This window comes from Pithys albifrons, chromosome 3 (assembly GCF_047495875.1).
Source record: "Pithys albifrons albifrons isolate INPA30051 chromosome 3, PitAlb_v1, whole genome shotgun sequence".
Classification (NCBI taxonomy): Eukaryota; Metazoa; Chordata; class Aves; order Passeriformes; family Thamnophilidae; genus Pithys; species Pithys albifrons.
Window position 1 is genome coordinate 93,489,688 of NC_092460.1, and position 72,089 is coordinate 93,561,776.

Consider the following 72,089-nt stretch of genomic DNA (forward strand, 5'->3'; position numbering starts at 1 on the left):
ATAGTGTCAACCTGATTTACAGAGTGAGTTGCACACATTCTTTGAGAATCTGTGAGGAAGGAGACACTCAGACTAGTTTGAACTCCTTTATTAATTTTAAAACTTCAACATATACTACATATAGTACATGGGTAGTATACCATAGTACATGAGCAGATCTTAGACTAATTCTGGTTTTTTTCTACCTCTGAGAAATCTACAAGACCAGAATTGCAAGGTAAACACCACAGACAACATGCTGGTACTATAGATCATCATACCTCCATATACCTCAGTGGAACTATGTCAGCTTACACAAACCCTGATTGCTGCTCTGCAGAATGTATTGGGGAGCACATGTATTTAATTTTACATCCTGACTCTGGATCTGTCTCCAGTATATCTGAGAACACTCTTGATAAGTTAAAGTTTTGGTGAATCAATTGGTTACAGATCAAGTATCTCAAAGCCTTCCTACCTAGAAGGAGGATTGAGAAAGGCCATGGACACAATGACTGTAGAGAGTAATAAAATCATAGTTGATTATGTGGGAGATGCATGTTCCCACTCCAATATTGCTGATGGCTCCATTCTGCAAGATATCAGCAAATTACTTGAGCAGTTGAGACTTTCACGGACAAAGGATAACAGGATTTCTCAACTGCTAAAATGCTTTGTGTTAAAAAGGTAAAGTCAATTTGGCTTGAAGTCTTTGCTGCATAATTCTTTCACTCTGTGCGTGGACAAGTTTGGCACGTTGAAAAGCTGAACTTCAGTTAGGAATTTTGAAAATTTTGTTTTCAAACTTAGAAAAAATTTGGATTTGCTGTTATTACTATGTGATTAATGGAGCTATTGTAGAAGTGAATTTTACTTGGCATATTTAGCCAACACTTCATAAAAAACTAGTTTTCCTACATCTAATAACCTAACCATTATTTTTCACTTTGTAGGGTCAAAAAAAAGGGAGCTGCTGTCACTGACATCACAGATTTTCTTCTACAGAAAAGGCAGGAAATTTCACATCACTTCTAATTTGCTATGCAATATTGAGAAAGCATCACTTTGTTTGTTAAAGAGATGCTGAGGTACAATTGCAGTATGAAAGTGACCCCACAGTCCAAACATAGTGACCACTGGCAGGTTAGATTTGGTTTGAGTAACTCCCCTTCCTGTGCTGAAAACAGATGTAGACCCACTCAGTTGCCAAACTCAGAACCCTGCTGCCAAAGACTAGCAGAAAGTTGCATGAGTGTGACAGTAGGTGAGCAAAAGACCTTCTAAGTGATACTATCAATTATTAAGAGAAAGTCATCTTACTGAGAGCTACAGGGTTTTGGTGATTTCATAGGAGCCTTTGTGAAGCCAGGTCTGGAAATAACAAATAATACTTACTTCCAAAATCAAAACAAGGATTTGGTTCCCAAATCTTAAAGTACTTTTTTACAATTCTCATACTTGAAAAATTTATGAAGAAATAGTGACATGGGAACAACAGTATTTTGTTGCTGTCAAGATGTAGAAAGATACTGCTGGGTGCAAAGCATCAGAGGAATCTTGATTTTCAATATTGATATTGTTGCTGTTGCAGTTATTGACTTCATACAATTGTCTTAGAAACTAGGCAGAATTTACTTTAAAATTAGTTGGATTTTTGTCCACTAATATTTGATTTCCACTTTTTCTCCATCATTGTGTTTCATATATTGTTCCTGTCATTTTGATGGCAAATTCCAAGCAAAGCAAAGCAAAGCAAAGTCAAGTTATTATCATTAGTTTTTCTGAGTTTTCAGAGTATGTCATCGAATAGCTGTTTCTGTAATGTGATATTATCATTAATTTGATAGGTAAAACACATTAAAAAAAATGGAACTACATATTTCCATACTTCTCTGAAACATTTGCTCAGAAATTCCATGAAAATATTGAATTTGCTGCATTAAAGGATAGCATAATTGACAATTTCTAAACATATATCTCACATGGAGTTCCCTGACACTCTAATTCCTCAGCTGGCTACTAAACAAGACATAGCAGAACACACCATGACTCTGCACTGTTCCACACAGATGTGCTTCCTTTCCAAGGAAAGCATGGCAGGAAAGGAAGTGCACGAGTGTCAACTTTACATGGCTTTGGCAGCTTACACAGAGACCATACTAACTCTGTTTTCCCAGATTTTCTTTATTTTTTTTATTTTATACCAAATAATATTCCAGGAGATGTCTAAGCAACTTTTCAGATTAAATTTCACTTTTAAAAATGGCTTACTCATGTGGGACCAGAGACTAGCCCTATTACACAGCTCTCTGTTTACCCTTAAAAAAGACAATAATCAGATAGCTTCCTGAGAACTTAATGTCTGACAATAGAAATACTGCATGTTCTTAAAGACTCCATTTGCAGAATTCTACAAATTTTATCTTACAATTTTATTGCATCTTTCTAAATAATACTTTGTCAAAAGAAGTGTTAGCAACTGCATCTAAGGGTCTGAAGTCTTAATGTGACTCATTGCTGTATGCAAGGTTGTAGCATTCATATAACCACAAATATCTGGGTAAACAGCCTCATTTTTAGAGGTCTTAGTTCTTTGTATTTGAATTGTGTCTGATTATGCCACTGTAAAAGGTAACCATAAATTGCTCATGCCTTAGGAGTAGGAGGTAAAGTTTAATATCATATCTACTTCAATTATTCTTCTATTTTTTGCTTTCAAATTTATATTGGCATTACAGCTCAATAACTAGGTAATCATCATGATTTATCTTTATGGTTTAGAAATATCAACTTCTTAATAGTCTTTGTCAGAAAAGAACTAAGTTATTTTTATAGACTTTCATTTTAAATTTTGGAATTGTTGGCTTTTCCACATTTTCAAGTGAAAGATTCCCTCCTTTTCTTCAAGATAAGATCAATTTCCATTTCAAAATCTAGTTTTCTAGAGCTAGGCACACATCCTGCTAGCATTTTAAGAAGTCAAAATTAATTTCAAAGAAACATTGTAGAAGCACCACAGCAAAGATAATTTATTTATCCATCCAGACTTCCAATATGAAATTCTAAATATATTAGCCCAAAGCTTTTGACCACGCTTAGAGCCAAAAATTCTCACTGCAAGAGAACTATATTTCTCCAGACTTATTAATTCAGCCTGATGTTGAACTGCAGAATTCTTACTACTGGTAGCATGCAAAACTCTCAAAAGTTTCACCCCAGGAGAATCTTAACTCTACCTTTCAATCTGGTCCCAACAATCTTACTTGAACCACACCCCTGAGTGTCTCAGGACCATCACTGGTCACTATTGCTGAACTGATGGCAATTAAAACATTCAGTCTCTCACTTGAGCAGATACACCATCTCTTTATTCATCTGAGGTAATTGGTGGTAAATGCCCAAGCAACTTCATTCAGGTCTTTGCTACCAGCAACTCCTTGGCTGACCGTGTGATTTCACAAGCTCCAGTCCTTGTAAGCTGCTTGAATCACAGTGCAGGGACCTGCAGCCAGGGAATTCAGCTGGACCTGAGCTTGTATGTGTTGGGGAAGAAGATGTGGGTCCAAAAAGGATAGATGGAGCAATAGGGTTGCCCTAATTCTCAAGAGGCAAAGCAGTTCAGAGAAGATCATTGGTTGGTATTGGGAGTCGGGAAAAGGGGGGACAGAGCAGGAGATAGGTTCTTGCTTCTCCTGTGTGCACACACAAGCCCCCAAAATCTGACCAGACTCAGGTCCTGCCATGACTGTAAATCCCAGGAGCTCCTGTATTTGTCTCTATTGTGCTGTTGTGGATTCCTGCAACACATGTCAGTTTTAGCCCTTTTCTAAGAAAAGGGTGTGCTAACTAATCATTCTCACTTGCTACTACTGATCTCAGACTGAAAAGCTCGTTCTCAAGAGAAGGGGAAACAGTTGCACCCGTTCTAATTGTCCTAAACTGTTTATTCCCTTAGGCAAAATAATCAGCCAACACACCTGTGAAACAGGAGCATGGGGCAGAGGAAAACCAGCAGGGAAACTCCTTGCAGCCACTGTCACTGAAGTGTGCCCAGTGTGGAAAGGCACATTAGGTAGGCATTGATCTCAGCCAGTTTATGAGGTCTGTTACAGAATTAAATCACTTGCTGTTGAATCCCATGGAGCAGAAATTGCTATTTCCTAAGCTAATCCTTTTTCAAATTAGCTTCCAGTTGTGACTGATGACCTCACTGCAAATCAGTTTACTTAATTGCTAACACTCACTAAGGGAGGAGAAATCAATCTTTATATCTCTTTCTTTGGCCTACCTTTTTTTTTTCTTTTTTTTTTTTAATATTTCTCAGACCTTCCTTTCACACTGCTCCAACTGGGAAGACAGTCTTTATGAGAAAGCTAAGATTGCTTAATTGTCTACTCCAATTCAGAAGTCAAGAGGAGTAAAGGGAATCGATGACTGCCACTGTTTCACCGACAGGGGAGTTGAGAAGGTGTATTCACTTGTTTGAGCAGCTCTCCTCAACCGTTACTTAGCAGCTATATCAGAGCAAGATACAGAGACTTCTGCATAAATAGCCTCTGTTTCTTGATCGTTATGCCTAATTATATGCCGTTCATTTCCCAGTTGTAATTGTAAAGACAAGTCTTAACAAGAGAACAGGCACAAAAGCTTCTGGAAAGGGAAAACTTGATGCCTATGTGTCTTCTAAAAGTGGATAGTAGAAGCAATCACAGGTTGCCTCATAAATCTATTCTACATTATTTTCATTATGAGAGTTTGAGGTTGTTTTGTGTAACTTTTTTTTTTTCAAGGAATGCTACATGTAATGATAAAAGTAAGTCAAGAATACCCTACTGAAGAATATTTGTAACTGAAAAAAAGGCAAAATCAAAACAACAAATACTTATAAAAAATAAGACCCAGAGCTTAAAAAAGTTTGGTTTTATTTTTTTTTAGGTTTGGTTGTTGGTTTTTGGTTGGTTGTTTGTTTGTTTTGTTTGGGTTTGGTTTTGGTTGGTTTTTTTTCTGTTTTGGGTTTTTTGGTGGTTTTTTTTTGGTTTTTTTTTTTTTTTTTAAGAAAAGCTTCCTATATTTAATTACAGGGATATTTTTGTGGTACAAACAAGTATCTCTGTTTGAACCCTGCCTAATTTGGATACCATTGAATTCCAAGCAGATACGGCTTCAAAGCAAAGTGACACAATTATATGTGATATATATTCTATATGATAGGATAAATTATCTAACAATGTGCAATACAAATAAGCTCTATCTCAGTATCATGAAAACTTGTCAATATTTTTATGGTCCTATGAATCACATAAAACTAGGAAAATATACTAAAAGAATGAAAAAAGAAAAATTAGGCACTTAACAAGAATTCAGTAAAAAATTCATACAGACCTATCCAAGCTGTTCCTCAAAGCAGGCAACAAAAATTAAGTAACTATTAAATTCATCTTGCACCAACTCAAAATAGCAGTCAGTGAGAAAAGTATGTCTGTGCAGCTGAGTAAGGAATCATCCAGATTTTCATTTTGCTATGTCAGCTGGCTCAGTAAGAAATCTGCATTTCCTCCTGGGGAGATACAGATGTACTTTTTAAATAACAAAATAGCCAATATGTCTCTAAATATGATTATCATTACCACATCTAACTTATTGTACAACTATGCTCAGCTTCATAGGTAGGGCAGAAAGCCAGAAAATGTGGTGAACATATCCTCTTCCTCAACCCTTTGACCTATGGGTGTGATGTTTATCTTCATGCTGACATTCCTAAAAATCTATATTTCCCCCTTGAATCAAGCTACCATATATTGAGAACAGAATAGCAACTAGTGTTCTTTTGGCATTTTAGAAACATTTTTTGTTGCACACATTGCCTTGCTTTTGCTTTCTTTTTGAATGCCTCTGTCCTCATCTAGTCCACACTTTATTTCTGAGTGCGACTCTTTGCAGCCACTGCTGGTTACATGTTAAAAAGCAATCCTAAGGAAACATTATGGCTTGTGGTTTCAAATGTCAGTTTTACTATGTCCCTGAAGTTTAGACGTGAATGACATGTTGACCTTTGAAGTAGCATTGTCCTGGGACATAGCTGAGATTTTCTATTAGAGTGAGGTTTGCCTTTAACAGCAGAGGGAATGTTCAGATAGACTGATTGGTACTTGGCCCCTGACTAGGCTAAAAGTATAGCTTTCCCTCTTAGGCCATTCCTAGCACAGGAATGCAGAGACAAAAGGAAACACAATAGGGAGATAAATCTAGCAGAAGCTATTCCAAGCAACTTTATAGAAGTTAGAGCTAAAAATTGGAACCCATAGTTCTTCCTTTGCTTATTTCATCCGTTTCTGACTGTGCCTAATATATCATTAAAATACACGATGCTATTCTGAAATTTAAATGGATTGATGAGTGTGTTTTTCTTGGGGAAAATGTTTTGGGAGAGCTCCAAAGTAATAGGATAAGGTATAGCTTATTTTTTTAGGAGGCCTCCAGTCAGAATTCATATGCAACTCAGATTCCTAAATGTTTGGAACCCCACTGAAACAAATAAAAGTGTTGTAGGAACAGAAATGCACTGGTGACCTCAGGGCAATTTTTAATATTCTTAAGTGTTGCTTTCAAGTACTAAAATCTTTTGAAGTGGTGTCTAGCTATTTTTTCTATGATATCTGGGCATAAACTCCATTCTTTATTTATCTAAGCAGGGCTTCTCCTTTACTGAATATCATAATATTAAGGAAGCTAATTGAATTAAGTAATTATAAAAGGTACTAGAGACCAAACCCATGAAACCAAACTAATCTGCTATTCAGAATGTTCAATGTCATTGTAATTTTCCCATCCCATTTCAAAACATCTTCAGAAATGAAATGTAGTCAATATTCCTGTAGGTTTAAATTACAGATAGGAACTCCAACAAAATAACCAGATACAGCAGATGAACTCCCATCAGGGATTAGAAGAATACTATCAAAATACACTGAATACTTGTAATTGCTTTCCAACAAGTACAAATAACTGTGGTGGTACAAAAGATAATGATGTGAAATATTAGTCATCTCCTATTAGCATTTCCCTCCTTTCATTTCCCAAACCCTGGGAACAACAAACATAATACTTAAGCCCAACATTGCAGACCAGATATGTGACCTAAACAAACAGAAGAGCAGAAAGCAGTGAAGCTCAGATGGAAGAAGAAGCAACAATATAAGGGCAGGCAGCAGAAAGAAAGGACCCCTAAAGTACTCCCCTCAGCATCATACTAGTTCAGAAACTCATAGTGCACAATCACATCTTTGATCAAAAAAAAAAGGAAGAAAAAAGAGGATATGGCTAATTTTCAAATACCCATTTGAAAATGAGGAGAATGATGCAAAGATGTGATATGTAAGGGAGAGGGAAATCAGTGATTTAATTTTCCATCTACATATAATCACAGCCTTTAACTTCTTTCTGAGCACAGCTAGTTGAGCCTTAGACTGCTAAATCTAGGAAATGATTTCTCAGGAGTTTGCTGCACACTAGCCAGATTCAATCATCCTCTGCTTTACACAAATATAGTCTTTTTGTCCCCGCGGGTTTTTGTTTGTGTTTTTTGTTGTTGTTTGTTTGTTTTTGTTTGTTTGGGTTTTGTTTGTTTGTTTCATTTAGGCCTGTGTATTTTGGTTTATCAAAACCCATATGGAAAAGAAAATTCTTCATATGCACAGTGTGTGAAGATTGGTAGATACTTAAAAGTGGTTTGAAACCACAGTATAAAGCATCAAAATTTGCTGAAATGGAAGAAGTTGTTGTGCAAGAAAAATGTCCATTTCCTGCATTTTCAATAAGCTCCAGAATGGACTACTGAGATTATGGGTTTGTTGTAATACTTCCCTTTTAAAGACAGAGAAAATACAAACTTGCTTATAAAGATAAACTTTGCTGCAAGATAATAGTCCATCACTAAACAGCAGCTTTGCTCATCAATGCATGCTAGTATGAAGGACAGTGATTTTTTTACTCTTTCTTACAACCTTGGTGCCTTCTAAATTATTATTCTTTCCCCACCTTGCTTTCTTGTGGGAAAGATAATGAGGAAACTGAATATTTGAAAAAAAGAACTGAAAATAGTTCTTTCTCTGATGAATGCAAGTCCTAGAGGACTCATTTTTTAACATTAGGATTTTTAAAATAAAAAAACCCAACCAGTGAACACCTTTACTCTCTTCCATCACTGTAAATGGTACAACAGTGGACATAATTAATGTTAAATTTGAAGCTTTTTTATTCTTTCATACTGATGAGAAATAAAACTGAAAATCAGTCATGTGGTAATCTCTGTATAAACTGTCTATTAGAATAAAAACATTTTTTTGCTATGAGTTCAAAAGTAGGCTCATATCTGAGCAAATCTACTGAAATGGTGTCAAGATTTTTCTCATTAGACATTATCTGACTATGGACAGATTTCACAATCACATCATGATTCTGATGGGAATCCTGGAGTACATCCTGCCAATAAAAAGATGCATCTGCATAAAACATGGATTTTATACTATAGCATTTGTAAAATAATAAATTATCTGCTGCAGCTTTATAGAAAAATACTAGTATGTAAAACTGAAAAAGTGCAACTGCTGCTTAGAACAGTTTGAAAGGAATTGTTATTACTGGAGTTCAGGGGGTGTCTCTTAAAGTTCTTGGAATTAAGTGTAGTATTGTACTAAGCATAGCAGAAACCATATAATGTTAAATATCCATATTATCTTTTTTTCCCATAAATTATCATGAACATACCAAAAAGACATGCATACAAGAGAACAGAAGGAGAAACACAGTATCTACTATACTGCTGTCATGACTGACATTTTAATTGGCTCACAAGTGTATGGGGACTGCAGTATGTTTAGACTTAATTTCCACGTGTACAGTACAGTCATTACAACTAGTCTCTTCTACATCTGGGAGTTAGTTTATAGCATTGCAACTGCTGCTCATCTGGTCTTCTGCTGTCTTTGCCATGAACATGAGCCTTGACAGGGAAGAAGCTGTAGCTGGATAAAATAGCCAGCAGATATTAATGTAGTCCCCTTAGGTATATTAGCAGAGAACATACCTCTGTAAGCGGAGGGAAGTCAGAGTGTTTAGAAATAGAGCTAAATAAAATAAGGATTGCTGGCTTTGAGTGCTACTTCTTGTGTTGGAAGGGCAAAGGCAGAGTGGGTGAAAGGTAGAGTAGGTACTGCAGCAAATACAAACAGCAGCTGGTGCTGGAATCCCATGAGGACTGCTGCTGTTCAACTGCAGCTTTTAGGGCACAAACCCAGAGCAAAGGCCATCTGCATTACAGCTGGATGGGACTTCTCCAGCAATGTCCCTTTCCTATTCAAAAATTATGATTTGTTAGGACAATTTATTTATTTATTTATTTTAAATGATAATACTTTCCAAGAAGATTTATATTTGAAATTTTTCTCATATAGATCCATCACAGACTATCCCAAAGGAGTGCATTTGCCTTGACTGTACTTTTGCTTAGACAAAACATGAGGACAGAGAACTAATGTATGTGTGTCATGGTCCAGTGAAGATAATTTTACATAAATATGTAATAATAATCAGCAAGACTGTATCTCTCCAAGGGCATAAAGCACACAGAGAGCAACATCCTTGAAGACACTTCACAAACAGGCCTTTGCCCCATTCTCCTCTTGAACCAAAACAAAGACGAGATTTGAGCTGCAGTCTCTCATATCCCTTGAGATATAGAACAGTTCTCCTTAGAAATTTCATTTTTATATCCCCATCAAGCCATCTGGACTTTCGTCCAATGTTAAGTATTTGCACAAACCAAAACAATTGCAAAAAAAAAAAAAAACCACAACCATGAAAAGAGGCTGATTTTATCCTGGGTTTTATTTGAGACATGAGAGAAAAAGAGTTTTGCTTTGCTTTTTAACCATAGATGATCTTCATAATGATTGAGCTATTTCAGAGCATTCATATATCAGTATTGTTACAAAAATAAGGCCATAGGGTTGGGGATAGTTTTTATTATTATTTTATTATTTCTTTTCCCCTACTTTGTTTTTTCTTTTTACAATTTGATTTAGCATGATGAAGAAAATAAAACAAACTTCTAAACCCTGAAATCTTTCAGAAGCCAGAGTTCTAGTTTTCCAGCCAGCCCTCATTCACATGGAGGCCAAATGCTTTTGTCATGTTATTAACTCAGTCTGCACAAGAGTTTGTGGTTCTCTTGCTGGAGGAACTGTGCTATGAAAAGTGGTGCCAGAAAATCTGACAAGTGCCCTCCTTCCTAGTGCAATATTTTGGAGAGAGGGAGCCCAGAGCAGAAGGAAGGCTCTCTGCGGATTGCTGGGGGATGGTCTGCATAGTGCTTACAATTCTTTGTGGTGTGTTTGGAGGGGGAGAAAGTTGGAACATTTCAACAGCCCTTCTCTCTCCTTCTCCTGCAGTTTGTACAGCAAAGACAGAGAAAAGCAAGCAAAAAAAGAAGACACCAATGTTGTGGCTTTCCTGCCTTTTCTACCACTTTAAAATAAGATCTACCAGCAAATCGTAGTAGATCATGCATTATAGCCAGTGTCTGGGAATGTGTATAGGAAAGATTTTGGCAAGTACAATAAACCCAAAAATTTAATGTGTGAAGTTTCCGATATTTTCTTAAACCACATTCAGCAATATGAAATGTGTGATTTTCTGTTATTATTGTTTTTATCCACACTTTCTTCCTCTTCCACTTCCATTTTAAAATACCTAAGAACTATTTTTGATGCTTCTTTCACCTTTCAGGTAAGTATATTAACAATCAGATTGAATACTGTGAGCACAAGCATGAGATCTTGGGAAGATGATTGAAACTCTAATAAATTTGAAACCGTTTTCAATTAGTACACAGGAAATTTACTTTGTGAGCCATGACTTGTTTTATTAGTGCCCTGGAGGGCAATTTAGATTGGAAAAATCAAGACATCATTGTTTGCCAAAAAAAGAAAACAGATACTTAGCTTTCATCTATAGTCTGGGATACAGCCATGAAAATGTGACTGAAATATTATTGAGTATTAAAAAATATTTATGCATTGGGGTCAATCGTAGTTCCAGAGTGTTGGAAATGACATTCATCCCATCCTGAAGTGTGTGGTTAACTTGGAAGTATGCCACTTGCTAACATACTGCTTGTACTATGAAATTAAACTGAAGTAAAACCTTTATATTACATTTTTAATAGGTTCAATTAAGATATGGAAACAGTTGCTCAAGAAAGCAGCAACCTTCAAAATTTATCATACCTTTAGAACTTTAGTCACCTGTGTTTTCTGAGGGGTTACATCATATACCTCACTATTTTTCTTCTCTGTTATTGCTCAGGTACTCAGGTAGCCAGAAATTAAAAACTTTCATCAAAGACAATGAATAGAGAGAAGAAGGCACAGAGAAAGACTCCTGCCAATGGATAATACCTTCTAAAAATATGAACAGCAAGATCAACTTTTATTACTGCAAAATTTGTTCTGCCAATTGCAGTCTGGCCAGTAAGGTGAAGAAGAGGATAAACCCAATGAAACAACTCAATATGTCTATCCCTGACGTACACGGGCATCAGCTACAAAAGTGTTCCTTGTGTATTAACCTGCCTTGACCTCATCCACCTGAATAAGGGCCTCTTGCAGTGTGGTCTATAATTTTTCAATGCTTTTTAATCATATCCACATCAGTGCCTTTCACACTTCAGCAGGCTCCTTCAAATGATGCCAAACTCAAATTCAGCAGCACTGGAGCATGGCTTAAACACTTAGGGCTAAATTATCATAACTCTTGGTCCTGTAAGGGAGGGAGAAGCCTTCCTTCCCTTTTCCCCCACTGTGAATGTAACTCCAGGGGGAAAGGACAGGAATATGGAAGACCCTTGCTCCATATGCAACAGCTGATACATAGGAAGAGTAAATAATTCTCCAAGAAAGCAGGTGAAGTGGTTTAGCCTTTTCACAGAAACATATTCTAGAAGGATGCAACTCCAAGTATTCAGACCATTTACATTATTTCATCTGTACAATAAATATACTATAAATAGGTAAAAGAGACTGATATGAAAAGGACTCAAAATATCTGAATAAAACTAGTACTCAAAGCCAGCCTCAGTGAGAAGAATCCATATGAATAGTGATTGCAATTACTCCAGGGTCCACACAAGTGAAATTACCCCATAGTCAGGCACAATACCTATCAAAAAGGGAACATTAAAAAAACACAAGGGCGTTCAGTAAAGAATCTCCACATATATCTACACACAGGCTTTATGAGTCTATTAAAAGGCCTCATGGTTTTCCTTTCCCATCTGAAGTTTTCCTCTTCAAAATTTGTGCTTCTTAAACCAGTCATAGATGCTGTAACTGAGCTCTTATACCTGAAACTATTTCAGATATCCAAGTGTCCAGTCAAGAGCTTAAGCTGCAAGAGTAAACTCTTGTAAAGGATCATTCTTCCAGAAAAAAAGGATACCAAGTGTGAAAACAGTATTTACAGTTCAGAGCTATAGTATATTTACAGTCATATCACACATTCACACAGTGGATGTATCTGATCCTGAGGCAGAAATACCACAGTCTTAATTCCCAGCTCCCTAGGAGGGAGGATCCTGGTATGGCCATCCACCAAAATTTCCCAAATACATCAAAATGAACAAACCATGTCCTAATGTGCCAGGTCCCACTTCAGCAAGCAGGCATGACACTCTCAGGACTCATATCAAGGACCAGAACTAAGGGCATATCAATGCCTTATTATAAGCATGGCATCTATGTGTTTCCATCAGATGAGCTGTGTCTGGATGAACATATAGCTGAGATTTTAACAGAAAATGAAACAAAACCAGTATTCTCATCCTTTACATTTCTTTAAGAGTACTAGTTAGGATCTTTAAGGAATATAGTAATTTTGCACAGAATTCTGAATTACTGGGAAAAAAAAAGAAAACAAGAGAGAATGATGAGCTTTAACATATTTAAATGCATGTCAAAACAAAAAAAAAAAAGAGAGAAGAAAGACAAAAAGAAAAAGAAGACAACAGCTTACCTCACACAGCCACAAGTGTTTAAAGGTCAAAGTAAAATTATCCAGTTTGATTGATGTCTCTTTTGATTCTCCTAAAGGAAAATAATTTTATATTTAAAAATACAACTCATTTACAGAAAACACATGAAAGCATACCTACTTCTGAAAAGCAAATGAGAACATAATCAATTACCATAGCATTGCTTTAAAGCATCCAAAGCCTTGACTATGTAACAGGGACCACTCTAAATTCAATAAGATTTGGGAAAGTGCATGGCAGGGGGCTTGTGATGAAACACAGTCATATTGCACTTATATAAAGTATCAGCCTTTTTGGTGTAATGAACCAAAGTCATCTTGGTTTGCAACTGCAATTTATTAGGATTCTATTATTAACATAAGAAAACCCAATCCAACCAACCTCCTCCATCCCCCCCGCCCTAAGCCTCCAAATGCATTGATTTTTATTGGAATGAAGTTACATCTTATAAAGGCAAGCCTAGACAGATGATATTAAACTAAATTAGTTTCCCTTTTGGAAACATTATAGTGCAGTTTTAATATGGCCCATTCAGTTAATCTTGCCCAGCAACAGGCAAGGGAATCAGGGGATGTATTTTGAAGAGGGGACACACAGGTTTGCAGGGCTGTGTGAACAGCACACAGCACCAGTGGGCAGCACCTCAAACAAAACCCCATGGCAGAGAGGCAGCCAGAGAAACCCAGTGCTAGGGAATCTCATCTGCCATCAGCCAGAACACTGCAGCACACACATTGGGCTGCTGTTGTCTGGGAGCTGAGCCGAAATTCTCCGCACTTTTTGGACTTGAAGGTCTACTCAGACATGTATGTGGGCACCCACAAAGACTAACTACACCTAAGGAAGTTGATTAGAAAGCCAAGTTCAGACTGGAGTAGCTCAGAGCACCTAACTTTAAACTTACACTGTAAAAGAGATTCACTCTTCAGTAGAAAAACTCAAATAATTGACCTTCCTACAATGAACCCAGACTTATGAACCCCTTCTCTTCATCCAGTCTGTTCCTTTTTTTCTTTTTCACCGTGAAAATGGGCAAGAGAAGAAGGTAAATGATAAATATTTATGAATTTGTGCAACTCATTAACAAGAAATTTGCTCATATAAGTGGGTTTTTCAGGCATTGGCACAGACTTGCCACGGTCTGATGCCCATCACAGGAATGCAGAAACCCTGGGCTGGGCTTTCCTGCTCTGGGACATAGAGTGTGTTCCGAATCTCAGGATGCTAAAAAGTGACAGGATTATAGATGAACAGAGAAAAATACTTTTCAATACTCTCTGTATGGAATGTATCCATGAAAGATCAAGTCCAAATGAAATTAAACCCAGTTTGTTCTACAGTTGATTCATTTCACTGAACATTTCAAATAAAAGATTTCTATTTGGAACACACGGACTGTGTTGGTTAATTTTGTTATATTTCTGATGGCAGATGCTGTAGGACACTACAGATTTGTAGGATACATCTTGTATTTTAATATGTGCTTGCACAATGCCTAACATTCCTTGGCAAACAAACTAGCAACATTCTCACGTAAAATTATGCAAGATCTTGTTTGTTATGTAAGAGTATAGTTTTTAAAAATGTTTCTATATTTGGATCATGATTTACAGTTTCCCTGAAGTGCCCTGTCTTTCTTAATGTGATTGACACAGCAGGAACTATGCTACAGAATTTTTGAAATAAAGAAAGAAACAAAATGACATTACTGAATGTTTTTCTTATGCGAATATACTATAAAAAGGTTGCTGAGACACATTCTAGCCTCTAGTTTTTAAAGACCTGGCATAAAAAAACTCAGCCAGTGGAAGAAACCAGTGTTATGAACTTGCCCACATCAGCTGTCAAGCAGAAACCAACATGCACAATTAAAGCAATTAGAAAAAAAAGTTTCAATATCTCAAAAGTAAAAGAGTTGATCTTCTGTAACCCAGACTGTCAGTGATTTAAAATGAAATAAATTAGCTTATCTGCTGAAGGGAATAATAGGGAATAATAACTACTGATTTGCTCCTCAGAAATATTTTTCCCCCCCTTCTTCTTTACAAGATAAAGACAAATTTCAGACCTTACTCTGCCTTGTCTTAAAACCTGAACAAAGACCAGTGAAGTAAAACATTTCAATTTGATGCAAAACCATCAAATCTAACAAACCTAGATCTGAGGAGACTAACAGAGGCCATTTAAGAAGTGAACCGATACAGAATTTATAAAAGTTATCTTTATGGATTCTTATATTTTATCTTTTCTTATTTTGATCCTAATCAATTATTTGGGAAGACAACTCAGAGTGTCCTCAGAGTATTAAGCAGGTTTACTGTTCCAGTTCTTCCAGAGTACTATTGATCTCCATACAAGTTCTGTGAACATTGTGCTAATCCAGTCCTTTCTGGACAATGCTTCGGTTTCTTCATTAAAATAAACCAGATCAAAATAAAACCAACCAACCAAACAAACAAACAAACAAAAAAACGAAACCATCTTACCCCAAACCAAACTGGTCTAAAACACTTTAAAATATTTTTTTTTTATTTCCTGCAATACGTATCCACATAACTAATCTATTTACTTTTAGATGCAACAACTGAAGAAAACATATTCTGAATTATAGTAAATTTGAGTGATATTAAATATTATTATTGCAATGCTTCTGTTAAAGATCTATCAACACTTTCCAGATCTATAGCAACAGCTGTATTTTTAGATATGTATCATCTGGACAGAAAAACATTCTTCATACAAAAGTTTCTAATTAAAATTGTCAGTTAAAGAGACTATGTTTTTAAAATCAGATGTGGAAAAGGTCTCGAGTTTATCTCTATCCACAAAACAAAGAAAAAGAAAAAAAATAGTGTTACTTTTCCCACGTTTTTCTAAACTGGCTTCCTTTCATCACAGAAAATACATTAAAAAAAAAAAAGAAAATATCACGTTTTTAAAAGATTCTCAGGATGGACATCAAAAGTTTAAGCATCCAACATTATTAATCCCTTCTGAAGCTCCTATTGCAGGTGCATGCACTTCTTTCTTATGCATATGCATATGAAGCTCTAATTAAACATCCCAGTAATAAATAGAACAAGTACAACTGACTTTCATCTTTACTAGTCCACCTCACCCGCCAAGAAGGGAGTGAAAACATTTTTCAACCTCTTTCAGACATTTTACTAAAACAATTATTTAATATCTCAGACACAGAGACCAAAAAACTCACCCACCTACATGTACAGTCACTTAGGTATGCAGAAAGGAAAACTAATCTTTATTAAACAATTTGTAGAATCCTCACTGCTTTTTTCTTGTGTGCTCCCACTACTTCAGGGCCAATCACAGGAGCCAAACTACCTCCTGCTGGTTTTTTACAACTGAGGTTTCTCGATCCTTTATAGGCACTGTGTGACCCCTTTCCAGCTGGCTCTGATAATCAAATACGAGCAGCCAAGTCCAGATCTTGCTCCCTGCTCTCCAAACAACTGCTCTAGGATTGAAAGGAGTAGACCACCCTGTTAAATGTCCTACAATCAAACCAGCAAAAAAATTAGTAGGAAATTCTGCTCACTTTATTTTTCTTACAAGACAAAAGGAAGAGAAAGAGTAGAGAGAGACCTTTTGCAGTTATGCTTAGGCTTTATTCTGTTGGAAGTCCAGTTTGAAAATATTGTTTAATGGTGAGCTTTTGCAGATATACAGCAATTTTAAGTTAAGCAGATATTTTACATACACTTAACTATGTTGGCATGTTAGTAGTGTGTAATACTCCACATATTAACTGTCATTGGTAGCTATTAAATTAATGGGCTTACACAGATGAAATAAATTCAGATGAAACAAATCTTCATATTTCCATGTTTAAGCTTGATTTTTTTCACTCTATGAATATCATATTTTAGTTATAATTTATGACCAAAATGTCTTAGGAATAGGTGGAAGTGAATCTCACAGTATCTGAAATACCAAGCTTGAGATGAGACAGGGCCCCCCTTGAAGGAGAGACTGTGTTTCCTTAAGCAACTGAGATGTCCATACTTATGACACAGGCAGAGAGAAACTCTGGGTTGATGGAGGAAGTGGGAGAAGGAAGACTGAGTTTGTGGCATGGACGCTCCTTGGAAAAGTAAAGAGCAAACATGGAAAAGCAATGGAAAAGGAGATTTTCTCCAGTTAACAGAAATCCCAGTGCTGACTGGAAACAAGGTCTTGATCTGAAAGCTATACTGGGCAAGAGTGAAACTTTTAACCACCTTATTTTAATGTGCTTTACCTAAGTTTTCTGAGCTTTCTCTGAGTCTCTGATTGTTTGTTTGGTTTTGTTTTATTTTTTTTAATCAAACACAACTTTGAAGATCTGGGCTTTTTTTCTCACTCTAAGAAAAAGTTTGGACAGGCTCATATCACAATTATGCCTGACTTAAGTGTCCCGTCACAGTATCTCATGAAGTACACAAAGCTAGAGAAGTGAGTGAATACATTTTCATAAAAATATTCCTCATTGACACTAAAAATCAATATTTGCATAAGGAAGAAGTCCTAAGAGGTAATGTTTGGCTTTAAACCAATGCTAGAAGTGTTTGTCACAGAATCTTGAGATAAGCTGCTAGCAGATAGAAATTTATGTAAAACATCTTTATGTCTTCTGCAGAAATAAACTTTATCAGAGACATAATAATTGTATGATGAGTGATAGCATTTGAGGGCAAGTATTCTTTTAATGAAGAAATGACATGTTATTGCATGTATCATTTTCATTCCTCAGGTCATCTCCAAAGCTATGGTTCTGAAAACCTGCCTTTTCAAAATCAGACTCACGGAAAGCAAAGTCTCAACTTGTGTTTGGACAAAGTACATTGAATTCCTGTTAGTCAGGTTTCGTGGTATTCCATTGACATAAACATTCTCAGAAGCTACATTATGCATACTACTATTGTGTGTGTGCATAAAATTTTGGAAACCCACCAGCAGGGAAAGAGATGTAGAAACATTTTCTTGTCTTAGAAATTATTGGTGACAATGAACACAGGCATTTTCAAAACTGGCCTTATTAATGAAAGCCTTTCTTGGCTGGTACATATAAGGGCAAACACATTATTCCCAATGAAAAACAGCTTTGTAAAAGTGAAGGAGGAAACCTCATGGGTGGTCTTCTAAGAATATAAAACCAGAGTTTTATGCTCTAGCTGCATAAAAAACCCCCAAAAAACAACAAACCCAACTCAACAAAAACAAGGGGGAAGCCAATGACTGCCTTTGGGGGCCAGAGGCACAGAAAGAAGATGCCATATTTGAGTCCAAGAGGACCTATATTCTGCCCTCCTCAGACTGGTGTGTGGAAATGCTCTGCATTTCCCAAATCTGATTCAAAGTGAACGAGATGTGTTGGAATTTCATATGGTGTTACACCTAAAAAGCAAACCATATGCTGAACTGCCTATGTAAATTGGTGCTGTAGCCTTAAGAACTAATTAATGAAATCAGAAATGGCTGCTGCCGACTTTCTCAGCAGATGTGCATGGTCAGCCAATTATGAGAGGCTTCGTAATGTAAACCGCACGGTTAGCCAATAATCAGTGCCAAAGTGTCATCACCTGCGGAAGGTTACAGTCTTAAAGATGTATTTAAGTGTGTGTGCGTATGAATAAAGTGGCCTGTTGCTGCTAACTCCTGTGGAGTCGTCTCTCAGGTCCAAAAACCCGTCTCCCACAGTTACAGAGATGATTCTATGCATTTCACTCCCTCAATAGGCCAATGAGAGAGTGCTATGGAGGTGAGGCCCAATTAAAACTTTCTGTTATCAACAGTGTCTAAGTTGATTGCAACAGTCTTTGAAAGATCCTTGAGCAGAAGACTCCAATACATTTGCTGTTTTGGCATTAGCAGGAGCCCAGTCTTAGACTTGAACAATTCAGCACTTTATAGTATCTGGTTTTCTGTGTCCAGTTCATAATTTTAAAATATTTCCTTCTGTTACCTGTAAACCACATACTGCTGTCTTTGAATACATCTTACTGTGCAGATATACACACATTTTTGCTCTTCTTATGATGGGACAATTAAATTTTCTGGTATTTGGGAGAGTAATAGAGTAATGAATAACAGAATTGTCTTGTCATTCTGATGTAAATTTCATTCCATTTTAATACACTGGCAAATATTAGAATATGGAGGCAGAAGAAAAAAAAGAAACCTTCTCTTAGGGGATGTTATAGATTTTAGCAGAACAGAGAGTAGTTTTTAAATTGTTTTCCTTGATCTGCTTTGCTTAGGTCTTTTAATATATATTTTGTAGTGTCATGCAAACAAACCACTTATTGTGATATATATTCTCTTTTCATCTCTTTTGGTTTATGCCTTCCAAATAAAATTCCATTAAGTGGAGCAACTGTATTTCTTCCATATGAAGAATTCTTTAAGACGTTTCTGATTGTTGTGAGATTAAGGTACCACTATGAATGAAAAAGCTGCAAAAGCTGATATAATGGGTAGATTAACATAACCCAGTGCTATAAGATATTTGACTTACAGCAGAAGCAATGATTAAATACATCTCCCACGCCTCTTACTATTTTTAAGCTTCCTCTGGGCACATTTAAATACAGTATTGCATAAACATCATCACATAACTCAGTCATGATTGTAGAATTACTAATTCACTGCTCTGTTCTCACTGATGCAGGACCTTCTCTTTCTTTATTAAGTCATCTTTCCTGCTGGTAGATGTCACAGGACATGCAGTTTCCTTCTGAAATGGTCATTAAATGTGACAAATACATAAGCACAACTTGCTTCCTCCCTGCGGCATCCAGAAGGGGAGGTCCAAAAATTTTGCACCTCTTGCGTCATGTTTCCCACCAGCCAGTTTGTCCGGTCCAGCCAGCATAAACTGATTTGGTGAGATATACCTTTGAAAGTGCTCCATTACAACTGTAAACAAAGCACAACAGTGGCGAAAACATTTTAAGTTCTTCAGTGAGTGGGTTTGTTTTTTAATTTAGTGAAATATTCTTCTGTTGTACTGTGTTATTCCCTGCACTGCAGAGGTGTTAACTGGTGTTCGGTAAAAGAAGTTTCAACTCACATTAATGACCTGGATCTCAAATTAAGTCAGTTAGGACTCCAGCTACTGGAACATTGAGTCTTAAATTGTTTATTAATATACACTTGAATATAGTGGAAATCTTGTAATTGAATTCAGTGCAAGTGTTTCAAGCCACTCTGTTCTAGCTCAAGCAATATTGTATTTATAATCAAGCCCATTGGAGAAAAAATGAAGTCTTACTTAAGAATCTTACCACTTCAAACACAGTCTACAACAGTATTAAAGAAAATTAATCTGTTTGAGATAATTCAGCAGCTTATATTAGTTTAGTTAAATTGTGTCCATCAAATTCCAGTACTGATACACTCTACATGAAGTCTTTACTCTGGCTGGTATTTTTATGGGAAATTTTATCAAATATGAAGCTGTGACTATTTCCAGTGCTTAAAAATGTCCTGTTAAAAGTTAAAGAGCATTACAAAAATAATAATGAAAATAATTTGCTCTATTTCCATACACTATTTTTTTAAATATAAATAAAAAACTACTTAATTTCATTGACATTTAATTCAGAATTATGTTTTGAGGAAGAAACCTGTACCTTCTTTAGAAATAAAACAGGTTAAATATTTTCTCTGTTCAAGAACAACACAGCATCTATACAGAAGAGACTGGTAAGGATTTCTGTAATGACTGCTAACAAACTAGGTATTGTAAGCATATCATAACTCTTAGATAGTTCAGTGGAAAAGAAAATATGGAAGCAAACAAGTCTATGCTTCATTTTTTTTTAAGAACAGTTTATTCTCTGATTGTGTTCTGTCATAAATCGTACAGGCAGATGTGAGCCTTAGTCATGCATCAAGGTTGATTACCAGTTCTTTATATAACACAGACTAGAGATTACACTGTTTTATTATACTTTTTTTTTTCATTTTATAGTAGAGAAAATGCAATATTGCATGCATTTGTCTTTGTTACAGCACATCTGTACAATAAAAACAATATTTACATCATGCAATTTTCTGCTCTTATGAAGAAAAATCTAGTCATAGCTAGATCTGCTTGTTCTCTTTCTAAGAATATATTTTGGGAAAAGTCTTCATACAGGTCAGTATATTGACAAAAATTTTTCATTGCATATTCTGCTACACATGTCTACTTTTTATATTTTAAAAATTAGATACTTGATAAAATCTTAGAAGATATGTATTGATGAAAATGTCTGGAGAATAAATATTTAACAATTTAATAATTCAGCCCAGTTGTATTCCTGCAGCCATGAGTCAAGAACTTTTAAATATCGGGGTGTGTATGATTTTTTAACTTCATTGCACTATGCCAGCCAGAAATAGAAGTGGGAATTTTCCTCAATATAATTCATTACCAAGAAAAACTCTGTGGGAGGAGAGTATATACATCAGTGATAGTGATCTGACCTCAGCTATTATAGCCAGTCATAGCTGGCATCAAGAAGAGATTAACATGATGTTACTCAATATTTCTATTAGATAGAGTTCAGATTTTACATTAGTCACGAGTATAAAGTAAATTTTGACTCTGGTTTGGAATTCAAGCTTCCTCAGCTATCTGCCAGTTCCAATGAACTTACAAAAACAAGACCTTTATATTGCACAAAGGAAGGAACACATGGCTAAGACAAAAGAAATCTAAGATTTGGCTGAGGAACTCACAGGGAAATAATCAATGTTCATCCATGTTTGAAACTTACCTAATTACATTTATTTATTTAAAAATGAAAAGAAAATTGAATATTTAGTACATCATTGAAATAGCAGTCACTTTGTATCATTTCTGCAGGTAAAACAGTTGATGAATGATTCTCTTAGACAATCTCAAGCCAAATGCTATGTTTTACTATCACCATCACAAAGTTGTCTTCTCTTTCCGCGCAAAAGGACTAAAAGATAAGACGTATGAATTTGCATGTGAAAATGTTAGTGTGCATCAAGTTCAGTAGAGTGTTTCCTGTGTCAGTCCAAGAATGTTTGAAAAGTTAATAAAAAGTGACTCAGAGTCCTTTTGTCCTGTCATATTACATTTCACAACATAGTGGATCCTGGTTTAGTGGTATCTTAATAGAAACAAACACCTTAATGTCTTTGGAGTATTTAACTTAGAAATTTATTCTTGTGTCACTGTGCTTAGTCCTCATTTATTTCTTCTCCTAGTCAGAAGAGAAGTGGTGCAGCTATTTCAACACTTTCTTTCCTTAGTAAATATAAAAAATAATAATAGTAAAAAAAATACTTGCAAAAAAAATTCAAGAGTTTTAAATTTAGTTTTTCCACAAGGTACATTTTTCCACATAGCTGTGATGTTTATGTTCGTTCTGACTCACACTGGAAGGAAAGAAGGTGCTAATATTCATGATCAAATCAGTTCATAAATTTACTTCATTGCCTAGTCACACCATCAACACTTATTTTTCCACCAAATTTGTTTCTCATTATTTCCTCTCTTCCACCTCATCCGTGAGTGGTTTTAAGCCTACACCAACAGAAAAATACTTGCAAAAACATCTCCAAGCAAAGAAGCATTTTAAAAGCAAGGTGACTTACCTTGTGTTAATTCTCCCTCAAAATGGGAGAGTTTTGTGCGCTTTTTTGAGCAAGAAAATCTCCTCTGAGACTCTCGTTCTCTGCCTGTCCTACACTGTGGCTTTAACCTCTGCCATCATTATAATTTCCCTAACCAAGGACTATGATGTCACAACATTTTCATGTTATGATCGACCTCGTTGGATTCTGAACATAATTGCTACTTCTCTGGGTGCAGTTGGCATTTGTCAAAGAGAAAGAGATAATATAAAAATAAGGAAGCAAACTACATTGTCTGGTTCTTGGCCTATTTGTTCTTTATGTTAATATTATTTGACTATCAAAGTCTCTGGCATCTTAACCACTAGCACACAGAAGCATTTTGTTATCTTCTGAAGGAGTCAGAAGGTAAAGAGGTGATTGACTTATTTCACCTTTCTCTGTTGAAACCTGTTATTGGTTGAAACACAAGAAGAACCGGTTTATCTACTGCATCTCATTCTACTGCTTAATCAACTTCTTTCTCTGTTCAACAGAAATTGAATATTAAAATTAACTATAATGTAAGTCTGAGTGATGGTGTGGAGAATATAATGTCTATTTTCTGGCCTTTTCTGTGCCAGTGAATACTCTTTCCTGGAGTATTCTCTTTTGGCTCTTCAAAGTCACTGAACATGGGCTGGCAATAGGAGCTCCACTCAGAAATATTTTTATTGCAAGTTTCACCATTGGAAGGAAGTTGGGCAAACTCTTCTACTTTGGATTTTTAAAGCTAGATTTCAAAAGCTAATTTCATCTCAGCTGGTGATGTCACCCAAAAGAGGAGTCCCCAAAAAATTATCTTCTTGGTCTGAAAACACAACATCTGAGCCAACTTGATCAAGGTTGAAATCAAAACTCTGCTCAGGTCAGGAGAGTTTAACCAAGAGTCACACTTCCTCATCGAATGCTGTAGGTGTTTATTTTCCCTGCTGGAGTTCTCTACATCTCCCCCAAAAACCATAGATGAGATGACACTTAGTCCAAGCAGCTGTGCAAACTGCCATGCTAAGAGTGCATAATCCCTACTGACATGCCCTGGCAATGAACACATGTGATGGGAACCCTGTTTTAGATAATCTTATGTGCTGTCCTTCCCTCTTTACTCATGCTGAGATCCACACAGTTAAACACAGGGTAACTCTTTCTCTCACTCCGAGTGGAAAAGCATCTCCACGCACTTTACCTCAAAATAAACAGAGCTCAGCCTATCGAATCACCTGTGGATTGGATCTGAATGTACTCAGAGAGGTGATGAAATCATCAGCAGCAACCTGGAAATGAAGGCCAGACATTCAGTCTTCACAGAGCCCCATGAAACAATCTCACTTTACTTGAGGTGATTTGAGTCACAGGGCATCAGAATGAGAACACCAAACCCTGCAGCAAGTGGTCATGTCCAAAGCCACAACGGCAGCTCGGTGTGTGCTCCAGTTACCTTTGCAGTATTGATGCTGGGCTGTCATTTTCTAATGCAGGCAACTGCAATAGAGGGAACTTGTTTGTGCCTGGACCTGTTGCATTTGAATTGTAATGGAAGAACAAAGCTTCACTACCCAAACCTCTGTCTGTTGCCTGAGTAGTGGGGTTTTTTTGTTTGGTTAGTTTGTGTTTGGTTTTGGTTGTTTTTTTGTTTGTTTGTTTTTTTGTTTGGGTTTTTTGTTTGGGGTTTTGTTTTTTCTTTTTTGCTTTAACTCATATGCCAGTAGGAATTTCTTGGTCTGTCAGCTTGAAATGAAACTCAGGGAATCTAAATCTTTACTTAACTCTTTAATGTCATGACCCATTATTTGGGTTTTTTGGGTGTTTTAACCTGATGACTTAAACTATGGAGGATGGGTGTGGTTAAACACCCTACTCCTACTCAGTCATTCCTAAAGTCTGTTCATGTTCAGTTTCTCAAAGGTCCCCCTGGATTTGTGTCACTGCAGCAATGCTATGCCAACTTCACAAGCTGACGACAGGCATCCTGCTCTCACTCAGCTGCACATCCCCTAAGACATATAGCAACCACTTGGTGGAGAGGAACACGCTCTCTGAGCAACACTAACTTCCTTCAGAAATGATTGCAGAGCTTTGCTTCAAGCCCTTGAACTTTCAGACTATCTGACATACTAAGCCAAATCCTTCCCCATATTCCATCCTACCAGTTCTAAACAAGAACATTTCAGGATGCATCATACCATACAAAATATCTTGCTTTTTTGTTAAAAATTCCTGGAATAAGATAATGAACATCGGATGTCTATTTCTTGCTAATGTGCTGACACTGCATAAAAAGAATATGTCAACTCTCAGCTCAGAACAGCATTTCCTACTCTTCATGCCACAGACCCCATCATTCAAACTCATGTCATGAAACATTCAGCTTTCAGCTAAGATAGGTCCATGTCTTCTAACACAATTTCTGTAACCAATGAAGAGATGTAGACACCCAGTCCACCTCAATCCCCTTCTGAAGGAAACTTTACTAGCAAAATTCTCCCGCAGTGTGCGCTTTTCTGACTTCACTGGCCTCAAGAAAGGCCTGAAGGGAGGGCATGATTTAATCTCTGGCTTTCCTAGACTGTTCTTTCCCATGTTTGTCATCATCTTGACATTATACCTGATGAGAATTAAATCAGTTAATGATCATAGAGTCATGGAGTCATTTAGTTAGAAAAAGACCTTTCAGATCATTGAGTATAAACATAAACCTAAGACTGTCCAGCCCATCACTCAACCATGTCCCTATTTACCACGCAGAATTGTAGAATCATAGAAAGGCTTGGGTTGGAAGGGACCTTAAATATCATCAAGTTTCAACCCCTGCCAAGGACAGAATTCACTAGACAGCTAAATGTCTTTTAAATACCCCCAGAGATGGTGACTCCACCACTGCCCTGGGCAGCCTGTTGCAATGCTTGTCAACTCTTTCTGTGATTTTATCCTAATAATCTGATTTAAGCCTCCCCTGGTGCAACTTGAGGGCACTTCTTCTCATTGTATCACATTATTTGGGAGAAGAGGCTCACCTCAACCTTACCACAACCTCCGTTTAGGTAGTTGTCGAGAATTATAAGGTACCCCCTGAGCCTCCTTTTCTCCAGGCTAACTGCCCCAGGTCCCTCAGTTGCTCCTCACCAAGCTTGTGCTCCAGACCCTTCACCAGCTCCATTGTCCTTCTTGGGACACGATCCATCACCCTAATGCCTTCCTTGAAGTGAGGGGCTCAAAAGAGAATAAAGGATTCAAGGTGCAGCCCCACCAGTGCTGAGTACAGGGTGACAATCTCTACTCTGATCCTGCTGGTCACACTATTGGTCTTTTTGGCCACCTGAGCACACACTGGTTCATATTCAGCCAGTCCATATTCAGCTGCTGATCAGCATCCCCAAGGCCTTTTCCCCAGGGCCACTTTCCAGGCACTATTTTCAACCTATCGCTTTGTGTGGGATTGTTGTGACCCAAGTGCAGGACCAGCCACTTGACCTTGCTGAACCTCATACACTGGGCCTCAGCCTATTGATCCAGTCTGACAAGGTCCCTCTGCAGAGCATTCCAACCCTCCAGGAGATCAACACTTGCCCCTAAATGAGGCAACATCCTTTCTGCACGCTCTGATTTCTCATGATTTTTATCCACAGGGTGCAGTTTTTAAGGGGAAAAGAAAGTGTTAAGCCATTTGTTTTGTATACAGTTTCCCCATATTTTTCATAGCTGTATTTCCTATTTGTTCACTTCATAAAAGCTTGCTGGAGTAAATGGCATGCAAATTTAGACAATCACATTACTCTGTGATACAACTAATACACAAAGACAAACCTATTGAACTGAATCACTTCCAAGTTATGCAAGAAGAAATTCATCTACCATGCACAAGTCCATTTAGGCATGAGACAAATTAAAATTGGTACCAAGTGAGATATGAGAGAAAATCTAACATCAGCTAGGAAATTCAATGTGTGGTAAGTGAGTAAAGTGAGAACTCATAGAATTTAGATGCTATAGTTACTTCCTTTCTTCATTCACTCAAGGACTTATGATCTCCTCAAAATAAGAAGATAATTTTTGAAAGTTAAATTGTTGCAATTCTCCCTGACCAGATCTTTCAGCAATACATTCATGTTTTATTTTGGTCAATAGAGTTCCATTTATTTTCATTCTGTGATATTACTAATTTTATTATTAATAAAAAAAAGAAATATCCAGGGTTTACTTACAGGTTTGACTCTGTCTCTCATATTTTTTTAATGAAGCATGTTATTTTTTTCTGATTTTGTAAACTCAATTGCATCACCTTCAAAAATATCCAGGACAATATTTGAGGTTTTACCCAATCTCAGTTTTGGTAAAATTTGAAGACAAAACCGGTACAGAAGAACAGCAACTTTTTTCTTATATATCTATATTTGAGAAATTAGTTTCTTACTTTTTGCTGAAATACATACTGATTACCTCTTGTATCTCTTTATATTTATCTCAATGTAATATCACAATGATCAATGTACAATTCACATTACAAAATAAATTGTGCTACTATTGCCATGAGAGACATCCACAGGACTGAAGAAGGAGTGGACGTGCAAAATGGATACCTACGGATATTTACACTGCATAAATACTTCTATGGTGGTGGTAAGAGTCAGCTTAGCCTTGGTTTTCCATAGGATCTGATGAGTCACTCTAAGCTGTTTTGCTAGGCATGACTGCTACAGCAAACCACAAGTTGGCATTTGGACTCAGAGCAACTACACAATTACTGGGTTCTGCCATGTTATATCACATGATTATCATATTCTTGGGGCTACCCCTTGAAAAGTCTAAGCTGTTTTTAAGGTATGGTTCACTGGATTTATAATATTTTCCTTTAAAATGCTAAGTTTTTCCAGGAATTAACTACTACCTTTTATTATAGCAGCAAATTACATAGTAAATGTGGGGTTTACTGTCTTTTTACTGACAGTATCGAAGAACAAGCAAGGTTAAAAAACAATGCTAAAAATATCATCCCATTGCATATAGGATGTGGTAATACTTCATCTCAAGGTTAGTGACAATTTTTCTAATGTAATTAGAACCAATTGTTTTTCTTGAGGTTAGATACTCTCTCTGTAAAATGAGGATAAAAATATTATCTTTCTGATGATGAAGAAAATAAGCTCTGCTGTTGAAAATCTAGGCATTATCATCCTCCTCCTCTGTTGTGGAATGAATCTTTATATATGATAAAATTAGTCTCCCTATATATTATTACCTGTTTCAGCATTTAATAAAATAACCCCTGGACTCCAGGCAATTTTTTTTTTTTGATAACACACAATAATGTCTGATTTTGTGCAGAATAACAAAAAAAAAAGGTGATTATTATACTCATGAGTAACCAGAAAGTTAGATTGATTATTTTTTGCATTCATCCACAGAAAAAATTGGAGGAAAGTATTAGGCTTATTCCTATAAATAAAATGTGCGTTTTACTACCCAAGATTTCCAAACTCTTTCACCACACCTAGAAAACATGAACTGCATCACATTTATAAGTGGCTTTTGTTCTAAGTTTTTTTCTGTTTTTTATAAAACTTTGCTGTAGTGGCTTGAACAATTTTAATAATTTTATAATTTTGCTGCAGCCTGCCTTTTTTCACTATTCTAGTGGAGTGATTTCTCCATTCCAGTGGTACTTACTTGTTTTAGAGAGTTTCTTGAATTCAAATATAAAATGTAAATGAGGTACTTAACTAAATCAGAGATGCAAATAACATCCAGATGGATCAGTACATGTATTTCATAAACAGTCCCTATCTTTGTAATGGGTTAAATTAAAATCGTGGCTCTAACATGCAATAAGTGGAAGTTTCAATCTTCTCAAATCATCATTTGGATCTGATCTGCATGGCTGATGTCCATCTCTAGTCAAAAATCTGTTTGCACAGAGGAAAATGATTCCCACTGTAGTCACAAATAGTTACACATTTCCATGGGTGCCTGTAAAGCCAAAAGTTTACTCAGGCCATGGAAGCAACCTTATCAGAGGGAAAAAAAATATACAGAACTCATGCTGAAACTCTTTCCTGAATAAAATATTTCAAACCCTGGCATGTCTGGACTGCATATGGAATGAGCATATATATGTTTATATGCACATGTTTATGTTTGCATATAGTTTCCAATTCTAATATACATTAAAAAAAAAGAAAAAGGATATGAATGGAAGCTTATGCATTTGACATCAGCAGCAGCAAGGATAAATGACCACTTCAGCTAAAATTTCAATTGCTTTCAATATTGTAAGAGACATCTTATGCAAACCTATGTACATACATATGTGTTCATATAGAAATATATTAAAGCATATTTGTAACTGTATAACTTGATGGGACAGGGATTTTTTAATTCAAATGTACTGTTATAATACCAAGCTCATTAGTGGAATACTCAGCAGTGTAGGAGCCAAAGCTCCAGACTCAACAACTGAAATGATGGGAGATGAATGGGAGTGGCACTGACAACAGAGCCAAATTCTTCTTGGTAGCAGCAGAGAGCAAATAAAGAGACAAACAACAAAAATTGCAGCTTGAGAGGCTCAGCCTAAACATTAAGAAAAAAAATATTAACAAGAAGGTTAGTATTGGCAATAGTCCCACTCTGAGAAGGAAACTGGACTAGATACATCCAGAGTTGCATTCCAATCAGCATGTCTATGGTTCCATGACATTTATTAAAATATGTGTGTCAGGTATCTCATCTTGAAGAAACCAGGCTTAGCTATGAATATTAATTAGTAGAACAAGAGGTAACTATGTTTTTCCAGGTCAACCAATATAAGTGAATTTGAAAAAAATATTTACAGGATTTCTCCCATCAAAATTTAATAGAATTGACCTGTAACCTTTGAAACTTACTTTTTCTTTGATGCGTATTGCAATGTTAAGAGTTAGGCAGCTGGTTCCACTAGTCAGATCTCCCATTGCTTAGTCTCTTTGGTCAGGAAAGATTTTACATCCTAAATGTGGCAAAAATGAACCTGCATATAATAATGTTAATTTAACCCAGCGAGTTATAAAAATGTAATTAGAACAAGTAAAAGTAAATAGAAATTTTTTTGGTATTCAAGTATAATATCAAAAATTACTTTATTTTTTATTCATTGTGTTTTGTACCAAAACAGATTATGAAATATATGCTTGGTTATAGATTTTAGATTATTCATTTGAAAACACTTCCAAACCTTCCTTATGCTCCATTCATTGTCTTGTATAATGTTATGCATTATTGCATCCTTTCTGTCCAAAGGGAGAATGACCTTGTACTTGTGGGTTGCAGGCTCAGACATTTTAAGACACTCCCAAAAGTTTCCTCTTTTACTTGGCCACTGTTAGAATTCTAAATGTAAATCTAGGTACTTTAAAGCGTGTCCTGATTGCTTAATGAACAACCACAGATGACTTGAGTTGTACTTACTCAGGCACTAATTATAGATGACCAGCTGAACTACACTCAACAATCTGAGTTAGCATGGGAGGGGCTTGGCTACCATTCTGAAAGGAGCTAGAATAAAACTTGAAGACTGACACACAGGAGTAATTTAGTGAACTAATGGCTTAAAATATTGACTGTAACTATTATTTGCTTCAGTTTTTCAGCTGTAAAATAGAAAAAATAATATCTCTTAGGAAAAAAACTCTTTGAAGTGTTATGAAGGTACGCTGTGTTTGCAGATCACTGTGATTTTCCTGTCTGGAAGGTCTTATATATGATGAGAAGAGGTTATTGCTAGCTGTGTGGTATTGAAGGCAGATGCATAGTTAGTCATGAATCCCATACTTTCATCTTTCAACCCAGATGCAGCAAATATATTTTTTACTTGCCTTCAGCTTAACAACCAAAATTGCTGAGTTCTTAAGGCAGTATATGAGCCCGTGACTAAACACAGAATCCACTACCAGACTGAAACTCGTTCACAGGACTCTAACAGATATATCTGGTTCTTTCCCACTCACTCTGCAAGTGTATTCTTAAAAAGTCAGCGCACATTTTTAAAATGTCACTGCACATTTACACATCAATGAACCTCGTACGTTTGCTTCTGCCGTACTGATCCTGAAGAAAGCCTGTTTGCCTCAACTTACTTTTGTCATATATTGGTTTTTGTAATGATGAGAAATTACAAGTCTATTTTAAATTACTTCACTGTTTCGTAACTGTTAACACCTGGTGCTCGTACCCTGGCAAGGAAAAAGCAAAGAAAAGGTACTGTCCCTAGTTAACTACAATGAAAAATTGTTACTCTTCCAACTGCAAACTCAAAGTTCCCAAATTTAGCAAGAAATATCTCAGCATACACATCAATAGCTCAAATGTGGCCTCCTTCCATTTCTGTTATGAAAACTTAAAAAAGCCAAACAAACAAACAAAAAAACCCAAACCCAAAAGACTCAGAACCAAACACTGTTGTCTTCTTATTTCCTAGGGCCAAGTTCTTAGAAATTTACACTGTGGTATTATTTACACTCTCAAGAACTAGCACTAGATTTTTTTTCACTTCCATCTTCAGGTTGGGAAGCAATTGGTCCATACATAACCTGATAGAGAATAACTTGAAAGGCTTTTTAGGAATAAGCATTTTAGCAATGCAAAGCAAATTAGCCATATATAGTATGACGTTTTATATTATGTGAATTTTAAGAGGAAAGTGGAATTAGACAAGAAATTACATGCTCTTGCCAAAAGTAAAAGAAAGTGTAAAATAAACAGGAGAAAATACATTGAAATATCTTGCTTGCTTCGCATAAATAGGAACACAAAACTAAACAAAATTGCTCCATCCCTTGCTTAATTTGTGAAATCAAGATACTTTTTATGTGCTAATATGGGATCTGCCCGTTCTTAGAGCCAAGCATTTCTCTGGACTGGGGCTGCCATGCTCAGCATCACATCTCCCTGAAAGTCTTATGACCCCAGTCCATGAAAAAATTTGTAAGAAACACTTGATCAGATAAGAGGATTTTCAAGCAACAATCATGCTAAAGTTTCCCAGATGGATGATTTTGTGCCATGAACAGAACACTGTGGGACACTGTTTTTTACAAATAGTTTTTCCCTTTCTTTCCCCCCCTCCCACAGTTTTCTTTTATTTCCTTGCAATGCTGGTGGTAGGAATTGCTGTAGGGCCTCACCGGAAAGAACCAGCCAAATTGGAGTTTCATAAAACACCATGCCCAGATACTCTGTTAGGCCCAGAGCTGAGCTCAGGGCAACTATGTTACCTACAGTCAAGCAGATTTTTCCAGTAATTCAAATCAGGACATAATCTGATTTGGGATATACCAACACTGCAATGCATTGTCCTTTTAGAGACACCTCATGAGCTGGAAGGCATAGAAGTGCTGTTCATAAATTAGTCTTTTCAACTAATATAACCAATATTTCACCTGCCTACAAATTAGCTTAGTCAGGAAGCAACGTTAATGGGTCTCTTCTACTCTTAGTACCTGACCTTCTTCAAATATCATTAAAAAGCACAGAACTGTTATAACTGTGGCCACTGACTGGTCTCTTGGATACACTCTGAGACCCCTTAAAATAAATAAATTTTTAGGAATACTAGCAATGAAGAATTTAACAAAGAAGGAAGAGAAGGGAGCCTTACAGTCTTGCTTGTTGCCTTCACTTTTTCCTTGCTCAGAAATAACTCCAGAGTGAAAACAGTGAAAAAAGGATCGGGTTTGTGATTTGTGCATGACTTCCAGGAGCTTCAGCAATACAAATTGGAAGCCACCCATCTAGCTGATGCACGAAGACCACTAACCACATACTCCATAACATATTGCCATTTTTTGCTGCCTTTTTGGATTATTTCAATGGTACAGCTCAAGGCAGCTGCGTTTAGTGCCTAAGGAGTTACAGCTGTTCATCAAGGATGTGTCAAGAACAAGAGGGTTTGGAGTTTGTTTCCAGAGATCCTACTGTGTAGAAGGCTGGCAAGGACTGTGGAAAAGGGAAGGTACTGAAAAGAATTTCTGTAAAGCTGTTTCCCATAGTTGTGGCTTTGGTCACATGCAGTGAATAATTGAGATGGTTTCTGGTTGGGCAGCCTGGACACTATCACAGCAACTACCAGGTATTCAGTATTTCAGAGCTGGTGACTAAATTATTGAGGGTTTTGGGTTTTCAGCCATTTTCCTTGATATACCTTACAAGATCAGGCATGGATGGATGTTTGCAATGAAATAGCTCATTCTTTACATTTGGTTTTGTGGTTGCCAGCATGTGAGGCCAGGTTAGTGGGGGAAGCACTATTCAAAGACACTATGGGTAAGTACAATAACCTACTGAAAGGAGACCTCCCAATGTATTTATTGTAAGAGAGACAGAGAACGTTCTTTTCTGATCCAAATAAGCAGATGATTTTGCTTTAATTATATCACTTTAAAGAAGGCCTGGTGTTTTTTTGCTGCTGACCTTTTAAGATCTCAAAAGCGACATTCTTTGCAATGCTAGGCAGTTACCATGGTGCAGTGGACTTATTTTTAGCCAATAGCTAGACAGAGAATGATGGAGGTATATTGTGACAGAAAACTTGTCACATGGGATTTTTACAGAAATCAACTGGGCACCCTATTTGGGTAAACACACATTACCATTGTTTGATTAAAGTTTCACTCTGGTCCTCTGTGGTTGCCTGAAACATGAGTGTCAGACTTAAAAACAAACAAATAAATAATGCTACATTACAAGGAATTTTCATCTCTAGTGGTAAGCGTAAAAGATATATGTTGACAATTTTAATACGGATCAAATGCATCTCAGATTATGGAATCTTTTTCCATATGGCACCCACATAGTGCTGTTTTATGGATCTAGTTCTCCAGCTGCATCAGTTTATAAGTGGCGTATATGCCTACAATGCCTGTCTCTCGGTGCTGAACATATTTCATGTCCCACCTCCCACTACTGAGGCAAAGGTAAACAAAGCAGGATTTAGGAGATAGAAGAGTATGAATGAATCCAGTAACCTTTGTGTCAACTCAAGACAGAAGACAGAAAAAAAGTGACATGTGGCAACAGAAACGTCATGAAAATTCCTGACAGTTATGCCATTCTCCCAGAGTCTTTACAAATGTTTTGGATAATCCTCTGTGCCATAGTGACAAGGACTGTACACATGAATGTAAATGATGGCTGTCAAATGTCTTTCCTCACTCTTCCAATACATATAAAATTACAGTCATCTCTTAAATAAAACTTTTATTGCAAGGCATATCCTAAGGAGCTTCATGAACCATAAAATGTGACAACAAAGAGAATAGGTACCATGTGTTCCACATAGTCATGGGAGACATTTTTACAGGTACCCAGAGATCACAGTGATATACCTGCATGGATTCAGATTATACCATGCATGAAGAAACTCTAGATTCACTAGAATAGTATATGCCTATGTGTACGTTCCACAGATGTCAAGAACCTGATGTGATTTGTCTAATGCCTAAGTAACTGGAAGGTAGAAGACTAGCAGTTTCTAGGCATTTGGGCATGGAAATCAGGGAACATATTAATGAAGAAGATTCATGAAGAAAACAGATGTTAGATAGAAAGACAATTCTTGAGGTTGGCCTTAAGCTACCAAATCTGGCTGGCACCATATTGGTCTCCTGTAAAAGGCTGCTACCTGTTCAGGTAAGTCTATAATATGGTCATTGAACTACCTATGTATGTCCTCCAAGACTCCTACAATGAGAAATAATGTAAGTACCAAATATTCATGTAAGCATTCTAAAATAAGATTAACAAAATAAAGGAAGGTGAAAACAGAGGAGAAAATATCTCTTCTTCCATGAAGGAAAAATTGATTATGGAAAAGAAAGAAAAATACAGTGAAATTTTAGGTTATCTTTAAAAATATCCTATCTTAAGAGTTCCCTGTGACAATCAGTTTATGTTCAGGTTGTTTGTAACCAGATTAACCATGTGGAGTATTATAGAAGATATAACTTCTCTAACAGTGTTTTACTAAGGTACAGTAAATGCTGGCATTGGTAAACTACTTCTGAATGAAAACAAACAACAGACTCAGAATTAACACCCAACCTTTCTGCAACTTAAGGAAGATCAATTCAAGATTTTCTCGCTTCTGTCCTAACCAATAAAATTTAGCTTAAGAGATGGAATAATTTCCTGATAATTTACTAATTTTATCCTTTTTATCACCAATCCTCTTCATTTAAGCTTATAGCTTTTCTGAGCCTTCTACCTGAAATTATATTTTCAGCTCTGAGTGAAATTTTCACACAGTCATTTTTCTTCATCCTCTAAAAGTCATATTGCAAAAAGTCCAATTTATTTGGTAAAGAAAACATAGGATAAATCATGGAATTCATGAAAACTGGGGCTACCATAAAGAAAATCCATTTTTTCTTAAGATTCTTAATGCTCAACTTCTGGTAGTGTGATCATAGTTTAGTTTCTATCCACACATTTCATAAATTTATATTTTTAATAAAATACCTGATACATAATCTTGTCCAATGCATCACATAGTATCTTTCAGTGATAATATCTATTTTATTTTGAAAGTAATTTTTTTCCCTTTTTTAAAAATTTGAAATCGATTTTAAATATGCTCTTTTTACAAGTTACAACAGAGTTATGGTGTTAAATGAACTTAATCAGAACTGACACAATTTGATTCCAAGATTTTTGACTATGTACCATCTGTTCTATCAACAGTGATGCACACCTTATATGTTGGAATGTGAAATAAAAGCAACTACTATAATTTCTTAGTTGGCTGGAAATTAGTCTTTATAAATATACCAACACAAATCTAGTAGGAAAAAACAAAGCAAACCCCCCAAAACAACCCCCCAAATAAAAAAATGAACAAACACACAAAACATCAAATGCTGCCTGAAAGATTTTAATAGCTGTCAATGAGTGCCCACATCATATTTTCTGGTCTAATTACAGTTGTAAGCTGTTACTAATGGTTAGGGCTATGCTAGTCAGGTAATTCTTGTAGAATTTTCCCAAATCATCTTGTGTGCATGATTTTTTGAACAAAATAATGTGGTCTGAAAGGTATTGGAAGCATCATAAACTGGAGATGAAGCTAAATTATATATTGGCATCTATGGAATTATGCGAATGTAAATCAAAGAAAGTAGAATGTGAAACCTGGAAATGTTTTTTGTACTTTATAGATGAAAAATGGCAGCCAAAGGAGAAAAGGTAAAAATAATTCAGAAATGCATGACTAGCAGTAGGGAAGCTACACTTTAAGCATCCAGTTGATGTTGCCTGTGAAAGGTTGTGCATCAATACAAAATTGAATTGAATATCAAAACCCAGACTAAGCTTAAAACAATCCACAGGTCTCGTGTTCCAAGCTGGACAGTGCCATGAAAAACATTTTTTGAGGAATTTTTATCCTTCATTATGTTGATTGCATGTAAAGTTTTATAAATATTTTATGTAATTAAATTTGTTTTCCTGGAATCTAAGTTAATTCAAAAGCAAAAGAGAAAGTGAAATGATTTTTTCTTTGAGCCTACTTAATAAATTGGTAGAAGCCTTACACTGTACACATTGCAAAGAAAATAATTTTGACTTTTATGTTCATAACTTCATAAAGGATACATATTTCTTCATCAAAATGCCAGTTTCTCCCCAAAATATTTATTCTTTAAAATAATAATTATATGAGATTCTACTTTTATTAAATATATATATATATTTAGAAAAATGAATGAAAACTGTTAGACTTTTATTGTAATTTTTCAGTAAAACTAGACATTTTTGCTAAATCAGATACATTTTTGTCTTTGTGAAAACCTGAATTTTCTTTGGGAAAATACTCATTCTTAACTTGAAAAAAGTGAGGGCTTTATTTTTTTTTTTTAAATTTCTGCTTCTGAATATTTATTTATTTTTCCTGTAAAAAAAGCTCTCAAATTATATACTAATGTGGAAATCAGAAAATGATTTTCTCGGACATTATTTGGCCAAAACTGATGAAAAAATTCTTGGATAGTATAAGGGAAATATAGAAAAGAAAAAAATGAAGATCAGGAAAATCAATGAACAAGAGAGACAGAAGAGGTTACAAACTAAGAAAATGAAAATTTCAACCTCCTGGGGAAAAAGAAAAATCAATTATAGTAGTGCATTGTAGATTTCCTCTCTCACAATTTCTTCACACAAGTGAAATGGAAATGGATGAAATACAAAATTTGAACATGATTTCTGGAAGAGGTTCACAAAACCATTAACCATGCACTACTAAGTCACCAATAACAAATGAGCCCAAGACCATAAATACAATTTTTGTGTTGAATTATTTGACTAGTTAGATTCAATAAATCTTTAAATCAGACCTTCCTTCTGAGGCATCTTTTATTGTGTGCTTTCACATTCATGTAGCTTTATTGATTGTATCTTCTTCACCACCATATGTTAAATTGCAAGCAATAAAATTGAAACATTAAATCACATTCCTTTCCTTTCATGTGTCACTTACCTATTGGGAACATATGTTACACTGGCACAATAAAACTTGCCCTGAAGGCCTAGTCTGTACTCGAGGCTGTGAAAATGGAGGATATAAAAATGTCCTCATGTCCTAGCCAAAGATTAAGCTTCAATAAAATAAAATTATAAATATTTCATACATAAAATACGACTTCTAATGATGCAATAAGAAATTCTCTGATGTCTCTGGCCATAAAAGGAATTCAGAGGATATCTACAGCATGTGTCTTCCAGCAGAGTTTACCACTTCACCTATGATGCAGGTCACAATATTTTCCTGAAAGGGTTTAACTCAGACACTCTTCCCACTGAGTTGAACTTTTTGCCAGATTAACCTGGTTCAAATTTCTTCCTTACATAACACAATTTTTTTTTTCTATTCACCAGAGACAACTGGGATCGACACAACGAAAATTAATACTAATTTCATTACTTTTAAAAATAATTTTATCAGGAAGAAAAATTAATTACTCTGTACGATAGTGAATGAGAAACCCTGGGTTTAGTTTGTGTGATACCTCTGTACTTTTGATTAGACAAGAAACAAATCTCAGCTTAGTTTTCTCTTTTGGAAAGGCATATCCTTTTATGAGTGCTGCTTTCATTTTTCCAAGGACCCAGCTCTGACCCATTAGAACTGCAGAACCAGGACATTTAATCATATTTGATACCTAATTAATTGAGATTAGCGTATGAAATATTCACCTCTGCCTTTGTTAGTAGTAGACTGATTGGACCCCTCTTAGGCTGTTGAGCTACTTAACACTTCTGATACAGTCATTCCTTATAGCTCCTACCTCTATAAACAACTAGGGCAGATAATAAGATAAAAATCAGTTTTCAGTCAAAGTTTTGTTCTTACTCATAAGCACCAGAGGATCCTTATACTAAAGTCCTTATGCTTTGATTATTAACTTATTTTAGAGGAACAAATTTGCTAAAAGGAAGTGAAAAGTTCAGAATTTAGGTTTTTAGCAGCATGTATGTTTCAGAAATTTTTGCATGTCTTATTTCTTGCCTCTTGTCTGACCTAGGCAGAGATAGTTCAGTAGTGAGCAGAAACATAGCAGTTTGCAGAAAGTGAAGAAAAATATTTTTTATAACTGAATTTTGAGTTAGCTCAAACCAGAGAGTATATAATTGCAAAACCACACTGGAACTAACTCACCTATTCTTCCTAAAAGTGCCATGGGGTCTTCATTTCACAACTAGTCTGTGGGACATTACAGTGTATTGTTCATTTCATTGTAAAAGACTGTGAAATCCTGAGAGTGAAACCAACTTTAGTTCCATTTCCAAAGGAAGAACAAAGTTTAACTGATATTTGCTAGAGTGTGAGTCCAACAAAACAGCTGGAGTTTAAATGAAAAAGACTTGCATTTCCATCATAAAAATGAATTTCTGTGTTGCCTGGAAGAGATGCTTCATTCCTTCATCTGCTCTGGGATAATAGCACTACAGTTTGACTATACTTATATCGCATTCAATTATTTTTCTTCTGACTGTAGTCCGTGCAAATGAGTTTTTCAGCAAAAAATCAAAACAATGTCTAACTTAATGAGCATTATAAAGAAAAGCTGTCTGTTCATCCAATCCTTATTATTTCATCATGAAAAGTCTGATTCTGAGGCATTATCCATTGCTGCTTATTCTTCAGCCCAGGAGGGAGCAAATCAATTGCAAATGAAAAATTTGTTAAAGCCTTTGGGCCCAACCCTTAAGAAAGAAGTACAGCCATGCTAAGTGGCTGTGCTCCACCAAAACTACAATGGGATAGTGGGAAGGTGTCTTCAATCCTGGCCAGAAAAACTGCATATGCAGCTGGGTCACAGACCTAATTTAGAGGCAGGGGCACAGAAGTGACTGCAGGCATTTTCCTTCAAAAGATTTGATCTGATATATCTGTACAGCATTTCAATGTTACATAAGTTCGTAAGCTAAAAATATGCAGACCAAACAGGGAAGATGTAACAATCTTGTATAAGAAGTCTCCTTATAGATGCTGCTACCCTCTTTGTGCCACTCACTTTCAACTCTTTTCTGGATGTATCAGTCCCATGGATATGTATCTTAGGGTAGGATGTAATTCTTCAAATTTTAACCGTTTGAGGTTTGATATTTAAGTCTGAGCTAGGTTCCCTTTCTCTCCAACACAGCAAGCTCTTTCAGGAACACAGATGTCCATATTAGAAAAAGGTAAATTGGTGTTTGGGTGTGCTGATTTGTTGTTGTTGTTGTTGTTGTTGTTGTTGTTAGTGTAAAAGGAATTTAGGTGATTTGATCAGAAATTAATCTTTTTATGGTCTTAAAATCTCATTCCTAGTTCTCATTTATTGTTCTTATAAAGCTGGATTCTATAGACCTCCATCAATCCTAAGGCTGCTCCTTCCCAGGTGACTTGTACCACCATTTGCAGAATTAACTGGGCTGACAGGTACTTCTCAGAGAATAAAAATGGTGGTGTCTGGCTCTCTGCCCAAGCATGTTGAATGAGGTTGGCTAAGAATGCTTGATTTATTGTGAACAAATAGTTAATGCAAAATTCAAACCAGATAAATAAATCATTGATTTAATAGTCACCCATTTAATACCCCTTCCTTCTACTATGACATTATAAACACAAAACATCATTATGGAATTAGAATTGTGAAGAATAACTGTATTGAAAATTCTGTGCATGTTCCCCTGGTTCAATTCTATGAGTACAGTTCTCATAGAACCATCAAAAAAAAAAAAAGTTACGTCTATGTAACTGTCTTTGTATTGCTTAGAGTGAAAACATAGCATGGCAAATTACAGTATTTCTAATACAATTATAGTGTATCTGTGTGCATAGAAGAAAACTCCAACAGTATGGTTGCGTTTAAATCACATCTAGGTAGATAAACCTGATCTGTCAAAAAGCTCAGTAAACTGGTTGGCACTGAAATTTCTGCTGTTACAGCAAAGTTATATTGAACGAAGGGAGTTCACCAAAGTTAGGCTGGATGTCTTACAAACACACATATATACATAAATAAACACATATATACAAGCCTATACAGCCTGCAGTTAATTCTTCCACAAAAGCCATGTCAGTGCTATGACAATAAGAGCCTCTGACATTTTGAAAGTACTCTTGAGTTGGTTAGTGCTTTGAAGTAGATATGCATTGGCAGTCTGAAAGACTTTTAACCTGAAGAAAGCCAGATTTAATTAGAATACACATTACGAAAACTCCATAAATAATCATAACTCAGTCAAACACAATACCAAAAAAAAAAAAAAAGAGTTTATATACAACTCTCCACTGTGTCTCTGCAGGGATGCTCTCAGCTTCTGGCCAGCTCAGTAGCTTTGAGTTGCAGAAAAATTGGCACAGCTCTGTGTGGCCCTGGGGAAGTTTCTTTCCTCATTTCTGATGCCTGGTTGTCTGTCTGCTGCTCCTCTCAGCAAGCTCCCCCACTCAGTTGTGTGGGGACCTTTCTATGATTTTCAACTTTTTGCCTGCCAATTTTCAGTCTCTGAAAGTTTGTCTCCTCTGAGAGAACTAAATAATTTCTAAGAAAGGAACAATTTTTCTACCCTAGGAACTTCAGCTGACTCAGTGGTTTTTCTTAAGATATTGTAACACATGAACAGATACAAACAGAGTAGTACTATGTGTGTTTGTGTGTGCATTTATATATATACACATAAATATTCTTTCATTAGCAGTAATATTATTTACTGATCCTAAGTATGAAAGACAGAGTACATGGAAGGTTTACAGTATCCAATACAAGACTGGACGTGCTCAAAAAAAAAAAAGATTGAATTAATGAAATCTATGAGAAAGATTAGTTCACGTATGCAGAATATTTTTATAAAAAGTTTTGCTACAAAGCCTAAATAGGAAGTAATATCTTTCTGATAATTTTCCAACTAACAAAATGCATCACAGGAAGAAAGATTCCTCAAGGAAGGCCAAGAGAATAAATCTAACAACCAAGATTTTTCATACTGAGAAATCACTTCAGATAAGAAATTAAGAAGAGAATAACTCTCAATTACTTTCATTATTTAGGGAACTGGCACCAACCTAAGATGAGGTTTAACCCACCCAGGTTTCAGAGTCCAGACAAAAAGTGTAGGTCTCAACTTCTCTTCTCTGCAAGAAGAGATTGTGAGTTTTAATTGTTCTATTTAATTTTGTTTTGATTTAAGCTGGAGAAATAATAGTGTCATACATACTCCATTGCTTCCAGGTGATTTAATGATATTTTATTATTAATTTTAAGACATGTCAATACTCCTGAAAGTAGGCTGCACAACAAAATTGCATCCTGAGCCAGCAGCTTCTTGAGCTGTGCACCTTGGGGCAGAGAGTATGCATATAAGAAACTTTTCTATCCAAAAAAGCAAAGTTGCAATAATTCTTTACAGCTAAAGAAATAATAGCAAATCCAGACCTTTCTATCCAACTTGAAGTCATATGTAATGAACAAGTTTCTAAAACAAGTTTTCTAATTATTCCTAGCAAGTCACTGAAACCAATTAGGTGAATGTAAATTTGGTTCCTTGAAATAAAGCCATATCATTGCATAATAAAGATTTATTAAACATATATTTTAATTACAGAAAGGTGCAACACCTAAAATAAATTATTTTTTTAATACTTTGTTTCTAATCTTTGCCACCCACCACCTCCTGAACAGAGGAAATTTCTGGAAAATTTCTGTCACCCAGCAATGTTTATTGTTATTGAGTTTAGCACTCCTCTTTGGTTAGTTTGGTAAAAATATAGAGTATCTTGACAAAAGTCATATTCAAAAAACCCCCCCAAAAAACCAACCAACCAACCAACCAACCAACCAACCAACCAACCAACCAACCAGACAAGCAAACAACAACAAAAAACCCCCTACCGAACCCCAACCCCCTTCCAGTACAAAACTCCATGAGAATTATTAGACGATACTTCAACAGATGTCATATGAATAAATATTTTTAACTTGATGAAATTTAAAAAAAATCTGTCCTTAAACTAATTGTTATTTATATTGATTCTTGACTAGAAAATTAACTATATGACCTTTTTTTGACACTCTCAACTTTTCTGAAAAATCAGCAAACCTTTCTGGTTTAGTTATGGTATTGGTGAGAACAACCAATTTTTTCTTCCACATTTTAAAGTTCGAAGAATATTTGTTTGCACCTTGCATTTGCCTATTCAGTTCACTGTTCCAGATAACAAAGGGAGCCAATCATTGAGATAACTAAAGTGTTAAAGTAAGAGGACTGAAAAATATATTTTAAAAATTGGTAACCCTGTTCCCAGAATGGACGTAGATTGAAAAATGCTAAAATGAAAACCATATCTCTTGTGTGGAATTTTGTTTTCCAAAAACCCTCCAGCTTTCTGTGTAAAACTACTCTCTAACTCTCTTCTCAAAGGTGCTTAGAATTCCTTGAGAGAAAAAAAACACACACACACACACACACACACACAATCCTGAAAGAAATCATCCCACTTCTTTCATATCTTTTGTTCACACTTACCATGTAGCTCAGGGTTTTTTGTAGTTGGGCCAAGGTGTGAAATTTGTCTTTTGTCCTGTTTCACTCCGTCAGCAAAACAAACCATCCTAAGCAATGCTTCACCAGACAAAACTCTACTTCTCAAAAAGTAAATCTGTTTAATATTAATAGTCTGCATTGCCACTGCCCACCCTCATAGGAGGGTGATGAAACCACTTTTCCTGCCTGACATTCCAGCATGCCATCTAAGAAATTTAATACCGAAATCTCCTTTAGAGAGATATTTCCAAGTACCCCACATTCAAAGTATTTTCCTGTGGGTTGAATTTATTTTAAGGTCTCTGCATATTTGCTTGTCCAAGAAAAGGACTCTAAATGCCATTCCTATTCATTGCTAAATACATTTATATGATCCATTTGGAAACTATTGAAAAGATTTGAAACTGTAAATATCTTTGCGTGCTGCAGGAAAACCAGATCGATATTCTTAAAGGTACTATGGATACATGAGGGCCAGATGTACTGGGTTACAGAAAGCACCACTCCCTTTTGTTATTTACTGCTTAGACCCCCCATGGCAGACCAATGGTAAAAACAAATCTGTTCACTAAGGTGGCTCACAAACTGATGAGTAGTTTCTCTGTTTGCTGAGATAAAAGTAGAGAAAACAAAGACATGGCAGGGTTTAATATGATCAAACTAATGGAAACACAACTTTAAATTTATAAAAGCTCTAAACCACCTGGTTTCCACAAGATAGAGCTCAGGGTAGAATTATTGTTCTGATTCTTCTGTAACACTGCTGTGATGGAGGGTTGGTTCTCCAAAGTAAATATAAACAAAAAAATCCTGGCCAGTTGTGTATATCCAAAACACTGCAGGGCAAAGCACAGATGTGAACAAATGGCTCAGATGTACACTTTATAAGCCTTCATGTTATTTACTGCTGAATGCAAAAGGGAGAAGTAATAAACAGTATATTTTTACATAGATGAAAAATATTGATACTAGCCATCAGTAGCTCAAGTTTGCAAACCTTTGCATTTCCAATCAGGTGGATGTTATCTATTCTAGTATGATTGCTGCATTTTACATGATTGTATGTGCTCCAAGTTTTGATTATGGACGTTAGGCATTCTTGCAATGTGAATTCATTGATGGCATAGTTCTTTAGTTATAGTAACAATAAACTGGGTAAGGCAAACTAAGGTGGAGACTTGCTTGCCCACAACTTAGTGATGGGTTCATTGTGAGGAGACTATTCTTTCTTATTCAAAGTCATGGATTCATCTCATCAAAATGTAGCTGTCTGCAAATTATGTTTAGCTGGAAATCTACTATCTCTGTGCCTGCCTGATGCAAAAAGGTGGGGTCACTTTCCCATTTCTTTTAGGACTAATGAATTCTACCTATGTGTGTTGGTCTCTTCTCCCAGGTAACAAGTGACAGGATGAGAAGAAATGATCTCTAGTTGTGCCAGGGGAGGTTTAAAATGGATATTAGGAAAAAAGGTGACAAAGTTTTGTGGAGAAGACAATGGTGCTGGGTTAATTGTTGGGCTTAATGATCTTAGAAGTCTTTTACAACTTTGATGAGTCTATGATTCTAGTTGGTAAGGAAAAAAAACAACTAGCATTAATTTAGTGTTTCACTATTGCTAGTTTATATATTTAATGCACTTTTTTAGATCTTGTAGCTACTCCAGCTCCTTAGATTATCAAAGAAATTTGGGATGCAAAGGATATATGTTTGAGATATACCAGCATGAATTTTTAAAGGCTTTCATTTAACTGTCTTATTTTAGACTTCTACTAGAAATCAGTAGTTACAGAATACTGTTCTGGAGTTTATAATGTTATTGATTAGTAACATGTTCTGGCATAAACTATCACAACTCCTTTGAAAATAATAAGAGTGTACCATTTGATTATAGCTGGGAGCTGAATGCATTAGACCAGCTTCTGATTCTTGATATTGTATGAAATAAAAGCGCTTTGGTTTTTAGTTGAACCTGCAGGATTTCACCAAATAGTCTGTTAATTTTGCATGTTGAAACTGTGGGCTGTTGGTGTGTGGTAAATGGTAGATGATATAGAGAGGACCAGGAAATAGGACAAAATGTCTGCCTGAGCTATTTTATCCTCCACATGTGGTGCCTCTTTACTCAATAAAAACAGTTTATTTCATCATGTACTTTAGTTTTATTTTTGTTCAGCCATCTAGAGATTTTTTGCTTTATTTGGGATATAACAGTTTTGAAAATGTTGTTTTGGTTAATTCTTTGATATAGTGCCCAGAAGCTTTGCTCAGAAGTAAGAAAGCTTCATAGTGTAAAAATTTTAGCATTTAAAATTAAGTTTCTGTCTTACAAACATTTACAAACATGCTCAATTCAGAGGTAGTCAACCTAAAATTTCTGAACCACAAATGTTTTGCAAGCATATGGTATGAGCAGATGATGTAGAACATGAAAATAGGAGTTTATAAGAATAGACTAGCATTATCATGGCTGAGTTGTAAAGTTATCCATCTACTGAATCCAATAAACTACCGTAACCCGCTTTGCCATACACAGTTACTCTATATAATTACTATAATTTTGGTTATTTACATTTTAAATACAATGACTATACATTTACTGTTAATGATGTTTCTTGGAATATATTCAAGGAATAAAGACTATGAATTTTTAATTTTTTTTTACCACCAATTTAATTATGTGAGACTATGTTTTGGATTTGTGCAAGAAACAGTGTTAATAACTCAGGGATGTATTTTTTTTAATTGCTGAGCAGTGCTTACTCACAGTCAAGGCCATTTCTGCCTCTCACCTCACCCTGCCAGCAAATAGGTTGGGAGTGCAGAAGGAGCTGGGAGAGGACCCAGCCAGGACAGCTGACCCCAACTGACCCAAGAAATATTCCATATATTCCATATGGAGTCATGCTTAGCATGTAAAGATGAGGGAAAAAGAGGAAATTAATGTGGTACCACAAGTATGGAAGAAAAAACAAATGAGGGAATGAGTGGGTTGCTATTGTAGTATGTAATTAAAAAAGTGATTCCTATATTCCAGATAGGAAAAAGACTCTAGCAAAAAGTAATCAAAGATGATCCAATTTTTCAGAAAGCTTTTTGGACATTTTGCATTTTATTATATTCCAAGAACAGTAGAGACCATTTTAAACTCTCACATCATAAACTGAAGAATTTAGTAAATTGTTTTGCAGTGTGCACATAATTTTGATTGAACTAGTACATATCTTTCAGCAAGATATCCTAAAAGGCTCAACATGCTGAAGAGCAATACCTAAGTTATTAATAAACCCCCTATTATACTGTTTTTCCTACAATTTCAGCCCTTGGATCGAGTTACATATTCCACTGGATTAAAGACTCTCCTGCAATTTTGGTAATGTCATGGACCAGTAAGGTTTGCTGGTGACCTAAGAGAAAATAGACAAGGACACTTAATTGTGGAAAAGCAGATTTAGACAAATAGGAGAACTCAGAAAGAAATGAGAGGAAATATGTGATGTCAGTTTTGTTAAATAAATTCTCATCACAGGAGAAACATGGCGAAAGAAATTACATTTTTGCCAGATGCATGAAAAGCAAAACATATGGCTTGTTTGTCTTACATTTTTTGCATATTTCTTCTGTGTTGACAGACAGGTTTGGGAAGATGGAAAGTGCCTTTCATTTCAATGAAATGTCTATATACTTTTTTTATCTTACTGCTATTTTTGCCAGCTTGGAAAAGACTGTTTCAAATGGTAAAAATTATTAAAAAAATAAAAAAAACAAACAACAACAACAACAACAAAAAAAAAAAAAAAAAAAAAAAAAAAACAAACCAAAAAACCCCCACCCCAAGAATACATTGGAAATATTCAAGAAAAATCCAGAAATTTTAATGAAATCCTATAATTTTATAAAATATATCTTTTGTGGTGAGCTGCTTTTTTCCAAAAGTCCTGGGAGAGAGTTTTAGCAATGAAAGAAAACAGTAGTTATATATTCCTTTATTTATTAAGTTAGAGGAAAATCCATTCAGCCTTTGGTTTTATTCCCTAATTTTTTAAATTAATTTTTACCTGTGACTGAAAGAAAAAAAATCCTAGATTTTTGAAAGGCAGTGATCAAAACAGTTTCCAGGAAGTAGCCACTTATTTTTTAAGGTATTTTGAATTTTAAGTTATAAAAGGAAAAAAAACACAACAAACCCAGATTGCTGCCCTATCACCCCACAATATATTCAGACATTAATAAAATGAAGGCTGGTAAAAAGTTAATGTGAGTTCCTGATCCACCTGACCCACAGTAAAAGAAAAATAACCAAATTTTTCTTCAGTCATGAGTGTGACAGTGTCTAAATGTAGACGCCTGGTCCTGGGAATAGACTTCACAGATGGACTCCCAAGTTTGTCTCAGTCAAAGGAGATATTTTGGCAGCTGACAGTGCACGATGTACTGGGCAGTAGGAAAGCAAAACTGTGAAGGCTGTCCTCTCCAAAGCCTGAAGTATATCTGTTTCTTGAGCAGGTAGTCTTGTTCCACAGATCCTAACTTTGCATCCTGGGAACATGGTATCTGGACATCTAAAGTGTTTTCAAGGGCTAAACACCTCCATTTGGGCATAAAGCATGGATATATAAGTCCACACCTATGTTCTTTCAAGACCTTTAGTTTCATGGAAATCATGTTAGTAGCAGAAAGCACTTGGCTTTGCTGCTTATTCTAAAAGACCCTGTATACTGGAAGTAGAGAATGTAGAAGAAACACTTTTCACAAGGTAGTAGTTAAGGGGGACTTTATTTATAAATGTGAAATCCATGGCCTGTTCTTTTCTTTTTATCTTTTTTTTTTTCTAGTTTGTTTCTCATCTTGTGATTTTCAAAACCAATTGTTTTTTTAGAGTTCTGTGAAACCACAACTCCCAAAGGAGACACTTATGGATAACAGCCACTGTGCTGGTAGTGAAGCAGACCAGTTTAGTGCAACATGTCTTTGAAAATAAACCCAGAATGGTGGCACTAATAATTTTTATTGTGAAGTTGAGATAAAAATTGATCATTAGTAAATAACAATTAATCAACATACATGTTGGAAGTTAAAGAATTGCTATGGATTAAAGCCAAAAATGTATTACGCAAGTCATGTAATGAGGACAGAACTAGGCTATACATCAGGAATGTATTTAAACAGGCATCTGACTTAAGAAATGTTCACGAAAATGCATTGCTTAAAAACATGAGCACAGTGGAGTCAGGGAAATAAAATAGGAACCAATAGAACTATTCATGTTTATAAGTATTTAAATACCTTTAGGGTAACTAGAGATATGTTTTGCATGAAGGAGTAACTTAAAATTCAATTAATGGGTATGCTTTCAGCCAAATGTTTTAACAGTATGCAGCCACTATAATGATCTGTCTGAGACAAATCATGTAAAAATTGAATAAGGGTCCTGAGATATGTGCCTTTGTACAATACCTTTATAAATCACTCCAGCAGAACCAAGTCAGCATCCTGCTATGCACAGCTGCTTGCCCAGAGAAGTTCAAATAAAAAAAAGTATAGAAAAAAATTTAATGTGGAAAAACACTATACAGCTGAAATATTAGACAAGCACAGTTGTACTGGATCATTAGTCGTGTATTGGCAAGTGCTGATTATCTGGGGTGTCACCAACTCAGAAGTCACTTGACATTCTGATTTAGCCTGTAAATACCTAGTCACATGCTAAATAAAACAATTATTTTTACTTATTTTAGCATAAGATTCTTTAGCTATTTATAAACTCCTGTGAATGTTTGGGAATTTCAGAGCACTGAACAACTGAATTAGTAAGCCCTTAACTAAGACACTTATAAACTATTCTGCTACTACAAAACAGGTTATCTATGTGCAGTAGTCTATCCTGTGACTGTTGATCACACTTTGTTGAGCTGAGCCAAGAAAAATGCAGGTAAGAGCCAGAAAGCTAATGAGAACTAAAACAAAGTTGACTGGATTGCAATTAAAGGTTAACATAAATTAAAAAATAAAAATATGTCATGAAACTTTGGTTAAAATCAAGGTCCATTTCAGAGAATGCCCAAGAAAAATCCTGCTCCGCGGGAGTGAACAAAATAGTACTTTTGGAATGGGCAAAGGAACTTTAGAAACTGGGGAGATAATAGCATTATCCAAACAGTTAAATACATTTCAGAACTTAGGAATTACCAGAATGCTGGATTGAAATGAATAAAGACTACTCCAATGCACATACATGGAAGATGAGCAAGGTATGCTTTATTCGTTTACAAAGCAAATGAATTAAGTTTCTGCCGTTTCTCCAGATGCATTAGATTAAAAGGACATCCAAACTGTTCCAGACTGCTAAAAGCAAATACCCCATTAAAAGCAGATTAACACTGAAAGGACAATTGTTCTACACATTTTTCTTAAAGATTTTAATGTCACCTACTAGGGTGCAAAATGCAGATGATGACTGGAAATGCCAAGTCAGGGACTAAAGGTGAATTCAAGGTGAAAAGTGTCTTAAGGGTAGAAAAAAAAGAAAGAAACTTTGAGTATACCATGCCAGAAAATCTATAAGATGAATTGGTATGATGGCATAGTTTCTGCTTCTCCTTTAGGGATACTGTACTTACTAATAACTGGAAGATATCAATGCAAGATCTGAAATGAGAAGAGTGGAAGAATGTGGTGGGGGGTGGTGGTTGTTGTTGTTTTTGTTGTTGTTGTTATTATTGTACCCTCACCCCCCACCCCCCACCCCCACGCCCCACACACAACCCCCCGTGGTCAGAATTGAACAGGCAATGAACTGTATTCAAAATTGAAAAAGGGGAGAATATATTAGCATAGCATGGGTTGATGACAGTTGGATAGCTAGAGAGAGATGACAGGTTTTCTAGCATTTGCATTCTTTAAAAACTGTTCTAGATTAACAGGCTTCTATTGCCAAGGGTTTGATATTCCCAGTTATTTATTAGTTTTCCCTCAAATATTTAGGGGATAGTTAAGAATTATTGAGATTTCATTTTATTGGCAATCCAAGACCCATTTCTAAAATATTGGCATGTACTCCACATTTCAGGGAAAAATCACAAGAACAGGAAATCTCACTGGCAAAGCATTTTTATGACAATAAATAAAAAACTCTCTTTGTCTGAGTGGAATTTGTAAAGGAGTTTACCTGCCTCTAGATAAAAGGCATGTTGTGTCTTTAGAAATACAGGAATGCCAAAAAAGAGGAATAATACTTAGAAACAAAAGCAGTAGCTACTTGCATTATTCATGAATGGTCATTTGACTCAGAGGTCAGAGTTTTGATCTCCATCCACCAACTGTAATAGCTCAAATAACATCAGCACATTGCAATCACAGAGTAATATGGCAGTAAAAGTAAAACATACTGGCACTTGACAATAGTTTGGAATAGTAAAGTTATACAGTGATATGGCAAGTGAGATCAGTGTCTAGTTAGGAGCTGCAATTGTTTATGAGCCTGTCTGGAAAAGCTGGTTTTGATGTTTATGCTATAGGTTCTTGGTGAGCAGAGGTTTGGCCAGACTGGTGGAAAAAGTAATGATTTCTTTTTTTTTCTTTTTCTTTTCTTTTTTCTTTTTTTTCTTTTCTTTTCTTTTCTTTTCTTTTCTTTTCTTTCTTTTCTTTTCTTTTCTTTTCTTTTTTTCTTTTCTTTTCTTTTCTTTTCTTTTTTCTTTTCTTTTTTTCTTTTCTTTTTTCTTTTCTTTTCTTTTCTTTTCTTTTCTTTTCTTTTCTTTTCTTTTCTTTTCTTTTCTTTTCTTTTCTTTTCTTTTCTTTTCTTTTTTCTTTTCTTTTATTTTATTTTATTTTTTTTTCTTTTCTTTTTTCTTTTCTTTTCTTTTTTCTTTTCTTTTCTTTTTTCTTTTCTTTTCTTTTCTTTTCTTTTCTTTTCTTTTCTTTTCTTTTCTTTTCTTTTCTTTTCTTTTCTTTTCTTTTCTTTTTCTTTTTTCTTTTCTTTTTCTTTTCTTTTTTCTTTTTCTTTTCTTTTAAGTTCAGCTTTTAGAAAAGTTTCCATCCCTTATATTCTTGTTCATAGAGGATGAATGGCTCCTAGAACTGCAGAACAATCCTTGGAGATCATGATTTAGGCATTACAGTTTGCAAGTAGCCGCAGATCCAGTGCTAATGATTTTAGGCTGTGTTCTTATTTTGAAAATTCCTCAAATAGAATTTTTTTCTGACCAGTCATTTAGTCAAGTTCCTTAGAAACTCATACCTATTTCTCCCCTTTTCCACTTGGTTAGAATGTTATTTGCTTTAATAAGTCCAAAAAAAGACTTTAACAATATTGCTGATTATTCCTGTCACCTGTGGCTCAGTAGATGCACTTAAGCAGTACAGTGAATAGATATTTGGAGCCCAGACAAAACCTCAGTGGAACCAAAACTAGACATTCAAAAGTCCATGCCATGTTTATGTAGTATTTTCTAATATTTCACATGCAATTACATTTAGCATCTGGCTGCCCTCTAACTTACCTGCCTCTGCTTTGTGGCTTCCCTAGTCAATAATTTAAACATAGAAAAAGAAGAAATGTTTTTATCTGTGTCTGTTTTTTGGATTTTAAAAGCTGAGTCAAAGTGAATTTACCAGTGTGCCAGACAAGGTTGTACAAAGATGAAAATAGATTTCAGACATGTTATTTAATTCAGGAAGCATCTGTGGGTGGTGAAAATTAAACATTGTCATCTATCCTGAGTTTTACTGGACTTGAGATTCCTTTTCCTTCTGTAGTGAAAATAAAGCTTCAGGAATCATGGCTAGTCTAAACTGTGGTCTTGTTTTTAGAAAGAGATGACCCTAAAAATTAAACTTTATTATCAGATCCATTATTTTTTTTGGCCAAAGTTGAGAACTTTTAGACATATAGTTATATTACTTGTAACAGAATTTAAGTTTGCCGTAATGTTCTTGTGTGGATCCATATAATTTTTTTTCTGAAGCATGAGGACATCCAGGTTCATGCCTTATTTTAGTAAATGGCAAACAATGATATTGTCTTGCACATGATGTGGCTGCAGGTCCCTTTGCAAGAACAAATTGTTTAAATGAAATTTTGGAATGTATACCAATAGCAGTGGTAGAGCTACTTCAAAGTATGTGCAGAAAAATATCTGGCCTACTGCCTTTTCCCTGGAGAAGATGGAGAACAGCTGTTTGGCCAGTGAACTCCAGTCGCTCCACTAAGAGAGGCACGCACGGCCCACTGCAGAGGTGGCAGATGCTGATGCTGTTGCTGAAACTTGTGCAACTCAGTTCTTACTTTGTGCTGGTATTTGTTCATGTGAAATCACATATTTTTTGCTATCAAAATATGCCTCCAGTTTTTAGTAAGCTGTAGCTTAGGTGCAGACATTTCTGCAGTCAACATGGTCTTGTGAGATCTTAACCTAGACTACAGACATGATTGGCTAAGATTCCTCTTTAATTTATTTTTGAGCTAGTCATCTTTACATTCAGTTATGGTCAAAAGGAGGGAGTAGAAACTTGTAAGGTATGAGTCATTTTTTGGTAAATAAATTATTTAAAATAGGCCAGATTTATTACTCTCTAGAAATAGGGATTTTTGTTATTCTATAGTGGTGAATACACATGTATCCACATTGCAAGCATTTAATATTAATTCAGATGAATTCCAATATTTGTGCAGAAAATGCTCACGCTCCCTTAGCATAATTTGATGACACTGGAAATAAGATAAATTAATGTCTATTAGATTTTATCTTTCAAAAGTTTACACAAAGGAGACATATAAAACCTAAGTCTACACTACAAGCATGCATGCATGTGCACATTCAAATGCAAAATCTTTTTTAACATTATATTCTTTACATGGGGACAAATGTTAGCACACTGCTCTAAATTAACATCTAGTATGGGACATTGGCAGGGATGGATATTTGGAAAAAAGTGCATGAAGCTACCTGATAGACAATCATAAAAGAAACTTTCAGTGAGAAATTTCTCCTTGCCCTCCACTAGGTAATGGTATGTTGACCTGTACAATAAGGGATCAGAAAAAAAAAAAGACTAAGTGGATGGGAATCTCACTTAACAAAGGAGATTGACAACAATTTTACTGGAGTTCTGACCTACTCAATGCTTGGAGAAGAGTAAAGTCTAAAAAAACCCCAAACTACTAGACTACTTGCCTATGTTTTGTCTTGCTGTTCTTCTGTTAATTCTTCCAGGCAAATAGGCATATCAATACTCAGGTTTTGTATTGCTGTGCTGGTATGTTCACTATAGGACTCACTTAATGAATTAAGTATTTGGTTTAAAAAGTGATCTATTTTTAACTACCATTTGCCTTCTTTGGTTGGGAAAAATGCAGAGTTCATAGCCTTTAGCTTGGGTGAGATGATATTAGAAATGAATTTGCAAGAAAAGAATAACTGTTCTCTATATAAAGAATAAAGCTGGTAAACAAATCCCACTTGGATAACAAACAGACTACAGAGCTTTGGCAGCCTTACTTTTGTATTATTTTTGCCTTGTGTTGTGTTTTTTTTAATTAAATGAAGCAAGGCAGAGCATTCAGAGCATGACTCAAGCTATTGCTAAAAGTATTAAATTAGATTAGTTTGGCATTTAAGTCCTGGCAATTTTGACTCAAATGCTTGGACTGTAAAGAAGGGAAGCCTTGAGGAAAGAGGCTGAGGTCATTCCATCTGAAAAGTCAAGTCCTCATACTAAGCATCAACACAGAATATTCTTCTTAATGCTGTTTCTCTGTCATCCATATGTCTTGGTTATGCAGTATGTCTTAGCAAGACAGTTTATTAGATGTTTCTGCTCATAATTTGGGAGGGGGCAGGAGACAGGAAATTACAGGGCATTATACATAGGGTGTGTGTAGGGCGAAGTCACTGTGAATGAATAAATCCTTTGCGTTTTTCTCATGGTACCAAGTGTCCTTTTTCAGCATAATATCTCAATCCACTGTACCTTTTTTACAATAATATTAAGAGCTGGTGTTGCATCTGTTCCCACTCTATACACCACAGAGCCCACCAACAGGGAATTTCCAAAAAAAGAGGACCCTTGCTTTTTCATAGGGTTGGAGGAGTTGCCTGCATTAAAAGCTAGCTAAAACAATTTAAATTTCTCTATACATTAACAGAAATATGAAGAAACACAGTTCATAAATTGCAAAGATTTTTTTTTACCTGTGAAGAGACTATGCTTCTTTTTTTTTTATTTTCCCTTTGGTTTTTTTTCCTGGTGTATGTGAACTTGAGAACTGTAGTCGTATAAGGTGAAGAGGCAGAAACATTTAGAAGAAACAGAGGATGACATAAGGCTTAAAGGTTAAGTAGGTTCAGCCCCCCTGATTAAAAAAATAAAAAGTCATCCACTTTATACAGGAACATAATGACCTTTCATTTATTTACCACTGTCTGACAGCAAATCCTCTGTGCCTTCAGATGTTTGCAGAGTAGAGCACCCAGCTCTGACCTCACTTCTTACTGAGACTTTCCTGTTACTCTACTGCCAATATTTACTGACTATGACTACTAATGCTTGTAAGGCCGCATGCTTTTACTGCAAGGAACTCTGTCTCATTCTGGAGGAAAATTGCATTTTATCTAAAATTTTCCACTGATATGAATAAATCTAGGTATGGATATAAACTATTTTTGTCAGAAAGTGCCTTAGACATTTCTTTTAAAAAGTATATCCTATTGTATCCTATGCTACTCTTTCTTTAAATTACCTTCAACTAGGAATGCAATTTTACAGCCTAGGTTGGTGACAACATGATTTTCATTTCTTGCATGCCAATTGTAAAGTATAGGTCATTATCAGAAAGCAAGTAACTGACTCTGAGATGTCCAGTGGTGAGATTTTGCAATACTAGATAAATTTTAAGCATATCCCAAGGCATTAGGCTCAGTCCTATTGTTTCAGAGGTGCAAAAAAAGTTACTGCTCTCATACACAAGAGTAATGGGGAAAAGGAAAAAAGAAAAAAAAAAGATTACCTACCACATTTTATTTTCTTCCCAGGAAAGAAAAAAAGGGAAAAAAATGAAACAAAAAACCTCAAACAGTAACAACCACCAACCAAACAACCAACCAAAGCAACAAAAAATCCCACACCAAACAGACTCATCTCAAGATACATGAAGAATTTTCAACATCAGTGACCATGATGAGAAACTCTAGTTTTTTGAACCATTGGTTCTTTACCCATATTAGCACATCACTGTTCACCATAGCCAGTTGAAGGACTATGTTTATAAGTCACTTTCTCAAATTATGCAGAAGTTAATCCATTCCAAACAACACTAGTAAAAAAGATAACATTGCAATCAATATTGCATTATAATCATTTGTTGGGCCAGACGAAAAGTAAGAAAATAGCATGCATCCAGAAAACTAATTTTGTGATAAAAGTAATTTTAAATGAGTCCCTGCAGAGCTATTCCAAGAGTCTTTTTCTTGGCACATGCAAGAAACAAGTGCTCTATTGAAGAACCAGGAAGAAATTCAAAGACTGCAAGTAAACAGTTTCTTCCTTAAAAAAATCATGACAACAAAACCAAACCAAAACTTAAAAACTAAACAAACAGCCTCTCCTCCTCCTTCCCCCAACAATGCTACCTATATTTGAAACAAACAGTAGATCCTTGACATATTATTCCTCATTTATGGGTGGACTTTTAAAATAAATACATAGAATAAATGCATAAAATTGTACAGCAGCAGAATGGTACTACATGTATGAGGAATATCTACTTCAAAATGTATGTGTTGAATATTCACTATTATGATAATCCTGAACTTATAAGTGACAGATTTCTTATTCTTTTAAAAAGAAAATTTTGTGCAATTTTCTACTATCTCTTAAAAAAAACGAAACCCATTTTATTCACAGAAGTGCACATCTTGTCACTTTTTTCCATGAAAAATAACGGAGAGAAAATACTAATAATTATTAGTAATGATAATACTACTAATAATACTAATTATTTTTATCAAAATTTGCAAAAAACATTTTAATACCTAGAGCTGTTTCTTAAATGCTTTTAAAAATGCACAAATATAAAAAAAAATTAAACAATATATAATACATGAAATGAAAATTCTTCAGTGGGTAGTGTTTTAAATGTAACTTTAACTTCTTTTTGCTGTCATTGTCAGGGAAAAAAACCAAACAAACAACAAAATGCAACAGTTTTAAAATGCTATTACCATATGAATTACCAGAAACAGCACCTCTAATCTGAGCTACATGTATAGACATCTGTCTCCCATGCAAGGCTGTCTGGGATTCAAAGACTAGGTATGGCTACCCAGCCTATGAACACATACACAGGAGCCTGAGCATCATTAATACATCGTGAGCAGCACAGAGCTGAGCGTAAGATAGAGGCTGGGGTTTTTTGCCATAACAACCTCATGGCTGCAACTCTGATTTGAACTGGGGAAAGTTGGATGCAATCTTTCCTTATCCAGAAGTCTGAAATGTGTTTCTCAGAGAAGACGTTGGTAAGCTATGATCTATTCTGGAGAAGAGGAGAAGACCTTGTACCCCTTCTGCCTGTTGTGCTGTCCATCACATAGGATCTGGAGGACTAGTAGAAATCTAATGTCAATGACATTACTAGCAAATCAGCAGAAATGAAGCTCAACTGTGTCCCAGCTTCCCAGTTAGAGAAACAACTCTACCTTAGTAGCCTACCTGGTAGACCATTCATGTGGACAGTAACTACATCAAATACCTTTTTTTCTGCTCCTGGAATATACTATAAGGTTAGTAGTGACTGTGCTAGTGCTCCAGACTGAAGATTTCTTCTGGCTTCAGAGATCCACATGATGGGACACCATGCATTGTGCTGGGTCAATGCTAGTGAAGGACATAACCTGGCTGAAGCAAGAAATTCTGAAAGCAATTGCACCAAGTCAGTGTTTGTGAAGGACATAGCCCAGCTCAAACAAGAAATCTGGAATGCAACCTGCCTGGTCATCCAGCTGCTGCCAACAGCCCTCCCTATGCAGGTAAGCTATTGGTACTGCTACTTAGAAAACATTCATCATTAAATTAGCCAGCAAATGGGAGTCAAAAGTACTCAGTTAATCAAAGAGGCATTGTTAAAATAAATGGGGGTAAAGTAGTTAGTCTGAGTACCTCTAGCTATGTTTTTCTCAGAATGACATGTACTATTTTAAAAAGTTATGCTGCACTGTGCACAAAATGAAAATAAGACTCAATAGCTTGAGAGAGAGTTAACATACAGAAAATTACCTTTAAATGGCTTAGCATTATGACAGGTAGAGCTTCAAATATTTAAATCAAAGATTACTTTGCCTAAAAAATAGGTTAAAACCAAGTTGAGATTAATAAAAATTACCTACTTTTACTTCCATTATGATAAATCCTCAGCTTGTTCCTGAAGAGATCTAATGTGTCTGAATTCTGTGAAGAAGAAACTGTCTCCACCTACACAAGAAACTCTGCAATGTGCCTTCATGCAGGGCTGGGCTGGGCACTGACCCACAGTGAAGGTTGGCTCTCCACATCATCAATCAAGGAAGCTATTTGGACACCAAGGTGTATGGACAGCCTCATTAACTCTCTCTCCACCAGAAAAAATTTACTAAATATAAAAGTGTACCACAATTTTTCTTTAGAAATTTTGGTTGTAAACAGTGAAACACAAAAGCCACAAGTAATGGTAAATATTTTCATTCTAAATTTGTGCATAGCTATTTTTAACTCAGGCAGGACCTGTTTTTTTGAAAGTAAGGGAGAATTGCTATAAAGGGCTGCTTTTGCATTCAGATCAACTTCTGTACAAAATACTTCCATTATTGACATTATTCTTGATCTGCACTGCATGTGCACTCAGATGAAGGTTTTTATTCAGGAACTGAAGTTCATGTTGAGCTAAGAAAGCTTTCCTTGTGTAGCCTTCTCTGCTTCATCTGGTTAAGAGAAAATGGGGGATGCTTTCAATAGCTAAACAAGTTGGATCAAGATATTGAGCTGATACTGGTTGCTTGGGTATCAAGTCGCAAGTCCAACTGCAGTAATCTAATAACACCCCAGGCAAACTATATTCAGGCAGTCCAACAACACAGAATGAAGTCAAGAAGTCCAAGACTTTGATGTACTTTTACGTAAAGAGTCTTTTGTATTTTAAAAAGAAAGGGACATTGTACGTCTTTTACCATTTGTAAAGATGCATTGTGCTGTAGGAATGGATATTGCTGTCTTATGCATCAGGCATTACACCTATGTAATTCCAAAGCTGTGCTGGACTTCCACTGATGATGATGACAAGAGATTCAGGCCCCAAATCTAAAATCCAGTACATTTCCAAGACAGAAGTGTTTAACTTCCAAGACATATGATTGTAGCTGTCTGTAAACCAGCTGTCTCTGCTGATGTGTTGGCATAGTACCATCACTGCTTGTAGAGCTACAGACACACAAAATGAAGATTGGAATTTCTTTTGCACTTGAGCAAGGAAGAGGGCAGCTAGCCAATGCATAAGAGGTAGGTCAGGATATAGCAATGTTTTTTGGCTAACTAAAGGCAGCTATAAAATTTTAAAATCATAAAGCCTTAAAAGCTAAGATTTAGTACAAGTGACACTAGGAACATTTAAGGATTCTGAGCATTATTCTGGTTAAACAGAAGTTTAAAGCCTGGATGGCAAAACCAATCCTTTCTTGTAGAAGAAGTTGCCTGAAAAAAAATGCTGAGAATGAATCCCTCTTCTGGGACATATAACTACTGCACAGACATTTTCTCAAGGGGAGGGTACAGACAGATGGTTGTAAATCCTCTGGCTTCTCTCCCCTTACTCCAGACTCCGAAGGACTCTTTGCTTGAGGGCGGGTTGAGCAACTGCAGAGCTACACTTTTCTCTGCAAGTAGCTGCTCCAAGCAGAAAGGAAGCACATGGTTATGCTGAATTCCCAGCTGTCCATCAACTTTTGGTTTAGGCTGGAGAATTTGGCTCTGAGGAAATGTGTTTAAATTCATCCTATCCTCTGGTGGATAACAGCAGCCATGCCTGTGTTACCTTGTGTAGTAGAGTAATCACTGAAAAGCTGGCAATTGTAGTTAAGCAAAAGGCAAACATTTTTAGTGAGAAGAATAAGATGATGACTTCCCGGCTCTGATTTTCTTTTTATATTTCTCTACATTTATTACCCTGTTGAAATGTTTCCCCAAACCAGAATGTTGCAACACATAACCCCTTGTTCAGCTGAAACCATAGATGACAAAGAATACAGGGAATACAGCTCTAATCAAAGAAAATAGGAGTAGACATTGGATCTGATCAGGCAGTCTGGTTATTTTTTAGCTATTCTGACCTCAAGGAAACAGATTTCTTTCCAAACAGAACCTGTTAAAGTACAGACATTTTTTGACATACTCAAAGTTTGCATTTTTTTGATCCTGACCAACAATCCGAATGTGTATCAACAGAAGGAAAGCACACATCTGCCACAAGAGGCATGTTTACAATCACTTTAATGACACCATTACATTCTGTTTGCCAGTGTTCATTTATTTCAGGCTTTTATATAAAAAACATGTGAGATAAGTTTACCACCTGTGCTCAATGGAAACAACCCATTTAAATGAATATTTTTTATGATAAAACATAGCTCAATAGTTTTTTTCTGTTCACCAACATAACTATAGGAGCACAATTATGTTTACTCAGAATACACAGATTTTTGTGTTCCTGCAGAAGGTTTCTTTTCCATCAAGTCTAGGCTAAGATTTACTCCAAACAGTACTTAGCATGCTTGGAAAACACACAAAAATGCTTTAAAAATGGGACACTTCAGCAAGTTTTGCAAATGACAGGTTGGATTAGTTTCAAATGAGAAATCCAGTCTTAAAACATACCTGAAAACATCTTGCCATTATGTTAAGATCCTCTGGATTTAAATATTTTAAGAAAGTTAAAGAGCTTGACTTTGAGGGTGTGATGTTGTTACCGTTGATGTCACTGGGAAAATTCATGATAGAGTCCAGAGAGGAGTTTAATTAAAAGGGAGTATAAGTGTAAAACGAGAAGTCAGAGAGACTGAAGATACAGTAACAGCTTTCCTTTGCAGATGTGATGAAATTCCTGAGCTTTTATTAGTTGAGATAAACACATTTGCATCCTCCTCACTCAGACCCTCATTGTACTGCTACTAAATATCCACATATCTCAGGCATCAACTGTGCCTTACTGTGTAAGATAATCAAAGCAAAACAAAAAAAAAGTGTCAGACACAAAAAGTTTAGCTTCAAATCCACAAGGGTGTTTAATTCTCATCGACTGGATGGATATTTTTAGCCTAATTATTGAACATGTAATTAGCACTCCTTCTGGAGAGAGAACAGACAGGGGATTACATGTGATGTTGCTGAGTTGTTAGAAGAGGTTGTGTGCTACACACAATCTCTTTTTATTTAAAGGAAATCTGACAGTAATACAGAGTCCAAGTCTGTCCTATTGTTTTGCTCAAGGACCCTGAAGAAAACCATCACTAGACAAACAGCAGTGGTGAAGGTGTGAACTACACCCAGGTCACCTGCCCAAATCAAGGTGTATCTATGGAGGAACATTCAGCTGGAATCGGAACTGACACCGGTACTGACACCTGGCACCTGTTTAACTATACATGATTTTAGTGTCATTTTCAAAAGGAACTTCATTATCTACAAAGATGGGTTCAAAATGCACATAAAGTAGTCAGTGACAGGCAATTTCATTTAAAACCTATGGAATTTAAAACCACAACAGAACAAAATAAAAAGCAAAAAACCAAACAAATTAGTTAAACCCCAGCTCTTTTTATTTTTCACTTTTAATTAATGAAGTTTCAGTGAACAATTCTGAGTTTTGGGGTTTGGTTTTGCTTTTGTGGTGTTTTTTTCTTTCCTTTTTTTTATTAATTGCTGGAAAAATATTATATGTTTTCGATTTCTACTGAAAAATTCAAAGGGGTCTAATCATCAAATCCCCTTTTCCTTAAAAACACTATTAAAGCTAGGCTAAAAAGAAAAAAAATAATTATAGACTGTTCTTCCCATGAAACTTTTAGTGTTATTTTCTTATTTTCATACGGCCTCATGCATTATCTTACTTTCCTACCAAAGTGGGATATTACACTTTTGTTAAGGGTGTTACGGAAAACTGTGAATCTTAGAGTAGTAAATTTTAAAATGCACTCAAATACAGATTAAGGTTTTATTGCAATGAGCATTTTAAATTAGTGATATTAAGTGCAGCGGATAGCTACATTTACAAACAAATAACTACATTTACAAGCACATTTGCAAACCATAGAATTATTCAGCATCTTGGACTACATGGTGTCTCAGAAATATCAGGGGCAGTTTTTCAGCAAAGCATTTAATTGTATGGTTACATCTGCATTTAAGTACCACTGAACTGTGTGAAAATGAATTAAAACAAGATTTGAACACGTACTTAAGCACACTGTTAAGCACAATACTGAGCTGGGCTCTTTCACGTTTCTAGTTTCCAAACAATCACTCTAGAGTACTTAAGGATGTTCTTTCATATATCACAGCTGTGTAGTTAAATAGCCTTCTTTTTTTTTTTTCTTCAGGCTGTTTTAAGTTGTTTTCATAAGAAGAATTTTATATGCACGTCACTGAGCAAATTAAGCAAGCTCAGCTCTGCCACATGCAGTGTGTAAGACAGGTGCTCTTATTTGCCTGCTTACCTTGAATGTATGATTCATTAAGAGGCTGGATTACCTATCACCACCTTGTAAGCAGTAAATGTTACAATGCAAGTAAGTTGGAGTTTATCAGTCAGTCTCTCACTAAACCATGTTAACTGTGTGATTCTCAGTTATCACAGAACCATCATGTTGGGAAGGCACCTCTGGAGATCATTTAGTGTAGCTTCCTGCTCAATCATGGTCAAAGAGAGCAGGTTGTCCAGGGCCATGAATGTTTGAGGCTTGAATATCTTCAGGCACTGAGAATTTACAGCCTCGCTGAGGCAACCAGCTCCAAAGTTCCTCAAACCTCACAGTAAAAAGATGCTTCCTAATGTTCATATGGAATTTCCTGTGTTTCAATTAATGACAATGACCTTTTGTCCCATTGCCAAGCAACACCGAGAAGTATCTGGCCCTGTCTTCTTGACTCCCACAATCAGGTATTCACACACACTGCTGAGGTCACCCTGAGTCTTTTCTCCTCCAGGTTGAGCAACTCCAGCTCTTTCAACATCTTTGAATGACAGATAGTCCAGCCCCTTAATCATCTTTGTAGTCCTTCATTGTTTTTTCTCCAGTAAATGAGTATTTTATTTGTACCAGAGAGGCCAGCAATGAACCCAGCATTCCTGATAGATCTCACCAGTGTTGAGTAGAAGGGAAAAATAATTCCTGTAGTTCTGTGGGCAATGTTTTGCCTACAGCATCCCTGGAAGCTTCTGGTCTTTTTTGCTATAAGGACTCCTTGCTGGCTCATGTTTAGTTTGCTCCATGCCAGAACCACCAGGTTTTCTCCTCTGCAAAGCTGCTTTGCACATGGTTAGTCCCCAGTGTGTACCAGTATATGGAATTACTCTTCCCATCGGCAGGACTTGGTATTTTCCTTTGTTGAATTTCAGAAGTTTTCTGTCAGCCCATTGCTCCAGCAAGTGGAGTTCCCCTCGAATGGTAGCACAGATTTGGCATATGAGCAACTCCTCCAAGTTTTATATCATCTGCAAACTTGTTGAGGGTACACGTGGTCTCATCATCCGTCTCCTTAGAGAATAGTTAACAGGTTAGTACTGGCACTCACATCAATACTCAATTACACCACTTGTGACTGTCCGCTGGCTGGAGTTTCTGACAACTCTTTGAGCCTGTCCATTCAACCAGTTTTCAGTCCACCTCAGTGTCCACTTATGCAAGCCGTACTCAAGCATCTTGTCTGTGAAGGTGTTATGGGAGATAGCAAAAGAAAAAAAAAATCAAAAGTCAGAAAAAAACTACTTTCATTGCTCTTCCTCATCCACCATGCCAGTCATCTCATTGTTGAGGCCACTAAGTTGGTTAAACACGATTTCTCGTCTGTAATTTCATGCTAACTGCTCCTGGTCACCTTCTTTATCTTCATGCCTGGAAATGGTTTCCAACCTTAGCTGCTCCATCATCTTTATAGGGACTGAGGTGAAGCTGACCAACCTGTAGTTCCTTGGGTTCTCCTTCTTGACTTCCTTGGGTCAAGGAGGCATGTTTTCTCTTTTAAGTCATCAGGAGCCTCTCTTGATTGCCACAATATTTCAAACATAATCAAGAGTAGTCTCTCAAAGCCATTTGCCTCCTCTCTTAACATTTTTAGGTGAGTATCATCAGGACCATGGATTTTATGTGTGTCAAGTTTCCTTTAGTGCTTCCTTAACCTTGTACTCTTCCACTGAACATAAATCTTCCTTGCTCCAGACTTTCCATGTTGTCTCAGGGACCTGGGACTTCTGAGGGTTGCATCTGTGCAGTCCATCTCAGCTTAAATCCCTGCTGCTCAGGTTGGGTCTTTCTTGGGCTTGTCAGAGGTAATCTTTGAATATCAAACATATTTTCTGGACCCTTCTCTGCAAAGTGTGTCTCATGAGATTATTCCAGGCAGATCCCTGGAGATGCCAAAGACTACTCTCCTCAAATCCAGGACTGTGATATTGCTTGTAGCCCTCTCCTCACAGGATCCTGCACTGCACCATCTCATAATGGCAAATTAGAGTATTAACAACTTATTAATGGTTGCTAATCTACACTCATGCTAAGCAAAACTGATAACTCTAAAAATCCCCTTATTTCCCAACACTAGAAGTGTTTGCATTTCCATTGCTGTGTAATACTTAAAGTATGCATTCACTGTAAGGAACTGTCCTATATAACTCTAAGGTTTGTCAATATTCTAAATTAGGGAGTATAACTCTTCTCTTGGAGTATGTGGTTTAAAACTGTTTGATGAAGTAGACAGTTCTCTCTTACATCTCTTTTTTATTTTCAAAGCATAAACATTTTGATTTTTGAATATACAAGTCTAGTATCTATTCCAGTCTCTCAATTAATTTTATATTCTGTCATAAGAAAATCCCACAGTTATTGTGGGACCAAACATTTCTAGTAAGATTTTGATTGAATTCACTGATATTGTCAGTGAGAAAAATAATAATATTGTAATAGAAATGTAATATTGAAATAGAGAAAGAATCAGAGAATTAGAGAAACATAGAAAATCCCAGGTTGGAAGAGACCTTGGCTGAATCATCTGGTCCAGCCTTTCATTGTAAAGGAATCCTACATAAGATCACCTATCATCCTGTTCAGTCTTATCTTGAAAACCTTCTTTAAAAAGAGGTATACCACATATGGGAGTTCATTCCAGATATTGATTATTTTCTGATTTGTTCTGAAAAAGTAGCTTTCTTATATTGAGATGAAACTTCCCCCAGTGCAAACATATCTGAAAGACCCTTTTCCTGCCTAAGAGAAGGTGAAAGTTATCATCAATTGTCACTGGGAAGTTTTTTTCCCTTTGTGGACTTATCCCATATAGAGGGCAGTCTGGATGAGATCATAGGTCGGGAATCCTAAGCCCATGGTGTTCTTCTTAAAATGTATTTAACTCCAGGGAACTGATACGGGAAAATCAAATACAAATATAGAGCATAAGGAGAGTAAGGCTTTAATGTAATGTCTATTCCAAACAGGCAGAAAAGGGAAAAAAAAAAAAAAGTTTGGATTTTCTTTTTTCCTCTCCTCCCACTCAGTAAATGTGCATGACTAAAAATGAAAAGAAAAAAAATATCAAAGGGGAAATGAACCCAGAAAAGTTAAACAAAATTATTATACACACTATAATTCAATACAACTATTCCATAGATAAACCTGCTCAAGACTTTGTGTGTCTCACTGAATCCACTATTGGTGTTTCTTTCAATTAAAACAACTACTTACTTTCTTACCAGATTTTTATTGCTTATTGCTCTAAGAGACAAGCATCTTTACCACGAGGGGCCCTTACTCCTCCATATTTCTGAGCTGTTTACTATCAGAAGATGAAAAGAGCATGGAGTCCTTCCCACTCTGACTCTGTGTGCCCCAGACATCAATCACTGGTATATGTATATATGTTTCTCTTTATTGCACAATTAACCTGATTTCTACTACTTCTCAATACAAGTAGCATTTAAACATTAAAATCTGCTTGTTTGTTTCTCAGTGAAATCAGTAAACCTTATCATTCAGTATGGGAGTGCAGCAGAGTTCTCACTTCCAGCTCAAAATGTACCAGCTTCAAGGTCTTAATAAAACATGTCTAGCACAACAAAAACCCCTTTCCACAGTCAATGTGAATCATTGTTGTGGTTTAACCCCATCCAGCAACTCAGTCCCACACAGCCACGTGCTCACTCCCTTCTGGTCAGATGGGAGAAAAAATCAGAATAAAAGTGAGAAAACAACTCATGAATTGAGATAAAAATAGTTCAATAGGTAAATAAAAAGCCATACATACAAGCAAAAAAAAGAAGGAATTTATTCACCACTTGGGCAGGCAAGTGTTCAGCCACCCCCAGGAAAGCAGGGCCCCATCACACATGTTGGTGACATGGGAAGACAAAGTCATCTGTGCAAATCCTTCCCTTCTAACCCATCTCTTCTTCCCCCATGTTTTTAGGTTGACCACGGTGCCATACTGTCTGGGAAATCCTTAGGTCAGAGGGGATCAGCTGTCCCTGCTGTGTCCCCTCACAGCTTCTTTTGCCCCCTCAACCTACTTGCTGGTGGGGTGAGGTGAGAAGCAGAAAAGGCCTTGACTGTGTGCAAGCACTGCTCAGCAATAAACATCCCTGAATTACCAACACTGCTTCCAGCACAAGTCCAATACACAGGTAGTAGGAAGCAGATATCTGTATCCCGATCGAAAAACAGAACAATTATAAAAGTTCTATGTCTGGTCTAAGTTTAGACTCAGCAATCCAAATTCAAGTAAAGAGCTTTGGCACGTCTCTCTCAATACTGAGGAAACCTGGGACTTGGGAAGCTGAATGTCTTCCACATAGTACTATCCAAATGCCACATTAAACTTTCACTGGAAAAATCATAAACAAAACTTTTGCTAAGCAAATTGAGATATATGTTCTTTCCAGACATATGTTTTCCCCTATGACAGCACGTAACAGCTAGATTATACCAGACAACAATTTGGTAAAGTATTCACATTTTTATTAAGCAAAAGGATATCAAGAGCAAGTTAGTAGGAGAAAAAGTGACTTCACCTGACTTCCCGTAGAAGATGAAAACTAATTTATGGGGAGAAAGAATCCTATTGAAACTATAGCCCCTCCAGGTTTTCTTCCCTCTGTGTAATACAACTGTTTTCTTGTTTCCCTTTATTATATGTTAACTTCTTTCAAACTTTCCATATTCCACAAAACGTCTGTACCAATTCACCCTGAGGTTTTTTTCCCCTTCTATAAAGAATCATAATGGTCTTTTTCTTTTTTAACTGTGCCTGGCATATGTTGAAAGGTATCTTCTAAGATTTCATTTATGATAGCTCAAAAATGTATGTCTTGCTAAGACTACAAAGCAAGCTAATGGTTTTAAAAGCACAGCGATGAAAAGCCTGGCAGGGGAGTCTGTGCTAACTACATACACGGATCATGGAAGGGGGTACAAGAGGTCATTTTTTTCCCTTCTTCTCTTTCTTTTCTTTTTTTTTTTCCCCCTTTCTTCTCCCCCTCCCCTCTCCCAGATACAAGATCAGTTTAGGTTGTGTTGGTTCCACCCAATTGCACAGTAGCATTCCTTGTCATTCATCCTCATCCAAGTCCTTAATTATGCTCTGCACAATCAGAGCTGGAGCAAGAAGTCGTAGCCCTCTATTGTTCCATGGCAAGTGCTAATCAAAAAAAAAAAAGCAGGCATTGGATACTTGGTCACAGTTTGCAAACATGGTGGCTGAACCACCTGAGAGGGTCACATTTTTACATTCTGAAACAATTTATTAGTAACGGTGCTTGTCACTTGGAAATCCCCTTAAAACCCCTTCCTTTGCATCAGCTGTTTGAGGGCAGCTTTTGCTCCACAGTGGCTTAAGCAAGAGACGAATAAAAAAGGTGATCCACTCACTAATTTAGGAGAGAGCAGAGAATCTTAATCCTGTCCTTAGAAGGTGTCTGTTAAGAGCTTCAAAACTCAGTGTCAGACCCCTTTGAACTGGAAAAAAATAAATCCTGAGACATTCTTTCTTGTCATTCTGCAACCAAATGGGTCTGATGAAAACTGGACTGATATTTATATATATTTTTTTAAAATCCCCCATTAGACTTCATGTCAAAAGACAAATAATATATACTTTTCTTATATCACCTATGTGCTATACACTACCTGTTTGCAATGTGCTGTACAAGGCAGAGAAATGTAGAATTGCCATTCCTGCATCAAAGATGTACCTCAACTTTTAATTTCATTTTACAAAGATTAAAAAAAAATAATGACAAAACAGTCAAACATGGAGACTTTGTTAATATTCAGTTTGCTTTGTGACATGAACCCTTCAAAAATATCAAGGAAATTTGAACTTACTGATATTTCTTGAACTCCTTGAAGCAGGCTCAGAGGGAAAAGACTCTGAAGTCAATACGAGTACTCCTGGTGTTTTAAAGATGTTTTAGATCTAGACTTGTATGTATCATCTGTTATTGAGTGCATGCCAAGATGTTTCCTCTGATCTGCAACATTTACTCAGTAAAAGTAGCCTTATTAAGGTGAACAGGTCTGCTGAAAACAATATTCCAAACTTGTGATGCCTGATCTGCTGGAGCCCTCTCAAGTGAAGGAGTATTTGTGTTTGTCCAGCTAAAGGTTACTCAGTTCATGCAGTTGTTTCCCAGAGGAGCCTTCCAGTCCTGCAGAAGGTGTCAAAATATGCTTTGTTCAACATATTATTTTAAGCTCTTACAAAGAATTTAAGGAAACAAAATTCACCCCTCTTTACAAAGCACAGCAAAAATAAGGCAAAGATATTTGTCTCATATAATTTTGACCAAATCATTTCTTAGAAATATTATCTCTTTAGTACTTCACCTGGTTTTTAAATCAGAGCTTTTTCTCTTTTCATGTTCTCTTGGCTGCTGTTCAGGAATTTATCATTTTATAACATTTTATGACAAGACACAGTGTATCACCATCTAGGCAACTTAATAGTGGCCCTGTTCATAGCCAGGCTGTTCAACACAGGTTTTTCACTTCGTTGTGCTCACTGGGGACTGTGTGGGCGACTTGAAAGGTGTGAATAAGGGAACTTCAGGTAAAGACAGACTACAAACTACAGAAGAGAAACACAACTTTTAAGAAGTGACCGAATTTAAAAGTGCCTTTTAAAACATTATCTTTTCAGCAATTTTTTCTCTCAGTTCAATTTCTCAGGTGAATGAAAAATCAGCCTTGAAATGAAAAAAAAGGAAAAGAAAGAAGGAGAAGCAACTGACAAGGTGGGTTTTTTTCCTCAAAAGTCTTTCCCTCTTTCAAAATTGTAAATGCCTCTTTTCAATTAAAATAGATATTACAAACTTTGTTAACATACCTTTTAATAAAATAGATGGAAACATCATAAAAGAATTAGGTCTTTAACTAGTGTAGTTTACTGTGAGAACCAATGGAGCAGGCAGTTTACCCAGCTAAGTTACCGGTTTAGAAGCAATATAATAAACAAAATACCAAACAAACAAATAAATTAGCCACTGATGAAAGACTAGAATTCACATGTCTGTGGAGAGACAAACTTGTGCTTTTTTCTTTATTCTCCAGAGACTGTTGATCTCATTGCTTGAATTGGCAATGAAAGCAAACTATGTTGTCCGCCCCTATCCCAGGCCTGAACCCTGCCATGAACAAGGATGACCCCAATCCTGCTGAAATACTGGTGTTTATACCCATTGTAACTTCACAATTATTTCAGCCCTGGAATTTTCAGTGAAATTGCACTGTAAAGTCACACCTGTTATCTTAAGCCTATAGTTTGCTTCTCCCCTCTGTGGATATATGTTTGGTTATATAGTTGGGAACAACATCCTAGACTTTCTACCCACCTTATGTCTTGGCAATAAAAAAGAAAGAAAATAATTAAAGCAACACATATTGGCATTCTGAAAATATTCCTCATTACCTTGGCAACACAATGGAAGATCAATACTGTAGTTAAATCTTTGTTTCAAAATTTTCTCATCATTATTCTTCCACATGATCAGAAAAACAGTGAATAATTGTGCAGTCATGAGAAAGGAAGGTGTTTATATGTTAGTGAGTTTCCTCTTTGCCCACAAGCAGCAAGCTTAACCTCCCTTACATGTAATAATAATTTCATATGGCATTGATTTAATGACAGGCATATGTCTTATGGAAGAAGATTTTTCAGCATCTTTTGTAGAATATATTTTTCTTATTCTCACTCTTGATATGGATAAATTTTCAGTCTGATGTATCCCTGAGCCCACCCAACAGTTCTGAGTTGACTACCAAAGCAAATCACTTAATACACATGATAGAGTTTAATCTTTTTTCCTGACAGTCAGTGGGAGTTTTGCCATTGACTTGAATTGCAATTCAGGTTGACACATAAAAGGAGAGCACTTGAAATAAGTAATAAGTATTTCATTTGGACTATGATCAGTTTCACTCTGTCCTGGACAGTTGGCACTTTGCCAGCTCAGCCCAGGACAACAATCCAGAGTCTTTTGTGGTGTATCAATCTGGGAATGCTTCACTTCACAAGGAAATCTGTTTGATTCTGGTGGTCAGTCAGACAAAGCGCAGGAAATTAGAGGTTCCCAGTAACTGGATTGGTTTGGGTGGAATACACTCTAATAGTGATTAAAAAACAAACTTTGCCCTTGTTTGTGTAAAAATGCAAGAATATACCTATTGTATTGAAGATGATAAAGGATTCCTTTATTTAAAAAAGAAGTATTCTAAAGACACTCTATTTCTACAATTCAAATATTTGCAGTATTCAGTGCCTTAGTATTATATAATAAATTGTCTACACATATGAATATGTTGTTATACAGAAATTTTTAACACTCTGGTTCCTAGACTTTACTAAGACACCGAATAAAATACTTTCTGTGTATAGTGAAATGATACACTTGTAATTACAAATAGATCTTGAAAATTACACTTATTCTCTTATTTATTCTCTCTCAGTTACTCCCAGTCCAGCTAGCTCCCTTTACACAGAAATATGGATTTTTTTTTCAAGAGCTGAGCTGTAAGGTAGCAATAGTATTGGAATGAAAGTTATGGATGAATCTTACTTATATGGTAACTTATATGGTAACAAAAAATTATCTGTCTACATAAAAGGAAAAGAAAACACAGATGAGAAAAGGGAAGTTGAATCCCACAGTATAGGCTTCTTTTTTCTTTTTTTTCATAGCCATACTTTGAGTCAAAGCTGACATAACTGAAATAACAGAGTTTTGGTTAGATATTGCCTGAATTTTCTGGTCTCAGTCATATCCAACAGTCACCATTTCCAATTCATTTATCAGTCTGCACTTTTCAGTGTCTGAGAAGTTCTGTATTTGGTATGGTAATGTGCTTTTCCATTGGAAAAAAAGAAAAAAGTATCTTATATAAATAAAACATATTCAAACATTAATATTTACACATAAATGGAGTCAATTCAGGAAACACACAATTAATAACATTTAATGTGGAGTGTCACTTAAGCCTGAATTGGCTCTATTAGAAGAAAAATTTTGTGATACCAACATAGGTGATGATTAATCCAAAATATGTAATTTCTCTACTTTGTGACACCTGACTTAAAAACACCCTCTTGGACTACATTTTCACTAGTGCTTTAGGTGTTAAATGCATTATTAGACAATTTTGATTTACTATGCCCCATACTGTAAGTACATTTTCAATATACTCTTGAATACGCCAGACATAAACCTACTTGGAGACTATTTATTAATCTAAGCACATATGGGACTTCCATTTTCACTGTTTCAAGCTAATGTGGTATCTAGTATTAAACAGGCATAACTCTAGATTCTCCAAGTGGGTTCAACCACGACTAACCAGACTAATTTCCATGTCATAACGTGTGTTTTTAATTAAACAGTGAATTAATCCAACTTTTTATAAAAAATTCTCTAGAAAAAAATGTTTAGAAAATGAAGTCTGTAGAATGTGTTATAATATATTAAGACTTGGCCTTGATAATTATTGACACTTTTGTTCAGAGTGATTAGAGCAAATGCAGCAATAGATATTGTAGTGATTTATAAGCTAATTTGCTGTACTGCAGAACAGCAAGTGGAAAGCATTTCTGTTGAGCTCTGGATGTTGCTACCAATTTCTTCATATTCCATTTATGTTGACTCTTACAAGGGTGACACTTGTAAGTACAAGGGTGACTCTTACAAGCTGATGTAACACAATCTGCATTCTTCCTTCATTTATCTGGCAACTGTTTGGTTTATAAAATAACATTTTTTTCTATATTATGCTTTAAGAATATGTTTGATTTTAGTAGTTTTTTACTTTTTTGGGGGTTTTTTTTGTTTTTTGGTTGGTTGTTTTTAGCTGGTTTTGTTTGCTTGTTTTGGGCTTTTTTTGTTGTTGTTTGTTTGTTTGTTTGTTTGTTTGTTTTAAATGCTAGTCAAAGGTTTTGTTGGGTTATGATCAAGTAAATATAGAATAGCTCTTCCAGCATTGAAGAACTCACTCAGGATTCTTAGCACTACACTTTGACACATCAGTGTTTTATACATCAGCAAACAAATTCTAAATCAGTGATTTATCTCACTGTCAAACTGCAAGTTAATATTAAGCTCATCTACAAAAGAAATGTTTTCTTTGGTACTGGTTGATAAGTGATTTTATTCTCTTACCACCATATTTCCTTCCTCTCATTTATCTCTGTATTTTTCATCATTTCCTCTGTCCAGTAAGTCAAGAATCATGTGTGTGGGATGGAATATTATGAAGAAAGAGAAGTTTTCAATAACTAAGCTAGTTTCAACAGCTTTCAATTATACTAAAAGATATACCATGCAGTATCATATTTCTATACTTGTTTACAATAAAAAAGAAATATTTAACTTTTACCTAATCTTGCATATATATATTTTTGCTTTTAGTGAAAAGAAACTGAAACACAAAGGAGCTTCAAGACCAAAAGTGACCAATAAAGAAAAAAATTGAGCTGTCTTTCTTTTTAATTGAAGCCACATTCAGACAAGATATCTTAGGGGCTGTTTTCTTCACTGGTAAATATTTCCAATGACCTTAAAAAAATAAGTCCTGGA